General features: G+C 43.9%; 1 protein-coding gene across 1 annotated transcript; it reads right to left on the bottom strand.

The window, feature by feature from the left end:
* Nucleotides 1-4,381: 4,381 nt before the first annotated feature.
* Nucleotides 4,382-44,152, bottom strand: LOC309450957 (urea transporter 2-like; the record flags this gene model as incomplete). Its single annotated transcript, XM_082074211.1, has 16 exons — nucleotides 4,382-4,558; nucleotides 5,240-5,289; nucleotides 6,246-6,380; nucleotides 6,994-7,141; nucleotides 9,008-9,200; nucleotides 10,309-10,437; nucleotides 11,464-11,653; nucleotides 12,366-12,518; nucleotides 32,523-32,727; nucleotides 34,069-34,118; nucleotides 35,581-35,715; nucleotides 37,341-37,488; nucleotides 38,337-38,529; nucleotides 41,190-41,318; nucleotides 41,796-41,985; nucleotides 43,987-44,152. 16 exons carry the CDS (start codon nucleotides 44,150-44,152, stop codon nucleotides 4,382-4,384), a joined length of 2,391 nt encoding a protein of 796 aa, XP_081930337.1.
* Nucleotides 44,153-60,948: the final 16,796 nt, after the last annotated feature.

The raw sequence follows: 60,948 nt of genomic DNA, 5'->3' as shown, positions 1-60,948 counted from the left end.
ACAGGGGATCCTGGTGGACAAATTTAACAAGGGCAAGTGTAGAGTCCTGCACCTGGGCAGGAACAACCCCAGGTTCCAGTATAGGTTGGGAGATTACATATTAGAGAGCAGTGTAGGGGAAAGGGACCTGGGGGTCCTGGTGGACAACAGGATGACCATGAGCCAGCACTGTGCCCTTGTGGCCAGGAAGGCCAATGGCATCCTGGGGTGTATTAGAAGGGGGGTGGTTAGTAGATCGAGAGAGGTTCTCCTTCCCCTCTACTCCGCCCTGGTGAGACCACATCTGGAATATTGTGTCCAGTTCTGGGCCCCTCAGTTCCAGAAGGACAGGGAACTGCTGGAGAGGGTCCAGCGTAGGGCAACCAAGATGATTAAGGGAGTGGAGCACCTCCCTTATGAAGAAAGGCTGAGGGAGCTGGGTCTCTTTAGTTTGGAGAAGAGGAGACTAAGGGGGGACCTTATTAATGTTTATAAATATATAAAGGGTGAGTGCCATGGGGATGGAGCCAGGCTCTTCTCGGTGGCAAACAATGATAGGACAAGGGGTAATGGGATCAAGCTGGAACACAAGAGGTTCCACTCAAATTTGAGAAGAAACTTCTTCTCAGTAAGGGTGACAGAGCACTGGAACAGGCTCCCCAGGGAAGTGGTGGAGTCTCCTTCTCTGGAGACATTCAAAACCCGCCTGGACATGTTCCTGTGCGACCTCACCTAGGTGTTCCTGCTCCAGCAGGGGGATTGGACTAGATGATCTTTTGAGGTCCCTTCCAATCCCAAACATACTGTGATACTGTGACCATGAGCCAGCACTGGCCCCTTGTGGCCAGGAAGGCCAATGGTACCTGGGGTGGGTTAGAAGGGGGTGGTCAGTAGGTCGGAGAGGTTCTCCTGCCCCTCTACTCTGCCCTGGTGAGACCACACCTGGAATATTGTGTCCAGTTGGGGCCCCTCAGTTCCAGAAGGACAGGGAACTGCTGGAGAGAGTCCAGCGCAGGGCAACAAAGATGCTGAAGGGAGTGGAGCATCTCCCGTGTGAGGAAAGGCTGAGGGAGCTGGGGCTCTGGAGCTGGAGAAGAGGACACTGAGGGGTGACCTCATTCATGTTTACAGATATATAAAGGGTGAGTGCCATGAGGATGGGAGCCAGGCTCTTCTTGGTGACAATCAATGATAGGACAAGGGGCAATGGGTACAAACTGGAACACAAAAGGTTCCACTTAAATGTGAGAAGAAACTTCTTCCTGGTGAGGGTGGCAGAGCCTGGCCCAGGCTGCCCAGGGAGGTTGTGGAGTCTCCTTCTCTGCAGACATTCCAACCCGCCTGGACACCTTCCTGTGTAACCTCATCTGGGTGTTCCTGCTCCGTGGGGGGATTGCACTGGATGAGCTTTCCAGGTCCCTTCCAACCCCTGACATTCTGTGATTCTGTGATTCTGTGATTCTGTGTGTGGCTGCAGCCAGGGCTACTGAGCAGCTGAACCACAGGAGAACTGGGAGGCAGGAGACACACCAGTGTCCAGTGGTGGAAACCAGGGCAGTTGCTTGACATGGAACTGGGACTCTTGGTGAGAATTAAGTGCATCATGGAACAATTTTATTTGGAAGATGCCTTTAAGATCATAGAGCCCAACTGTTAACCTAACACTGCCAAGTCCACCTCCAAACCATGTCCTTAAGAACCACAGAAGCAATGAGAGTAGCTTAGGAATTGGTAGTGAGGCAGTTCATTTGAGTTAGACTTTTAGATAAAATCTAATTCCAAACAGATGGTTTCATTTTTTTTTTTTTTTTTTTAAATATTAAATGCAGTGACACCTCTTTTGCTGTATTATGCTGGAACTAGGAGGGAAGTAGTCCAGGAAAGTGCCCCAAAACTCCTGCCCACCATAAATGTTTCTTATGAGTCGTGCATCACCTGTGTGTCAGAAACAAGAATGCAAAGAATACTTGAAAAAAAAATGTGGCTTAAACAGCATTTATTTGATATTAAGAAAAAAAGAAAAAGAACAGTTTCAATAATAAGATAAATTAGTTCTGTTAGCAAAGACTGTGTTATGAATAATAATGGGAAAAGCACGATATGCATGTTCTGACTGATACACATGTCAATTTACAAAATAACTGTTATTTTGCATGGGGTGATGGAAAGAATGAATTCTCTGGGTAGCATAAAATGAAGAATTTATTCAGAATGATGTGCAAAATCTTTATAATGGCTGAGACATGTCCTTCATCTTTTGTTGTTTTTCTGTGCTGTGCATATTCTTTCTTTACGGTGCTTCCCAAATGTCGCTGTTGCTCAGCAACTGCAAGCTGAAACAGCACCAGTCAGAGGAAACCTGCTGATTTGCACTGCTCATAAAGTGTCTGCTCTTATCCGAGTGCAGATTTTGACATAAAGATTGAAAGCTAGCCTTTGTAGGTTCGACTCTCTGGGGCACTCGTGGTGCTGGGTGGGGAGATGTCAGTTCAAACACCATCCTTTCCGTCACAGTTTGACAAGTGGAGAGGTGCATCCTCTGGACAGAATATGATCCTGTCTAACCTCAGTCTGTGGGTCCTGCCAACATCTCCCCTAGGAACAAGACCTCATCTGGTCTCAAGGAGGTTTCCAGCCCCAACTGTAGTTCTGCACAAGACTCTGTCTTCAGCTGATCATGCCTCCTGTACAGAAGCTAAAATTTCCTAAACATCCCCCATACACTATTTGCATAATTGTCTTTTCCAGTGTCTTCTAGACCACTTATTTAAGAGGTATCCTGTGTTTGGAAGAGCTTAGTGGTGATAACATCTGAAAACTTTCACCAAACTCAAAGAAGTATGAATATTTGTTTTAAAAAATATCCCCACACAATATTATGTAGGTATTTACCAAGTAAAACACAGCAAATGGCACATTTTTTACAAGTTATATCTGGAGTGTCAGTCATACAGAAATACTGTCAAACACCTGAAAATCTAATGCTTCAGCAGAAAATACTGCCAGCAGTTAATCCCAAATATTTTTCACTCCTATCTTTTTGATGTTCATAAAAAGACATTTTTTTTCCTCCACAATCTCAAAAATCAGCAGTATCACTACTCACAGGCCACTTTCTATTTCCTCTGCCAGAAGAGGAACAGGTTTTGATCTACTTTCCCAGGAGCAACAACCTGATCTAATTGAAGATGCTTATGGCAGGGGCAATGGACAAGATGACCTTTAAAGGTCTCTTCCAATCCAAACCATTCTATGATTCTATGACATTACTGCATGTAGGCTAGTGCCAACTGGAGGACCTGACCATACAGAGTATTTGTGGTGAAGATGTCAGTTGCAACATGAGATGAAGTATCTCAGTGAGCCACCATGGGGTGGAAAGAGATGGCATAGAAGTGACTTGGTAACAGATGGGGACGGCACCATTTTTCTGCTTGATATCTGTGGGCCAAGGGGGGTGGTGTATGTCAAGAAGATCAACTCAAACTTGTTCTACTTGTGTACAGACTGAACAGAGACGTTTTATTGTATAGAAAAATGGACAACTGTGACTTTGTTACTGTTTTCTCCTCGGCTAGCCTCAAGATTCACATAAAATCATGTAACTTCTTACATTTTCTTTTTGCTGAAAAAGATTATTTTCACTGGCAATTGCCTTCTTGGCCTTGAGCCTACAGATATTTCTCTGCAGCTGGGTAGGCCTGAAATTTTTTTCGTGAAATAATATCAGAGCCTGATGCAAATCGAAACATCAAAAAACTAGGGCTTATAGACACCTGCTTCCTTCCATTATTGTGATTTTTATACAAGTCTTGCACGTGTTAGCAATGTTGCCTGCAATTTATCTGTGCCCATCTTGCGTGTGATGATTGCTAACAGAAATCTCTCTCCACTGGGCCTGAGAGATTCTTCAGGCAGAATTCTTCAACCACTTATTTTCTACTTAGCAAAGGGTACTCTTTATCTCACTTCTCTGTTACTATGAAGCTCTCTAAGACACATCCTATTGCTTTCATAAGCTGGTTTTAGCTGTTAATTAGAAGTCCCATCAGATGGTGAGAGATGCTCTGCTCTTTATTGCTTTATGTCCGATTGCTGTGACTTGGATTTCACAAATTTCACAGATTTTTTTTCCTTTTTTTTTTCAATTTCTAAGTTGTTTCCCCACTGCTTAAAATTCAAGTGTCTTTTCAGGCATATATGGGAAAGGTCCTTCCAGCACAGCACAGTCCTATCTAATCAGGACAGGACAAACAAATGTAATGAAAAAAGTCTTTCCACTCAGAAGGTGGCAATGTTTTTAGTCTTTTGATTTTGTAGCAGAGAAAGAATGGATTTTTTTGGGGGGAAACACCTTGTATTCATGCCTTAAAATCTTCAAAGTATCTCTCATGTTTGGTCTTTATACTTCATAACAAGACTTCCGATGTTTCTTCATCTTCAGATAATAAGCTCGGTTGGCTTCTGGATAGGTGACTTTGGAGAGCGGTAGCTTGTAGATGGCAGAGTTATTCGTGGTTATTAACAGAAAGGTCAGCGCAGACAAGCAAAAAGACCATGTTCCTGATGGCACCCCAAACTGCAAGTGAAAACATAAACCACTTATTTAATATGTATCTTTCTTTCATTCATTTGACCCTTTAACCCTTAAACAAAACTTAGAGCCAGGCGACTTGGCATGAGCTTTGTCAAGGAAGTCTTGACTACATTTTGCATGGAGTCTCTCTTTGGGGAGGCAGTATTTATGTGATCTTGACATTGTGCATTAACCTGCAACATCTACCCTCTGTGGTGAGAAGGCTGCCTGCTCTTTGTGCATCTGCAGTAGTCTTGGATGGAGATGAGACAGGAGTGGATGCCAAAAACATTTGGTTTTATCCTAGGCTGCTGTACTGACTGTCTTTTGGCACTTGGGGAAAGCAGCTAAAGCAAATTTGAGGTTTCTTTACACACGTGGAGGGCCCTTAAATCAATTGCTTCTAGCACTAAGTATAGAGATATAATTATCTCAGACGTGATGAGGGCTGAACCATGGAAATTGAGGCAAGCTCTGAGCGTGAAAAGTGGTTATGACCGAAAGTGGCCTGTTTCAGTGAGAACCACACCAAACTCCTGGGCAGATAGTGTCCTCTCTCCTGGATCAGCTCTGCCTTTGGCCGAATTGTTCTCCGAGTCTTGCTGTGTTGCCTGACAAGCCAGGAAAACACAGGGTGTGCAAATCTGCTGCTGGAAACAAGATCTCAGCTGATAAGGTACTTACCACGGACAACACGTTGCTCACTGTTGCTCCCAGGTAGGCACTGAAGAGCGCTGTGAAAAGAAAGGTAGTTGCTGCTGAGTTCAGTTGCTCGTGGGGGAGAACAGCAAGGATAAACATCTCACACTGCCTTGGGTATCTCAGCCAATGTTTATGACCACACCTGGACAGCCCCTCTGAAAGCTTTTTCCTTTGCACTGTGTCCCCTCCAACCTGGAACTCATGGAAAGGTCAAAACAAAAAAGAACTGGAGTTATGAAAAATGTGACTATGGAAAGGGGTTTTGAAAAATGGACTGATGTGGAAAGTATGTAGCATGATGGATGGGGTTAAAGAGGAAAATAACCCTTCCACCCCCATCTTTCATGCCTCTAAGGCTAGAAGGTGGGTCAATGAGATACAAAGTTAAATCTTTTTTATATGAGCACTGAATGAGCAATAGTTTCATTCCCAGCTCACAGTGATATTGAAATTTCGTATGGAATTGCCTTATAAATAATTCTTCAATCATTTTGTGTTGCCTAGCTCCTGTCTTTTGTTTCCATTTGAACAAACTGGAGAAACTCTATGGTCTAACTGCAGGTATGGACTGATCTGGACCTCCAGTTTTCTCAAAGTTTAGATACGTGCTTCTCCAAAAAAAGGCATTTGAGATTCTATCTATGACTGGAAAAAAGCAACACAATGCATCTAGCAACACTGAACGAACACAATTAATGACTCAAAATTAAGTATCTAATTTCAAAGACCTCAGTCAATCAGCACCCACTGATCACACCTTTTGTTTTGAAAGCAGCCTTGGCTGAAAACAAAAGCACTGCTTTTATTTTGTCAGGGTACATTAGAGCGATGGCTCCAACATTCAGCTCCATCATTCTTCAATCTCACTTAAGTCCATCTGTTCTGTCTAGAGGTGGCCGTCTGGATTCAGCCCACCCGCAGTACAGACACGTCTTGTCTCACTTCAGAAGGAAACATGGCAGTAGTGAAAAACCCGTAGGGTACATACCACAGGCAATTGCCAGCAAATGTGTCTGCCAGGTGAACGCGTAGAACATGCCTCCAATCGCCACACATGAGAGGGAACTGTTGTAGCCCCACAACCCAGAGTAGATTTTGCTGAAAGGTGTTGCTAAGCTCAGAGCTGCAAAATAAATCAAAGATTTGTCATTCCTTGGCCAAAGGGATCAGAGGATCTAGAAATGGCATGAATTCAAACTTCTTAGGGCTCCAGCCTGCATATGTACGCTGACTTCCTATCTGTAGTTGTGTTGCTAAGGTTTAAGACTAAAGGCACTTTAATCTAATGCAGTCATGGCAGAATTTCCCTGGTGCTGCTGAGCTGAATTTGTCCATATTATTTCAGCAGAAGATATATAAGTGAAAGAGCATACATGTGAGCTCTAAATGCATCCCTGAGGCCTGCGCATTCAGACTGATGGCTGCGGTTTTTATTAAGCTGCTCCTAAAACCATCAGAAGGTATTCAGAAATGAAGTATTTCATGATAAAAATTCATTTCAGCCAAAAATAGTCTTATTTCTTCTGAAGATTTCCACCATCATAAAATGAGGTAGAGAATAGGGAAGTCAATCAAAAGAATTCTTAAAACAGAAGTATATACATCATTTTTTTTGTTTTCAAGCAGTCATTCTCCAATGGGAGAAACATTTGTGACTGTAAATGTTCCACTCATTGTGGTTCCTCTTTTATTCTCCTTGCTTTTATATAGATATGTGACAAAAGTCAAATCCATACCTGCCAGCATCCCCACTGCTGATCCAATTGCCGCATGCAGACAAATGAGCGGAGAAGAGATGAATAAAGCAATTAGGAAGATTCCCCCAGTCCAAGGGTTATCACAGCCATAAACCTGACCCACCCCAACTGGAATGGATTGTAGGAGCTGCAGAAATTTAAAAGAAAAAAAAAAAACAAAAAAAATAAAAGTAATTTTGTTATCAGCTCTGTAATTTCTTTTTTTTTTTTTTAAAGGAAACTTTTTTTTTTCTTCTTAACCAGGTTCATGTTTGGCATTTGTTGTATGCAGTCTCTCTTTCTAGACTGTAACTGGAAAGTTTGAACACATCAGGACATTTCCACAGGGTTTTCCCTTTGATGAAAATGAGTCCTGCCTAGTTCCCTAGCCATGAGCTCCTCTGCCAGATTTTTGCTCTAATATCAAAGGTAAATGTCTTTTGTGAAAGGACTTGGAAAGGACTTTGCTAATCATCTTTACACGTGCTGCTGGTTTGGCCATTTTTGCATTCTGTTATGATACATGACTGTGAATCTAGGGAATGGAAGTAGATGATGCCTTTGAGAAGGTATTCGGCTCTGAGTGGGCCAATATGAGGATGATGTGGCCAATAATATAATATAATAGAATTACAAGACTTACTCAGGTAAGTCTGTATCTCTGATGTGTTTGTACACTTAAAACTCCCTTGGGATTCACCAAGAATATCAATGAGATATCAATGAGATGGTTGGTGGAACAGAGCCCAAAGTGGTTACAGCTTAGAGATGGTTTTAGGACACTGTTGTGGTTTAACACAGGCAGCAAAACACCACGCACAGCCGTCTGCTCATTCCACCCCCCTCTACTGGGACGGAGGAGAGCATCAGAAAAAAAAGGTAAAACTTATGGATTAAGAAGAAGAGAGTTTAATAGAACAGAAAGGGAAAGAATAATAACAATAATAACAATAGTAAAAAATGAGTGATGCACAATGCAATTGCTCACCACCCAGTGACTGATGTTCAACCTGTCCCTGAGCAGCAGTTCCACCAGCCGGCTTCCCCCGGTATATGCACAGACCATGACATTATATGATATGGAATATCCCTTTGACCAGTTTGCGTCAGCTGTCCTGGCTATGCCCCCTCCCAGCTTTTTGTACTCCTGGTACAATGTGAGAAGCTGAGAAGTCCTTGACTAAGCAACAACTAAAACATCAGTGTATTATCAACATTATTCTCATTTTAAATCCAAAACGCAGCACTATACCAGGTACTAGGAAGAAAATTAACTCTTTCCCACATGAAACCAGGACAGACACTTTTTGTCAAAATGTTGTGCTCCTCCACATAGAACAGTCCATTTATGGTCCTCATAAAATTATGCACCATGGTAATCATTATTTTAGAAATGTCACTTGTGTGGATTGCCACTCAGTGTCAATTAACTTCCTTAATCACTCCCTGGGAACCCCTCAAAACAGTCCACTGAGCCTTAGGGGAAAGCTATTACTCTAGTATCTATGTTGTTTACCACACTATGCAGGAGAATAACTTTCTTTTTTGAAACGTGCCCCTTGGATATTAACTAAAAATATGTGAATATGTGCCTGCAACCAAGTTTGTAACCATTCTTCCATAGTAATACCTGCTTGCTCCTTTCTAATCAGAAGGATGCAATTTTATAAGCACAGCACACTCTACATGGAAAATGAAAATTAACCTGTGAGTTAACTGGTAGTCTCAGCATAGCCTCACCTATGGGGCGCTGATCAGTACTTGTATGGTAATGGGTATTTAGATTCTAAAGGCTCTTCGGGGATTATAATTTAGATCCAACTGTAAATGGAACATACCAGATACCAAAAAGATTCTTATTTTCAAGCTATCAAAAATGTCAATTTCTAGAGTAAACCTCTACATTTTGGATAATGGGTATCTTATAAATGGAATTTTGTATTGCCAGGCCATAATGCAGAAACATAAAGGAAGAAAATATGATTCTGTAGTGGTTTTACTTGTAAAATCCTACCATTGGCATTTCAGCATCTGTCCAGGTGATGTTTGGTGTTGCTGTTGCAGGCTGGATGATGGTTGTAGGGAAGAAGAGGTTATGGGGTCCTGATGCAGCCAGGTAGAGGGTCAAGGCCAAGTTGAAAGGCAAAGTGAAAACAGGTAGATCCCACTTACAGAAGACTGAGCCTAAAGCGCTGGTGAAAACAGGGCTGCAAGAAGAACAAAATTGTGTCAGTAAGAGCTTGTCAGCTAGGAAAACAAACCAAACCAAACCAAACCAAAACACCAACCCCAGGATGATGATGATGATGATGATGATTTTATTTTTTTTTAAGCTGTTTAATTTCCTCAGTCTTTCTGATAAAATCAGAGATATGCTAGGGTCATTTGGTAACACTTGGTAAATTTCCTACCTTTCCCTGGGCAGTTAGCAATGTATAGGTTCCTGTCACATGCAATATATGGGGTGAGTTTGATGGCTGTGAATGAGCAAAGATCCCTGACTTGTGTGGAGGATCCAGTGATTTAACAGAGTTTTTCCCACAGATCAGTCTCAGTGTTTCATCTTTTTTTTTAACAGTTGAAGTGGACTGAATTTAGGACACCCGTGCCAGGTCTGCATGAACTGTGAAGGTGGCTCTGTCTCCTTTTTCAAGCTTATGGATCAGAAGTAAAGGCTGACATCAAAGCTGTGCTTATTAAAGTGAGTGTAACACTACATGAACTTCAGGCAGACGGATGATATGCGTGGTTTAGCAACCTCCAACTAGACATTTGGGGGCAGAAGACCAGCTTTCAAAATTTTTGCTGTCCAAGTACCTTGCAGGTTATGGTGTCATAAATATGAATAAAATATATTAGTTTGTTTTCATTAGCCATCATGTCTTGAGACCACTGATCAGCTTCTATGCCTGAAGAGGTAAATTTTCATGACATTTTTATGTGGTGGCTTAAATAGATTAAATGCTTGTGGTTGATGGTGGCAGGGAATAGTTAAAATAATGTTCCGCTTGAGAGAAAGATGCGTTGACGTATTGCAGCAATATGGCTAATACTGAGGGCACTGAATTAGATCCGATCAGCTATTGATTTTTCTTTTGCCCATTTGGTTTATTTGTGATTATGTGGGTATTTTATTTGTTTCATGATTATGCTTGAGTTTAAAAGTGCAAATAATGACACAGATGTAGGAGCACATATGTACCAGTTGTATTTCTTTTTCATTGTAGTCTGTATGGTGCATAAAAATACAAAAACTCAGTCTCAGTGTGGGGACAGTGGGGCTGGAATAAGAAGCAGAGGAGCCATCCGACTTACCACGTCATGGACACCAGTGCTACTGGCAGGAGAAGCCACCAATGGTAGTCTCCCTTAGCAGAGAAGACGGCCATAAGCAATCCCACCAAGACGCCATTATAACCATACAGACCTGCTGCAATGGCTGATCTGTGTGAGAGAAACAACCGTAGAATCAGAGAATCATTGAATACCAGGCTGGATGGGAGTGCAAAGATCATCTGGTCCAAACTTTCTTGGCAAAAACTCGGTCTAGACAAGATGGCCCAGCACGGTATGCAGCTCATTCTTAAAAGTGACCATTGTTAGGTGATCCATGACTTCCCTGGGTAGATTATTCCAATGGCTTATCTCATGGTGAAAAATTTCCCTCTTGTGTCCAATCGGAATCTTCCCAGGAGTAAATTGTACCCATGGCCTTTTCCATGTCACTCCTTGTAAAAAGGGAGTCTTCACCCTCCTTGTAGCCACCCTTTAAGTAGTGGACCATGGTGATGACAACCATTGACAACGGGTAATGGGTTCAAACTGGAACACAAGATGTTCCACTTAAATTTGATAAGAAACTTCTTCCCAGTGAGGGTGGCAGAGCCTGGCCCAGGCTGCCCAGGGGCTTGTGGAGTCTCCTTCTCTGCAGACATTCCAACCCGCCTGGACACCTTCCTGTGCAACGTCATCTGGGTGTTCCTGCTCCATGGGGGGATTGCACTGGATGAGCTTTCCAGGTCCCTTCCAACCCCTGAAATTCTGTGATTCTGTGATGAGACCTGCCCTGAGCCTTCTTTTCTCAAGGCTGAACAAGCCTAGTTCTCTCAGGCTTTCCTCATATGGTGGTTGCCCTGTCCTTTCTTGAAATCTTCTCCCTTGCAGGTTCTTTGCTCAAATCACCCCCTCCCCATGCAGCCATGACTCTGTGATGATGACCTGCCAAGACTTTGGCACCGACCTTCGGTTTCCCAAGTCCTATGTCCTCTCAGCCCCAGCTGTCCCTTCCACAGTTATGTTTAGTGTCCCTTTGCATCAGACGCAGCTGGTGGGAAGATCTGTCTGGTCCTGCCAGACCAGATACATAGCCAGTGAAGGTTAAATGCATGTTTTTCACCTGTGTTGCTTCTTTAACACATAAGTCAGCATTGAGCTATAGTCTGGATTTGAAGGGGAAAAGGATGAACTCACCTGTCCTGACCCAGAATAAGTGCTGTTAATGTTGAGACAACTGTTCCTAAGCAACCTGTGAGCGTCCACCACGAGTTCTGCACCAGGAAGCCAGCAACCATGATAAGCCCACTGAGGGGATTGTTGACAAACATCACCTGGGATATCCCACGCAGCACCCAGTCAATGAACTGGATCACGAGAGGTTTATCTGGAAGAGATAAAATTAAATAACTATTAAAAAAATATATGCAGATGATACTGGTTTGGGATGTTTGTTTTCAAACTCAGAAAGAGTTTTGGCAGTGGGACTTGGCAACATGACCGAAGCGATGAATCAACAAGACTGTAAAACCTGACTGGGATTTAATATGGTCTATAGTGAAGTCTCACAGCTGGAAAGCTGAGATGAACAGTGTGTTTGCCAGAGTCCCCTGTTATAAAGTACCTTGGCCTGGTTTCATACGAACAGGCTAATTTATGATGTCTGTGCCTCAGATGGCAAATTGTGTGTGTATCCCGTTACTGATTTATTACAGGGACCAAACACACCTACCTATGAGTAATTTAACTTCACAATGGTAGTGGGCTTGACAGAAACTGTTCTGCTGATAGGACAGGGAGCATTATGAAGAATGGCAGAGCACAAAATAACCATCCTGGGCTATGTTCTGTGGGACTAAATTCGCTTTGTACATGGCATGTTGGGAGGTAAATGCCATCTCAGTCATCCTCAAGATTTAAGCAGTATGTGGATCTCTGCACAAAGCTGTTTTTTTCCCCTCCAAAATGGAAATAAATCATGGCAGGGAGAATTTCTGTACTATTCCAACTTGAATCACGTTACCAAGAAGTTAGTTATTACTCCTTTGATGTAATTTTTCTTTGGAATCCCCTTATTAGTCACGATGAAGTAGATTTACCTTTTAGCCAGGCTCCAAATTCCTTCATGTCTCCAGTGACGTACCCAGCAACTCTGCAAACTCTCTTCCCAGCTTTGCTTAGTGGATTCTGCTTTATTGGATTTCTTTCCCCCTTGGTTTCTATCTTGACATCAACACTGTTTTCCATGGTCCCTTTGGTAAAATTCAAGGGAAAAAAAAACCCCACAGTTCATTTCAATGCCTCTTACTGATCCGTGTTTATTTGCTCTACCACATACTGTTGCTCACTGTGTGTTATTTTGGAGCCAGAAAGAGGAAAATGCTTACTCTGAACACCTGATTCTCATATTTCCGTGAGCACATTTTCTCTTCTTGTGCTCTTGGGACCCAGTGCTGTCCTTCCAGACTTTCATACAATCATAGATGTGAACACCGAAAAGAACCGATGAGGCTCGTGTCATAGCGGTATTTCACCTTTTTTCGACATCCTGCTTAGTGATACCATGTTTTCTAGAAATCAAGCAGCTCTTGATGCAAAGGGGGACATTAGGTGACATTAGGAGACACTGGCTTCACAGAAGTTAAAGCTTAACTCCATATTCAACTTGGAAGAAGCTGAATGCGGAAGCTGGTAGAAGTTGAACCAGAATCCAGAAAGATGATTCAATAACTAAATTTTTCCTGCTGCTGACCCTTTATTTCCTGTTTGATTTAATCCACCAGCCATCAATAATAGGCACCTAAAGTTAGATTTATAGGTCTCTGTACTGTCACTTGTTGGGATCAGTTCAACCTTTCTCATGAGCACGGGCTTAGTTTGAGGGTTGTTCATGGTGCCTTATTCCATTACTCACTTGAATACATACACTATTTTTTTCTTTATTGTACTTTCAGCTGTCCCACCTTCAGAAGTACCCAGCACTGATTTGAGAGATTAAAGTTCAAATTCAGATGATTGCTTTCCCTGTGCCTTAGTCATGTTGCCTTCTTCTCTCAGTAGGGTGTTAGGTGGTCTGCACTTGTCTTTGCTCTCTAGCATAAGACAAGATAGGTGACCACCTTTTGGGACCTGTTGTATGAAACCCTCAGGGACTAATGAGAAGACTCAAATTTAGCAGGCAGTATATCAAGACGTATAATATAGGGTAGCATTATAGGCCAAACAGAAATGTTTAGGCCTAAATTAAGGTGTTTGGAGCATCCATGCAGGACTGACAGAGATGAGTTCCATACAGTAGGCATGCCAGGAGCTGCTGGAACACCGTTTAGCACCTCACATAGCTCTAGACAGCTTCACTCAGGCACATGGATCAGAGACCTACATCTAACTGCAAACACTGGATTTTAAAAATGATGTCTTATATGGAATTCATTTTTTGTTTAAGGGCCAATTCTTAGTATTAAGTCAGCAAATTAAAAAACAGTCAAACATTTCTCTGGAGTGTACTCAGTTTCCTGAAGAGCAGAACTAATTCCTGGTAATTGTCAGGACAAAGAAAATGCAAGGTACATTGTTGAATGAATACAGACCCAAAGCTGCTTCGGATCTCGCTGGTCAGTAACAGCTTGTGCAAGAAGTGAAGTATTTAAGTCATGACTTAATAGTCTAAATAAGATGTTACAAGCAATAGTTTGAGTTAGCCCTTGACTCGCTTGCAACTTCAGCAAAAGCCTTCTTAGCATCTGGGGAAGAGAATTCATAGCTCAGAAATACATGTGCTGAGTACTTAAGCTGAAGCAGCCTCCCCCTGGGCATTACACTTACACATATGGTCAAGCAGCTCCGAGTCTGTGCAGAGAAATGGTTGGGTAATGTACATCCTGGCCAGTTTCTTACTGTATGTCATTGGAAGGCTGATGGTGTCATTTCAGGGAGTAGTAAATACTTGCAGAAATAACAAATAGGTATTTTCTGCCTTCTGGCATGGCCCAGTGAAGGCAAGGAGAGGTGTCATATGAAAGAGGTTGAAGGCAGGACCAGTAAGTAGAAGGATGTTGGATTTGACTTTGTGTGGAACAAAAAGGCAAGGAGCTTAACTAGAGGAGGAAGAAAAGAAAAGGATGAGACTGTTGCTAGGGATGGTGTCTCAGTGCTGGAAGGCTTTTTCTTGGCTCAGTTATAATTCATTACCTTGATTCATTAACCTTCGCTTTTCTCATATTTTATTCTGAAATAATAGAATAAGTGAATTGGCTGCACTTTCAGTTAAATCAAAATTTCCAGCCAAGATAAATGTTCTTCATTTGGTGAAAGTGCATTTACATTTTCAATTTAAAGAATCTTCCTCTTTGTGTGGATTAGGCTCTCTCTGTTGCTAATCCATAAAGTCAAGGGCTGTTGCATTTGCATTTGCAGAGTGATGTTGTGTGTCCCGTGCTAGCATGCCCAGCATGTTTCCATGCATGCTGAGTGAGGAGCTGTCGGCACCGCAGGAGTTTGCAGTGCGGGGTGTAATGTGCATGTGAAGAGGTGTTGGAGTCACTGTCTGTTCTCCTTACGCAGTGGAGGATAAAAGGGGTCAAGTTGCAGGCCCTAATTCATCAAAACCTGATTAATTTCTTTGCCACAGGAAGGCATTTAATCACAGACTTAAGGCAGTCCTGCACAGTGCAAGCCTGAGGCTGCAGAATTCCTCTGCTCTGGGTTTCTATGGGCAGAAATAAAGGCAGGTCAATGCACCTGGCACAGCAAAAACACGAGGTGACCAGGTGAGTCATTTCCACTGACTTGACTTGAACTTCACCCCAACAAACCCTGAGTCAAAGCTCTATGTACTTGTTCTTCCAGAGTATTCAAAATAGTAGATTTGGGGGTGTGATCATAGGTACCCTCTGGCCATCAGTGCTGGTCAAACTTACGTTCATTCTGTCCCTGTCTATCAATGATGTGTCTGTCTAGGGAAGGATAACATGAACTTTGGTTCCTCTTCTCTATAAGTTTGTATATACTAAAGGGGAGGAAATAATCACGAAACACGCTCATCACTTGCAGAGCATCCTGGTATCTAATAGGCAGGATAAGAGCACTCTTGGTTTCAGGTGGGGTCTTTGTGACCCTGTAAAGACCAAGATTCGGTCCCACTGACTTCACCATCACGCCAAATCACATCCCAGGTGCCGCGGGGAAGCTGCCTCCTGTATGTGTTGGTTTGGCCGTCACCACAGCTGTGAGGCTCACCCCACCTGTCAAGAAGGAGGACTTGCACTACTTCTACTTAGTTGTCCAAAGAAAGTACAAAGGAGTCACCAACATACTTAAAAATGGCATCAGCATAGAATATTTTGGGCAATTTTAATAATTTCTGATGTTATAAGTAGCAGTAGCTGCCATAGATGCTCTGATTAAGGATCTGCCAACACATCACCTTGTTTTAGGGAGCAGGCAATAGCAGCTATTTGAGAAAGGGCAGAAGAGAAATGGTGTCTCATTACACAGTAATGGAGATGCTCAGAGAGTTCTAAGACAGTGATGTCTGAATTTTAATTCAACCTGACGTGTGTGTGTGTTCTGATGTTGATTCCATGAAGGTCAGTTACATTAACATGTGGTTTCCAGTCAAGTTTTGTGTGGTTTTGTTTTATTTTTTGTTTTGTTTTGTTTTTTTGCTTGTTTGTTTTTGTTTTGTTTCCTAGTGTGTGGAGGAAGGAAATGGAAATATATTGTGAAAGGGCCATTCTGCTGGAAACTGCTGTTTGGCTTCTGCAGGGGACAGGTGGGTTTTTTTATTTCTTATTTCTCTCAGTCTGGAAAAATGTTTTTTGATCTCCTATTCTTAACTAAGGCCTGTATAAGCCCTGCTCTTGGATGCAGAGGTTGAAGTGCACTGCCTGGTCTCACGTGTGCTCTGGAGAGGTGCTCCAGACACACATTTGGTAGCAAATGCAATGTGGGGTCCTGATGCTGGTGTGTAAGAGCAGCAACAGCACCAAGGCAGAGCAAGTCTAGATGTGATTTTCATCTCTTGTGGGCTGTGCTCTGCTTGTGCTCCGACTTGTGCTCTGCTGTGCATTCAGAGGAACTGTTTGAAACTATTTTCCCATAGTGTACCATGGAAAGTGAGAGCTAGATTTGGGGCACTGGTGGTTTTTCCCAGTGATTCCAGATGTTTGTTGCTCATTCTTGCCTAGATATCTCCATGCTGCTGTATAATGTCTCACTGCCACCCTCATTAGGGGCTGCTCATGTAAGTGAGAGGGAAAGTTTTGCAGCTAAAAGTATCTAAATACTTTTTGTATCAGCTATGAAATGGAACCCTTGAGAATAGAAAACAAATCCAAACCAAACTAACAGATGTTTCTCTTGCATGAAAATCAAATCATCACAGGGTCCAGAAGCTAATCTATTTTTTTTTTAATTATCTTTTCAGAGTTAATAAATGTCTCATAACAAATCACCGATGTTACGCAATTTCTTGTCTCCTCAAATCAATTTCTCTTCCACTTGTATACACTTTCTGCACGTCACACCGTACCTACGGCATCCCAGCAGTGACTCGTTATAGCTGCAGCGAAGCAGACTCCTTGCTGCTGCTGCACACCTGCAACATCTGGCCTGCAAACACTTTGTTGTTCGCATGCTGAAAATGAGACAAACCCTGTCACACATGCATTGTGTGTTATACCTGTTAAGAGTGGTGCTGTGTTGCAGCTGGGAGAGAAGCAGAGTCTTTTATTTGGCTAATTTTTTAATACTACCAGGCAGTGGTTATTTCCAGGCTGGTGCCTGTGTTGCTAGGCATTGGGCTTTTACCTCTGAAAATGCAGCAAAGTTACCTAACACTTTCTTTTCTTCCTGGAATTTTCCTTTCTCCCTGATGAAATTCAAGTTGCTCTGTAAATCTGGAAGATTTAAATTACCATACGGTATTTGTTTGTCCAAGGAGCTGCTACCACACAATGACAGTCATTGTACCTTGCATTCTCCGAATTGTTGTTGTGAAGTGTGCGGGCAGCCAGCTCTGTGTGCAGCATGTTTTTAGAGGAATTCCTGCATCCAAGTACAATAGTAGGAAAGGGCCAGATTCTCAGCAACTCTGATTCCAGCACAGCCTGTGTAATGCCACCAGTTTAGTAAAGCTGGAGAAGTATAGTGTTGTGTTATGTATAGGAACACACGTGTACACAAGCACACTTCCCAAAACAACGAGATTATAATGCACTTGACCCTCACTGAAGAAAATAGCCCAGGTTTTCCCATAGAAGATATATTTCCAAAGCATTAGTTCAAAGGAAAGCTTATCCCTCAGATTCAAATATTCATTAAGCTCATTCGCAATTCAATTTTCAGAGATCTGTCTCTCAGGGTCAGAGAAATCCAGAGATGCTATCACATTAACTATATATTACTACTGTCTCGGCATTTTTCATTTTGCAGAATGGAAAGGCAGTAAAAAGGACATGATAAAGAGTTTCAGCTTTTTTTTTTTTTTTCTTTTTATCGAAGGTTCAGCCAACTGGGCTAAGCAGTACTAGTAAATCCTCACCCTGCTAGAAAATCCTCAATAACTGAACTTCTTATGACATTCCCCAAGCCCTCGAGCCTTAGCTGCTCTCACTCAGGAGCACTGTTCAAATGCTGCTTCTTAGGTATTTTGGGGGACAAGAAAGCTCCAGGTAAGTCAGTAATTCAGCAAAAAGATGTATGTTTATTGCTGTGCATTAAAAGAAACAAACAGAGAGCTCTTACCTCTCCGAAGAGTTCAGGGGCAGATGTTGCTTTGCTGGCTGGGATGGAAAGAAAGCAGGGCTAAGAAAGTGGGAAAAAGAAAATGCCCCACCAGTTTATATAGGCTATCACGGCTCCTGGCCTGATATTACTAATTAGTTTGTTTCTCCTCCCACTTGGTGAGCTCCAAGCAAATGTTAAGAAGTTCCCTCTTGAATTCTCCACCTTTCCTCTTGCTCTGTCCTTGGTCTCTTGCCAAAAGCCTCTCCGAATGTCCTCTTCCCTGCTGCTTGTTTTATTTAACTCTGTCTTTTCTCCTCCTCCACCACTTAAAAGGACTCAAGGCTTCAAAGTAGACTCTTGGTACACCTGAGCTTGACCTCCTCAGCGTTATCCTCCTTATCCAAGGCAGCTCAGAAGCCTTCCCTCTCAGAACACTGACCCACCTGGGAATGTGCATCACAATGTGTCACATTCTGCAGACTGTTGAGTTTTCCCATTTCTGGGTATTTTTCAGAGGCACTATCTGCTAACACACCAAAGTGGAGGACCTGGTGGCCTTTTGTTGTTCAGTTTATTTCCATAATTCATTTGGGAAATTCAAGGGGTATTTTTTTTTCAACCTGGTGTCCCTGGCTCACTGGAGGAATCTGCAATATCAGAATTGTGGCATATTTGAGAGCTTTATAAGGCTGTGAAATTGCTGTGACAGGCAGAGAAGAGGCTGGAGAAAGAATTCTCAAGAGAGTGAATTATAGAAGAAAGGCCAGAGAAGAAGTCAGTGAACTTAAGAAACTTGTTAGGCTGATGTAAACCACAGTTTCATTCACTTTTGGACTCTTTTACAGTGATGGCTTACACAAGCAAACCTGCAACTTCACCCGAGTGCTGGAGCGAATGGTTTGCTGTTGAAACAGAACCCACCAAGCTTTATGACTTTGCTCCCTCCAGCCCTGTGGAAACAACCTGAGCATCTACAAGAGCTGGAGCAATGTAATTCTGTGTTCATTCCCAGGGTGTATGTCTGATGCTGTTTGGTGCTGGGCTGACAGAACTCATCTTTCCTTCTCTGGAAAGAAGGAAAGAGGAGTAAAGAATCATGAGATGAAATAGAATTGTAGAATCATTTTGATCAGAAGAGATCCTTAAGATCATTGAGTCCAACCATAAACTAAACCTAGCACTAACCCATAAACCTAAGGGCCTCATCCATGCATCTTTTAAACCCCTCCAGAAATGGCGACTCCACCATTGCCCTGGGCAGCCTGTTCCAGTGCTTCACAACCCTTTCCATGAAGAAACATTTCCTCATATCCAATCTGAACGTTCCCTGGTGCAACTTGAGGCCATTTCCTCTCATCCTAAATGATAAATGATAATAAATAAATACAGTAATAGTAAAAGAAAAATGATACAATGCAAGTATGTAACCACTAGAATGTGTGGACCCAACAGTGAATGTCAGAAGATGGACACCACAAGCACAGTGTGTTCAGTAAAGGTGCAGAGATAACAGGCGGGCACAGGAAAGGTTCTGGAAACAGGCCCTGGGAGACGGAACAGGAGCAGGACCCCCCCAGGGATGTTGACCATTGAGGAAAGAGAGCCACTCCCAGCAGCTTCCAACTTAAATATGGAATGTGATACTCATTGTATTGAACATTTCTGTTGGCCAACTTGTATCAGCTGTTCTGGATCTGCTCATCTCTGCATTATACACCTGCTTCCTTGCAAAACATGAGAAACTGAGGGACAACCTTGACTTCCCTACCAACAAGCATCAATATCAGTGAATTCTTGCATTCTTTCATACCAAGTCCCAAACACAGGAGAGTTACTAGAAGAAAACAAACACTCTGTCCCAGGGTGCTGTCTTGTTATTCTTGAACTATATTCAAAAACAAAGGGACCACGCTAACTAGCAGTAAGAAAATTAACTAACCTGTTGGAAAATTGCCTGGCTTCAGCCAAAACAGCACACTGCCCTTTGATGGAGATGTTTCTAACAGGAGATTGCATTTGTTTTTTTCTCTCCAAGAGTGGAATTTCTGATAACACTTGTCAACTTAGTATTGCTGCATGAACAAACCTTCATAAAAAACACACCAGTGTCATTGAAACCAGCACCTTTCCTGCTCTCTGTGAAAGGGATGCAGTGCATGGAGCAGGCAGGATTTGCTGTTGGGCTACCCTGTTCCCATCTCCGGAGTGATGTGTTGGCTCTGCAGGCTCAGCAGCTGCCTTCCCCTTCCAGAAAACCAGGTTCAGGTCTGTTCTGTCCGATTCTGGCACTGTAATGAGGTGGTTGACACTTTGGAGGAGATTAATAAAAAAGTCACTGGCTTGTAGGTCTTTGATGGATGTCTTGGAGAGATGCCTTGTTTAGATTATCAGAGAGGTGGTTAATAAGTAACAGGATCAGAGTCTGCTGGTGCCTACATGGGAATGAGGTCCCTGGCAGCAGCTTGCTCTGTCATCTAGAGGCAGAGGAGTGATGTTCTCCATTGCCATGTGACAGGCTCATTGGACCATAGGTACATCCAGCTATGGGGAAGGTTTAATTACTGTGGCGATTACCTTAGGAAATCCCTAGATTTCTAACAACTACTTTTTAAAAAGGACTGGGCCAGATCCTGGATTGGATGCTGGAATCAGCTCCAGGAGCACCTGTGTGCCTTAGCCAGCCAAAGCAGTGCTGAGGATGGAGATTCACTATAGGACTGGTGCAGAAGAGAGAGCATGGTAGAAAACCTCCCAGGTGTAATTCAGTCCATGTCAAGCCAGGTGCTCCCTGCTAAACTTCCAGTGCTGAGCATTCTAAGGTGTAGGTATCTACTCCTGTCTTTTGCCCTTTGGGATTCCAGGTGAGGAGACCACAGAAGCAGAGGCCATTCCTTGTCCAAAGGATCAAGATGTGCCATGTGTCTGTTATTTACTGAGTCCAGCTCTGGGGTCCTCTGCATAGGGTAGATATGGACCTGCTGGAGAGGGGCCAGAGGAGCCACAGAAATGATCTGAGGCTGGAACAGCTCTGCTGGGAGGACAGGCTGAGAGAGTTTGGGGTGTTCAGCTGGAGAAGAGAAGCTCCAGGGAGACTTTATTTTGACCTTTCCATACTTCAAAGGGGCCTGTGAGAAAGATGGGGACAGACTTTTGAGCAGGGCCTGTTGTGATAGGACAAGGGGTGATGGTTTTAAACTAAAGGAGGGAGATTCGGGCTGGACATGAGGAAGAAATTGTTGGCCTTGAGGGTGGTGAGAGCCTGGCCCAGGTTGGCCAGAGAGGTGGTGGATGAACTATCCCTGAAGACATCCCAGGCCAGGCTGGACAGGGTTCTGAGCAACCTGAGCTGGTGAAGATGTCCCTGCCCATGGCAGGGGTGGCACTGGGTGATCTTTGGAGGTCCCTTCCAACCCAAAATATTCTATGATTCCATAACTCTCTAATGTGCAAACTGATCATGCAGGTAACATAGGTGACTAGCAACTTGCCTCTTCATTTTAGACACATGTGAAGACCACTTGGTGCTGAGCGCAAGGCAACTGGGGTTGGTGTCTAGCACATAAGTCCCACATCATGAAAGAGAACCAAATCCATGGCTTAACTCTCTGCTGATGGAGCTGGTTGATGTGTTTCTTTTGCCTACTGTGCTCTGTAGGAAGGTGGCTCTTTGATCTAGGCCAGTGGTTGACATGAACAGAATAGGCATTTGTAGCTGGTGGTTAGTACCTGAGCTGTCCCGGAGAAATGCCTGAGTGATCCATGACTATGTTAGCTTGCCAAGCAGGAGCCATCTAGTTGTGTTAACTGGGTATAGTGCTTGAACTCGTCAGATCTGCCAGAAAAGACTCTTAGGGCCCTAATTCAGCTTCATACACTGTATCTCCATGCCCCTCTCATGACTCAGAAAACCAGTTGGTAGCAGATTACCATTATGCTGCTGGTATTGCCTGTTCTCCTCGGCTCAGGTTGCACTGCAAGAATTAGGTCTGCACAAGGAGCGGCATCAGTGCTTGGACTCCAACAGGAGCTTTAAAGTTAAGTAAATCCACGTATGGACCTCTGCGGATCGCTTAAACTCAAGTTCTGGTCTACAGGTTGTGGATGTGTGAAACACAGCCAATGTTTGTAGGCTCCTTGTCATGCCTCATTAGCAGGGAAATCACTCCCTGGAGCTGAGCTCCTGTCGCTGGGTGCTGCTGAGAACAATCTGGCTTTACCTTCTTACTCTCCCCATCAGATGTTTGTACAAATGGAGAAGATCCCCCTCAGCCTTCACTTCTCCAGGCTGAACAGTCCCATCTCTCTTGGCCTCTGCTTTCACAACAGGTGCTGCAACTCCTTAACCATCTTAGTGGAGCTTTTCTGGACTTGCTCATTATGTCCCCAGCCTCCTGTTCCAGGGAGCTCCAAACTGGTCACTGTACCCCAGGTACGTCTCACCAGTGCTGAGTAAAGGGGAAGAATCATCTCTCTCGATGTGATGACAAAGCTCCTCTTAATGCAGTCCAGGAGGCTATTTGACATCTCTGCTGTAAAGACACGTTGCTGCGTCATGGTCCACCTGGTGTCCACCAGAACCCCCATGGCCTTTTTTATTAATACTAAGTTGTCTTCCAGTTTGGTGGCTCCCAGGATTTGCTGGTGCATGGATTTTTTCCTCCCCAAATGTAGAACTTTGCACCCCTCCTTGTTCAACTTCATGAAGTTCGTGTCAGCCCATTTTTCCAGTCAATTGAGGACCTTCTGGATGGCAGCACATACCCTCTGGTGTACCAGAAACTACTCCTGGTTTTGTATCTTCCACAAATTTGCTGAGGGTGTACTCTACCCCATCACCTCAGTCATTAATTAAGATGTTAGACAGTTTTGGCCTCAGTATAACCCCTGGGCTATACCACTAATGACTGGTCTCTAATTGGAATTCAGGCCACTGACTACAACCCTGTAAGCCCAACCATTCAGTCAGTTCTCAGTCCACTTCACTGTTCACTCACCTAGCCCATACTTCATTAGCTTGTCTATGAGGAAGTTACGGCAGAGAGTGTCAAAACCAAATGATGCTTCAAAACTGCACTAATTACTTAGGACCATAGGATAAGACATGCTGGACGGGACCTTTGCATTTCATCTGGTCTAGACTGATGGTCTGTAAGGCTGACTTTGACAAAAAAAATTATAAAATAATTAACTTGCAGAATTTTTTGCAATCTGTGGTTTGTCTGGAGTGGTAGCAATGGAAATGAAGGAATGGCTGGCGGGGGAGACAACCACGTGCTGTGTTGAGGGACCATGATGTTCAGCCCCAAGCCAGCTGAGGAGGCAGCTCCTTTGGGCAGGTATTGGCTGAGCCATACTGGAGGCAGGAACATCTTCAAAACTGTGTCTGTAGGCATCTGTGGCCACGTTTCTTTTCATCATCTTGTTTTTCTGAGCAAAAGCTGAACGGAAAAATCTGTTTAAGCACGTAGCACCAAGGGGTCTCTCACAATCTTGCCCTTGTTTGCTGAGGGAAGCAGTTTTGTGTTCATACAGGGTGGACCAAAAGCCAGGCTGGTGTGAGCAACTTCTACTCCTTCATTTTGGCCTGTAAAAATTCTCTAGAGAAATCTGAGATTTGACATTCCTCTGTGTGACAACTGGATGGTGTTTGGCAAGTGGCTGTGGGGATGGCTGGAGAGGAGAGCCGTCTGTCTCCAGTGTCCAGCTCCCTCTCGTGGTGTGTCTCCAGCACAGTCACATGCACAGTTATGGAAATCGGAGCAAATATTCAGATGTCCAATTTTTAGAAGCCTTATAAACACCAGTTCCCTGGTCCTTGCACAATCAAAACTCAACATGTTCTGGGCTCATGCGAGGATACTGCTGCTGCTGTACGCTCCCAAGATACACAGTTCTCCTAATGCGCAGACATCACTTTCATCAACATGATCTAGTTGAAGATGTCCTTGCTCATGGCAGGGGGGTTGAACTAGATGACCTTTGAGGGTCCCTTTCAACTCAAACTATTCTATGATTATATGATCCCTTGCCTTCTGCTCTGGAGCCCCACTGTCCTTCCTGTCCAGCCTGACCTCCTCTCAGGACTCACCTTATCAGTCCATGAGAGTGCTTAACTAGTATCTGGAAACTCACTGATGAAGAGCCACAGTCTCTCTCCCCTGAGATAGGAGTGGGGCAGGAATTTGTGAAGAGTGGGTTGTAGGTGTTTTATGGTGAGAGTAACAAGTAAAAAGCTCTACGCTGTCATGGAAATTAGGTGCCAACTTTAGGCAGAGGTTCAGGCTCTCTTCCTGTAGGCTGATGCTCTGAATACTGGAGAGCTGGATTAGTGAACAACCCATCTGTTTTAGTTGTAGAGTTTTCAAGATATTTTTTTAAAATATTACTGCCAGTGGGAGTGAAAAATTGCTTGGAAGTGAGTTGTTAATAGTTGGCCAAAGCCAACATGTGCCAAGGACCAGGCTGGTGGTTCAGCACCTGGGTAATGATGAACTGCCACCTGGCATCATTCTATTCACTAGTGTAGAGGTGGCCGTGGTGTCCACCACAAGAAATGTCTCTGACACCCCCAAGAAGGACCAGATAGTTGTATATCTCGTGAAACTCAATGAAATACAGGTTAAAGAATAGCCAAGCACATTCATCTGGCTGGGTGTCCTTGTTTAGATTTGTGTTCCCTGCCCTTTTTCCAAGCTGCACTGACACTTTTATAAGTCATGGGAATTTCTCCAGGCTCGCCTGGATGCCTGCATAAAAGAGCACACATAGGACCTCCACTGAAAATTATTCTCTTGACCATCCTGATCTTATATTCAATTACTTACCAGGACCAACTGGCTCCCAAGAGAAGGTGGACTTTGGCTGGAAGGCACCGGCCTCTGGTATGGTTGTCTTCAGCTTTGGAGACCTTCATATCCTGTCCTCTCTCCCTGCTGTGTGTGTCTGTTCTAGAAGCAGGAGCATCCGTTCTGCCCAGCACCTGGCTTGATCCTGTTCTTTTCTTTGCAAAACTCTCCAGTTCACACCATGAGTCTGACCCCTGAGGCTGCTTGTTTTTCTGGTTGCCTGTAGCACTGTAGACTGCAACAGCCGTATTGAAACATCACAAAATGCTAGAGGGTTTCAGAATCCCATACTTGACCGTATCACTGTATTTTGGAACTGGAGAGGAAATTGCAACTCAAACAATTCTGAAATCCAGCACCAAACTCCTGTTCTTCTGACTTCAGGGAAAAGCCCAAACCCAAAGAGGTTCGCATTCCAGACCTACCTCAAGACAGCAGGAGCCCTACAAGAATGACAAAATTGGCCAGATTCACCTCATTTTTGTGGCACAAAACCATGGTCTTCTCACACTGCTTCATCCACTTTTGCAATTTCAGACTCAGTTCACTTTTAACATCCCAGCATCTCAGGTTTGTAGAGTTTCATGTCCTTTATCTTTCCTATGCACTGATGGTGGGAATGTAAGTTTCTACCAAGGCATACCTGCTTTCAAGGAAATAATCCATTATACATTGTAGGAGATGCATGTGTTGAGCCTTAACAAAGAGCAGGATACTATAATATTTCCAAAAAGAAACTTTTTCAGCATCTAAATACCAGTGTTTACTATATTTTCTTGTGAAGTAGTTCTTAACAGAAGTGGAAGGTGGTGTACTAAGCGTGGGTTTGCAGCTCTGATCAATGAGAGAAAGAGGACTGGCAGCATCCAGAATGAATCATCAGCAGTAGGATCAGACAGCAATCAGTGCAATGGACAGATGCAGAGTTGCACTGGCTGTGGAAGGTCATAGAATTTTGTAAGCAAAACTATACAGCAGCATTTTTATGCACACACACCAGCAGACATAAATCCATTTACAGTAAAGATGCACATTTTGTAGCAGACAAAAAAACCCACAGTTATATCTGTTGGATAACTCAGTTTCTTGGAACGGAAAATGGCCTAAACAGGATTCAATCAACAAAAGTGAAATAAACTCACTCAGCTGCAGTAAAAAACTTTGCTGGCTGATGGTTTGTCATCATCTTTGCCTCTCTGCTTTTCTCTGCAACCAGGAAGTCACTGCTTGGTTTCTGGCTGAGTGGTTTTGCAGAGCAGAGATCTGCGGATGACAGAGCAACAGGGCTGTCAGCACTTGGATGAAGTGAGGGGAGTGTGGAGAAGCGGGGTCAGGTACAGGATGGGGTGCCCTGGAGTGAGGGGATGAAAAGCACCACATCATCCCAAGTTGCACAGGTCAAGGATGTCTCTGTCTCAGTCTTTGCCTTTTGCAGTTCAGTGCATAGCACAATGTGATGTGCAGCTGCAGAGCTGTGCAAAGCAACCTGCACCCCCCTGTTTTTTGGGTGGGTTAAGTAGCTGGATGCTTTTGGAATGGCTCCCACATGTAGTCAGCACTGGTGAGACCGCACCTTGAATCCTGGGGTCAGTTTTGGGCGCCTCATGCTGAGAAAACTCTTGAGGCTGGAGTGAGTTGGGAGAAGGGAACGGAGCTGGGGAAGGGGCTGGAGCACAAGTGTGTTGGGAGCAGCTGAGGGACCTGGGGGGGTTCATCTGGAGAACAGGAGCTGAGTGGAGACCTTCTGATCTCTGAACTGCCTGAAAGGAGGTTGGAGCCAGGGAGGTCAGGCTCTGCTCCCCAGGAACAAGCACCAGGATGAGAGGAAATGGCCTCAAGTTGGATCTGGGGGACAATTTCTTCCCCAAAGCACTGTTGGGCATTGGAACAGGCTGCCCAGGGCAGTGCTGGAGTCAGGGTTCTCAGGGACATAGGGTAGTGCCAGGGGTGGGTTAATGATTGGGCTCACTGATTGTAAAGGTCTTTTCCAACAAAAATGATTCTATGATTCTATGTATTTGGTATGTATTTGGTGCTTCAATACTGCTGTGCTGAGTGAAGCTGCACATTTTGGGAGCATGGATTTGGATGTGTCTCAGTTATCTGTGCAAAGGGCTGTCCCTGGAGAAGAATGTGAGGATGCATCTTCATGACAGCTTATGGTGCTAAATGCACTGAGGTAACTGAAAGTGCTCAGGAGGTGCTGAGCAGTAGCTGGAGGTCCCCAAACTCTCTGCTTATTCCCAGGGAAAGTGTGGTGGAAGAAACCTTGGCTTCCCACAGAGCTATCCCTCGTCTTCTCATCCCATCACTTGGATGTGTGAATTCCAGCTGTGGTAACAGCTGCAGGAGTTTCTAAAAGACCCCCTGAGAACTGTAAAATCAACTGCGACTAAGGGTTTGTTTCCTGTTTGAACTCCTTCCATCTCCCAAGTCAAAACACGCCCTTCTGTTGAAGGGGGAGCGAGGGGACAGTGTTTGTCAAACAGATCTCACTCTCAGAGTGGTGATATTTCTGTAACCCTGGCAAATATGATCTACATAAAAAAATGAGTCAGCCTGCAGTGCTGGGGAATATGTCTGTCATTGCAGACTGGAGATATCTGGCACGGACAAAGCACAGAGCAACTTCCCAGCAGCTGGAAATTTTAGAGGCTTATTTTATTTGGACGTGTTGTAAAGCTCTGAGTTTTTCAGCTTGTGGTGAGGCCCTCTGTTGCTGGAGTACCCTTTTGGAGCATAAAGCCCCTCCTGATGTTTTCTCGTGGCTGCCAGGGTGTTGGCTGGCTCCACACACAGGCTGCCTAGGAGCTGAGAGGGGGACGTTTGTCCTCCCTGTCCAACAATTTCACCCTCCTATTTGCATCGATCTGTAGTTGCAGGTATGGGAAGAAGGGGTGTTGACATTGCTGGGGGGCTGAAAACATGGCAATACTGTATTGAACGGAGCTGGGAAGGAATGACTGCGGCTCTTGCTCCCCATAGAACGCTGCAGCTGCTTCACCTTGTCACTGTTTGAAAGCATAGCATCAGGTTTTCCACCCCTTCGGCCTTGAGTATCCTTCCTGGGCTAAGAGGTATCGTCTCCTATGGTAGTCTCCCTCTGCTTCTGTCTGCTCTGGACCCCAGAGGGGGCTGTTGGCTATCAAAAAAGGTCACTAGATGAAGGAATCAGTGGTCAGGAGACTCCGGTGTGGGTTGCAGCATGACTCTGACCTCTACTACAAATAATGTCCACTGAGAAGACAAATCTCTTCCACACTCCCTCAGTGCAGCTTGGCTAATTGTTCATGAAGAGTAATTAACAGGTAAGTCATTCTGGAGTCATCAATACCTAAGCCAGGACATGTAAAGCACTTGCCTCAGCTTTTTCTGCAAGTGCTATTCACTTGTGTCTATGTGAGAAGAGCTGGGAATGTCCTCTCTGAGTCTTTTTTTAAAATTTATTTTTATTGTTTTAAAGGGGTAAGGAGCAAATAGAAGAGTAAGAAAAACAAGATTTGGAGCAATAAAGTAAATACCTTTCTTAGAGCCACATGGTATATATAGTATTTTCACACCGGACTCCACCTATGGTAGACCAGACAATCTTCTCTGTTGGCCGAGGAGGCCTCTTGCAATTCCTTTGTGTTGCTTTACCTAATCCCATTTATTGCCACTATTCAAACTTCTGAAGGCAAATTTTCAGGAGGTTGTTTCTATATATGCAACTGCAAGACCAGGCATCAATTTATATAAGAATATTTATTTCACCTTCTTTGGAGGTGAGGTGGGTGGAGTGACTGCTCTAGCTATAGAAAAGCATTAGTTTTAAAGTTTTTCTTTTTTTTGTTTTGGTTTGTTTGTTTTTTTTCTTTGTTTAATGGTCACTTTTGTTTTATATGAAATCTCTGGGAACTGGCTAAGATTATTAATCCCACTGAAAGCTGTACATTTTCTTTTCTTGATGAATATTTTCTATAAAGCATGATAGACAGCAGGCTGCTGGGGCTACCACTGGTAACTTCAGTTAGTGCCTTTATTGCCTACTGCTCCCTTCCAGGAGACAATTGATTTGTTTTGGCTGTTTTCAAGAATTATTAGCGCTGGCTATAGCTACTCAAGTCTTTTGATTAGCTAGAGACTTAATAAAGATGTTTATACCCTATTTTTATGGAAGACTTCAACTCTAGAAATTACTTTACTAATTGATTTCAGAATGGATATACTTGTGGCTGAGGAATGAATGTCTGCAATAGCTCTTGCAGGACAAATTCTTTCCCATAGCCATATTGTGCTTGGACTTCACTCTTAATTTTAAGAAAACAAATAAAGTGCTTGACATAACTAATCGCAGTTGAGGTTTTTCTTCAAAAATATCGCTCTAGCATTATTACATAGTATTTCTGTAACTTTGTGTTGCCGTTATTCAGATCTTTAATGCTGGATTATATGTGAGCTAAATTAAACTGTGCAGAGCAGATGATTGGATATGAGGAAGAAATGTTTGACACTGAGGGTGGTGAGAGCCCGTCCCAGGTTGGCCAGAGAGGTGGTGGATGAACCATCCCTGGAGACATCCCAGGCCAGGCTGGACGGGGCTCTGAGCAACCTGAGCTGGTGAAGATGTCCCTGCTCGTGGCAGGGGTGGCACTGGGGGAGCTTTGAGGATCCCTTCCAACCCAAATCATTCTGTGATTCTGCGTACGATTCCTGCTAGTTTCACGTCCTTTCTTTTTCTCTGGCTGCTACAGAAAGAAGATGTTCAGACTGCTGTGTGTCACCTCGTGTTATTTTGTCTTTCTTTGTTTCTCTACAGCAGCAGTAACATTGGGATGTCCCTGATCATGCAGTCTACAGCGACCATACACGACCTCTTTTTCAGTAGCACTGGTTTGCTGCCATAATGGTGCCAAAGGCAGCTTGGCAGCAAGTTCTCCTGCAGCTCTCTGCTTTCTTCCCTGCCTGCTGACACCTTGTCTGGTGGAATCTTTGCTTTTTTTCTGGGCTCGCCATGCAGGAACAAGCAGTTGCACATGCAGCCTACAAATGCCCTTTAAGACCGGCTGAGATAATTTGCAGCAGTCCTCTGTGGCAGCTTAAGGGCTTAACTGCCTGTGTCCAGCACCTCGGTCATGGGCTGGTTTTTTTTGCAAACAACCTGTTCCTCCTAGATTAGCAGTTTCTATCCCTTGCTCTTGTGTTACAGAAACACACTTGGTGTCGCTGAACCCCTTCTGCTGTCCAGACCCCATTTCTCCATGAGTCTGCTGGGATTTGCATGGGAGATTTTGATCACTATAGTGTGTTTGCTTTTCTGCTTGCTGCCATAGTAAATCTCTCAGGTCTTCCTCCCTCTAACAGACACAGGTCGGGTGTTGAGTTGTGGTCAGTCCCATCCCTCTTATTTTTCCCTGGGCCAACAGAAATCTCACAGCTATCATATCAGGAACACTGCTGGGATTCTTGGTCTTCTGTTAATCTCCAAGAAGACCTGTGGCATGTGGGAATGTCAGCTCGCTCCCTTGGTGCCTTTCTGGATGCCACGTGTAAGCTCAGGTTCAGAGGTTAACCTGAGGTCTAAAATGTGACAGAGGTGTAACACAGGTGCTCAGGTCTGAGGGTGAAACAGGTTATAATGGCTGCAAAGCTCCTCTATCCCTAAACAATCAATGACAGGGTTACCTTGGCTACTGAAATTTGGACTTCATGTTGGAGTCTGTTCTCTCAGGTGGAGTCTCAATCTGTCATCAACCAGATAGGGGAGGAAGTAGGACCTAAATTTTACTAAAGTCCCCAGAATGGCCTAACCTGATTAAAAAAACATCTCAACATACTTGTATAACACTGTATTCTTGTCTCCCAGGCTGACTTTCATCGTGGATGGTCCTTCCAGGAGACATTCAGAGAAGCTGACAGGTGCTGGTGCTGCTGGTCTTTTGCTTGTAAAGGCACAAATGGTCCCACAAGCAGCACCCGGGCTCACCTTTTTTAAAAAGGTTCATGTACTGGGTGAGAGGGGAGTTCCCTCTGCTCAAAGACCCTTAAATGAATTCACAAAACAGCCCTATGCCAAGAGGCAGAAAGGACAGTGCCTGACCTGAATGCTTGTGGTTGCACAGGCTCCTTGCATTTCAAATCTTCAAGGCCTTTGGGTCTGTGATTTTAAACTGAACACCTGAAATGACTTTGGAACAAGGAAGCCTTTCTGTCAAGCTTGTTTTGGGTAGGTTTTGGACAAGAAAAGTCCTCTTTGGGGAAATTGTCTCTTCCCTGTTGTAAGGAGGTGGAGAAGGCATAAAGTGGCAGTGTCCCACTCGCACTTATGCCTGTTAGAAACCAACTCCTGGGGAGAATATTGGCAGGACTGTCCTCAGCTTCCCCTGATTAACTCTGATCATGCCTTTTGAGGTTTCTCTGGGGTGAGTCAGACACTGGAACCCACGAGAAGATCACACAGAATCACAGAATCCCAGAATGTCAGGGGTTAGAAGGGACCTGGAAAGCTCATCCAGTGCAATCCCCCCATGGAGCAGGAACACCCAGGTGAGGTTACACAGGAAGGTGTCCAGGCGGGTTGGAATGTCTGCAGAGAAGGAGACTCCACAACCTCCCTGGGCAGCCTGGGCCAGGCTCTGCCACCCTCACCATGAAGAAGTTTCTTATCAAATTTAAGTGGAACCTCTTGTGTTCCAGTTTGAGCCCATTACCCCTTGTCCTATCATTGGTTGTCACCGAGAAGAGCCTCCTAGTCTGTTACCAAGCAAACAACAAGGCGAGCCTTTGACTTGTTCGTTACTTGTGGCTTAATGCAAGAGAACTGCTCCCCTAGGAAAAGGAGGGAAAGAACCACAGTACCTGACACTAGCAGTAAATGTTTATCTCATTCTTTACATTTTTTCCATTTCACACTGGGTGTGTGTAGGGATTCAGTGCCGCTATCCTGCATTCAGCAGGAGAGAGATCTTCAATATCTAAGACAGAAAATGACACAAAGAAAAGAAAAATGTTTGACCATTGTTAGCTAGTCACTTTTATAGTCTGATTAAAGCATATATATTCACAACTTCATTATCTTGGTGCTTAATGGGGACTCAGGAGATGGCACCAAATATTGCATGTACTCTGTAAGAATATTTATCTGTGTATGTTGTAGCTGTTGGGAATGATTAAGAGGGGTAGACATTGATGGGACACAAGAAAGGAAGAGATCACTCTGTTTATTCCACTTTCAAACATACATATTCATAATTTGAAGTGCAGCTCTTGATGTAGTTCTTACATTATTTATTATTATTAGACACCAAATCCTTATCATATTTATTTTGTTAAAATACATATCTGAAATTAAATACAGCCTCTTGTCAGCATTAATGTTCTTCTGCCTATTCTTATAATTATTATTGGTAAGAAGTGACTTTCAAGTGAACAGCACGTGTATTGATAAGGCAGCCATTATTATGTTACCTTGGTGCTACTTGGAAAGGTTTGCTCAAGGACAAATTGTATTTTTCCCAGAGCATGTGATACTGAATCCCCAGCCTACAGGCTGCTGATGAAGGTGATGTTTATGGTTGTAGTGTCCTTGGTTAGAATGTGAAAAACTTCCCCAAAATCATACAGTCATGGACATTTGAAATCAGTGAGCGTGGCGGTTTTTCGGGGTGCACAGCGGGGTGCCTCCTGTGCTTATTTTTGAGTCACTGGAGGGTTTCTGCTCCTTTTGTTTCTGCTCTTCTCTCCTGCTCTCTGATGCTCTTCTCTTCATTCTCAGGTAGTATATCCGGTTGGCTTCTGGGTAGGTGACTTTGCAGAGCGGGATTTTGTAGATGGCTGGGTTGTCTGAATTTATCAGCAAAAAGAGGAGCGTGGAGAAGCAGAAGGGCCAGGTGCACAGCGGCAGCCCAACCTGGGAAGAGAAAGGCCAGACAGGCAGGTATATTTTGATACCTCTTTGAGCATGTTCCCTTTGCTAACTTCTGCCTGTGGCTAAATTCATGCATTTGAGAGCCTAGGAGAGCCCTGTGCTTTCCCTGGGGATAACCCGACATACAGGATTGCCCATTCAGATCCACGGGAGGATGCCCAGATGTAGGAGCTGGTTGCGAAGGATCTACATCTAAGCTGGATTCCTGCTGGTCACTGGAGGACTGGGAAGCTCCTCCGATACCAAATGTCGATTCTGCTGCTCACACAGAGGTATCTGGTTTATCAGAAATGTGTGGGGATACATAAGGTGTTTCACATTGGAGACCTCAGTCCTTTTGGACATGTAGCTGCTGGCCAGAATGGCACTTGGCACCAATTTTTAATCGGGGTCCAGAGCTCTGCTGACTGTAGTGAAGGTGAAGACATCCAGCTCACATGTAGCTGTTTAAATTCTGTAATGAATGAGCTGAATCCTACCCTCACTGTCCTGTAAAATGTTGTGTATCCACACATATTCACCATCCTCAACACCCACGTGTTGCTGGCATTGCATCCAACCCTCAGTCCTGCTCTGTGACACCCACTCTTGACCTGACTTGAGGTCTGCCAGAAAACAAGATCACAAGGAGAAGAAGTTAATGTTCTTTTTTTCTGATGTGCCCCAAAACCAGGTGTGCTTAACAAAGCAACCCATCTGCAGGAACCTGCACGGTATGGGGTGGATGCCAGATGAATATATTCAATGCAGAAAGCTGCTAGTTATAAGTATTTTTTATTTTAAGTTACTAAATCAATTTTATTAAAATATGGTTTTGCTTTAATCTCTCAGATCTTAAAGAAGAAAAAAAGATTGGCATTCCTGGCTTCACCTGATTCTTGATCTGTCCAAATACGTCGATTTTGTATTTAAGAGAACAGCCTCACCCTTATTTTAGCTCTTATATCCACATCAAATAATGTCTGTAGGCAGGGTGGGAGGAAGATCTCAGAAACAGCAAATATTCAAAATATTAAAAAATATTGCCTGCAAATGAGTGGTTCATCTCAAACCACTTGCTGTTGCTGGAATTCACATATATGTGCACAATCCTACTGTGGATGACGTGCTCCAAAGCCTTCGAAATCGCATTATCAGCTACAGAGTCTGCAAGTTAATGGTTCAAATGGTGGAGGATCTGTACAAGACCTGCCATTGGCTGTAACATTCTCATTTCATTGCTGTCAAATCTGACACAGAAAATTTTGGGGCACTTCCTCAGCATTATATCATAACAAATCTAACTACAGCTAAAACAAACAAAACAAACCCCCTTAAACTTACCACAGAGAGAGTATTAGCAAGAGCTGCTCCGGAATAGGCACAAAATAATGCTAAGAAAAGAAGATCAAAGACAGATCAAGATGAGGAAAATCTTGCTTATCTCTCCAAAGAAATGATTAGAAATAGAAATATTGTTCAAATGCACAGTAAAGTATCCTGCCAGCTACCTGATGAGAGGATTGATATTATAATTCAACAATTAATTAATATTTCCCAATGATGCATCTGGCCATTTGGATGACATTTGGTCCTATATGCTCTGTAGAGATGGTGAATGAGGAATGTGTTTTTTTTATCAACAGCAAGTGATGGTGGTATCTCTTTTTTCTTTAATTTCTTTTTAGTTGGCACAACCTAAGCTGTGTACAGTGGGGGATTACACGGTTAACCTTGTCCTGGGAACTGGGGCGGCCAAACCTCAATTCTTGGGGTCAGTTTTGGGCCCCTCATGCCAAGAAAGGCCTTGAGGTGCTGGAGTGAGTTGAGAGAAGGGAACGGAGCTGGGGAAGGGGCTGGAGCACAAGTGTGATGGGAGCGGCTGAGGGACCTGGGGGGTTCAGCTGGAGAACAGGAGCTGAGGGGACCCAGGGACACAAAGAAACGGCCTCAAGTTGCACCAGGGAAGGCTGAGGTTGGATCTTGGAACAATTTCTTCCTGGAAAGGGTTGTCAGGCCTTGGAACAGGCTGCCCAGGGCAGTGGTGGAGTCACCACCCCGGAGGGGTTGAACAGACACGGAGATGAGTTTCTGAGGGCCACAGTTTAGTGGTGGACTTGGCCATGTTAGGTTAATGGTTGGACTTGATGATCATAAGGGTCTTTTCCAACCTAAATTATTGTATGATTCTACCTTTCTGTGAAATTCTCCACCAGTATTTGCCCAGTAGCTTCAAACCACAAGCAGTTAGCAGTGGGCCTCCTTCCCTCCGAGGTGGCAAAGAAAAGGAGCCCAAGGACGAAGTAAAGAAGGGAAAGCTATGGAGCACTCTAGAAACTGTGATCAGGACAGAAAACCACTGAAATACAAATGGTTGAAGGATGGGTGAATCTTCATGGGAATTTCAAATACATTACACTGTTCTTAAACTCCTCCCATAGGGTCAGTTTTTGGCTGCTTTTGGAGACAAGGTCTTTGGGTAGATGGATTTTAAACTGACCTTGTGCAACAGCTCTCTTCTTATGACACACTTCCTCTAATGATACATATTGTTATGAAAAGGCTGCTTCTATGTATCTGTTGATTTGCTAATTTGTTTAAGTTCTGCTCAATGCAAAGCTTATGCTCCTTTCACAAACAGTACTGACACCCTTCCTAGATGTTTGTAGGCTATCAGGGCCTAAAGGCCCTTCTCTCTGTGCTTGCGTCTTGCACATCCAAGCCAGCACAGAAATAGCTCTTGAATATTACCTAGTGTTGCAGCTGTCATAGCCCTATGTTGACTCTAAAACTGTTCTACTGACAGATTGCCTGGCTGCGTACATTTTTTCTCCCCTTTATGTAAAAGATACGTACCACAGGCAAGTGCCAGCAAATGAGTCTGCCAGGTCAAGGCATAGAACATGCCCCCAATCGCAATGCACGCGAGTGCACAGTTGTAATTGTGTAAGCCAAGGTAGACGCTATTGAATGGTGATGCGATGCTCAGGGCTGCAAGACAAAAGGCAGGGCTGTGTGGTCAGGTATGAAAGGTAACTACAGGAGGAGTAATCATTTTCTGGGAATGCATCATCTCTTCTTTGTGACATCTAGACAAATTCAACCATGCTCACACATGTGTAACACACACATGAAGACAAGGGGTGAAATCAAATGAAGCTCCTAGTTTTGGAGCTCTAATGATGTCCGTAAGGTTGGTATTTGACCCAGTTTCAAAGGTTTATTTCAGGCAAAACTTTCTGCACATGCGCTCAGTGTGTTGTAGTTAGTCCTCCAGATGGAAAATCCAGCCAAAGTTCTTACCTGGGTGTCCTTCTTTCAGAAAACCATGCTCACACGTACTATTTAAACCTCATACGCACCCTGATCTTGAAAATCAGAGGCACAGCTGAGTGTCTTTTGTGAGCATAAGCACGGTTTTCCATCTCTTTCTAGTGGCCTTTGCTAGATGTGGTCTAGATAACTAGATGTGGTCTAGATATTTAGATGTGGTCTAGATAACTAGATGTGGTCTAGATAACTAGATGTGGTCTAGATACTAAGTGTCGTCACTGCTGTGGAAATTCTCCACTGGGTTGGGAGCTGAAGGTCTGCTCCAAACCACACAGGTACTTCTGCAGGATTTCTCAGAGGCTTCAGAAGTAACAGTAAAAAGAAGAGCACAATATGTAGTGCACAGGCCACCTTCGTGCTGCTCTTAAGATTAATGCATTTCCTGCTATAATGTCCTCATTTGTCTTCCATTTCATGGCTATGCTTATCCCCAGATACTTTCCTCTGACATTTCTTTTCTAGATTAAATGTCAGACTTGTAGAAGACTTGCCAAATGCTCTTAACTGTACAAATAATGGATAATTTTTTTAAACCAAACCAAGAGCAACAACAAAACAACAAACCAAACCCCACAAATGTAAGGAGGCACCTCACATCTTCTACAAGTGCTTGAGAGCACAGAGAACTTAATGTTGGGTGACTGTGTCTTTTCCAAAGTTGTTGTCTCAGACCTCACTTATTCCATCATATTTTTAAATTACAATTGGTCACATAAGTGGCATTAATCCTTTCTAAATACAAGGGTCAGATACATCTCTCTTAGCTTAAGATTGTTTCTCTGGTTAGTGGAGAGAGACCATTCTGAGTGGCATTCATACAAATCTGCAGCAGGACAGAATGAGCTGCATCCTAGAAAAGCATTTCTTTCCATTGACTGATCAGCTCCTGAGGTACACATCTGCATGTAGTGATGATTAATAATAAAACACTTGTAGTGGCAAGAGGTCAGTTCTGACACTATTTTGCTAGGTTTCCTTATCATCTCTGTGGGATTTGTCACATCCAATGGCAGGAGGGTCAAGCGAGGTGTAACCAACAACCTGCCTTACAAGACTTACAAATCTAATAACAAATTCAAAGCTCAAAGAAAATCTTCTTCTGTTCTTGCCTTCACCATGTTGTATGACCTTCAGTAAGACCTTCCAAATCTACAGACAGTTTCAAAAATTGAGTGTTGTCCCAGGTATGTCCAAGCCCATGCAACTCTAAAGTCCGTACAGTCATATAATGGCCAGCATAAGGATACCCTACTCAAAAAATGACTTTGGTAAATATTTCTTACCTGCAAACATTCCCACTGCTGATCCAATTGCAGCATGTAAACAAATAAGTGGGGATGAGACAAGTAAAGCAACAAGGAAGATACCTCCAGTCCAGGGGTTTTCACAGCCATATACTTGACCAACACCAACTGGGATGGATTGCAAGAGCTGCAGCAACCAGTAGAAAAGGTCTTGTTATTGTATCTCTTTACTCAGAAGGACACAGCACTTATTTTGTCCAAGCTATTGGTTAGAAAGGAAGGAAGCAACCCTGGGACTGATGGGTATATGATGGCTCTCATGCCCTTCAAACCAGAGTTAGTTCACTGTTTGGTTTGAACTTCATCAGTCAAGATGGACTTTCATATCTTTTGGGATGGTAGTATGGTGGATAGGGGAATAGGGTGTTTTTATTTTTTTATGTGACTTTAGTGAGGGATAAAAATTGTAACCTTCCTAGGCAATAACAGTCTGGTAGGACTGTTTGATTTGAGTTTATGATATATTTTATGAAGCACATCAGTTATCCTTATGCTACTTTGGGAAGGTGATCATCCAGATCTAGAGTTTGACCTGAGGGGACTGGGTAGAAATGAGTTTCTGTCCCTTCAGAATCCTGATGTTCTGTATTTTCATATTGTCACTGACTGTCTTTCTGATGTTCTTTAACCACATCTGGACAGTGCGGGTGTATATCCAAATGAGCTTCTGCACTGAGAGCACTCAATACTTGTTTTGGTGCAGCCCAATTTTAGGTGAAGTGAAAGGTTTAGCAGCTCTTTTCCCTCTGGCTCATTAAGCCTTTCTGCTGGATCAGCCAGCACTTTTCTAGGGCAAAAGCCTAAAAATGGCACTGTCCTCTGTGGGCTGAACTGAGCCATGTATTTCTGTGAAGTGCTGCTGGCTGTATGTATCGTATAGCCATTCTGACCCATGTAAAATTGTTACCCCAAGCTGAATGCCTTCATGCTTACCTTTTTAATGGAATAGCATTGATTTGTTGGAGTGAAGCTTACCAGTGGCACATTGATTGTAGACCAGGTGATGTTGGGCACTGATGCTACTGGCTTGATGAGCGTTGTAGGGAAGAAGAGGTTGTAGTGTCCTGTGGCTGCCAAGTACAAAGTCACCGCAATGTTGAAGGGCAGAGTGAACACAGGAAGGTCCCATTTACTGAAGATGGATCCCAAAGCGCTGGACAAGATTGGACTGAGAGAGAAGGAGAGAAGAAATGAGCATAACTTGTTCATGACATTGGCAGTTGTGAAACATTCAACCACTTTGGTCATAAGCTCTAGTAAATTATCTATTATTTCTATATATCTATATAGTGTGTATATATCTGTATCTATATGTATATGTATCTATATACATATATATACTTTTAATAGTCTGAAGGATGTCAGAAGATGGTCCTGGAATAGAAATAAAGCAGAAGAGGTGATCAAAGAAGGTGGAAAATCTTCTGTTAAGAAAAATGGAAAATGTTTACTATTTTAACCACTATTTGGAGGGAATGGGTGGTCCTTAGGACATATGGAGCCTAATAGAGCTATGAAAGGTGTGCCACGCATGACTCTTGATGCTCCTGATCCTGTCAATGGGACTAATGATACTGTGTGCTGCCCAGGTACCACCCAAAATTATATGGCATTTTCTGAAAACTGAGATTCCTTCTTACGTTACATAATTGAGTATATTTAACACGTAAAGTATTTGGGGTCACCCTCAGAATATTTACAGAACGAACAGTTAAAAGCATGCAAATCTCGAGACACCGTGACTGTTCCCAAAGTTCCTGGCTGTAGAATCCAGGATGTAAACTTCACCAGATCTGTTTTCCTCAGGAGATTTCCGGACTGTAAAGTGGGTGTCCTGCATTAATGGCTTTGTGGCAGCATATTGGCAAGATGATTTTTTTTTATGAGGTCCAGAGAGGATGTGGAAGAAAAAGGACAGGTCCCATCCTTTATGGCAATAGACTATGTTTTGCTTCTTCCAGCCAAGCAGCCAAGCTTTCCTGAGTGAGCTGAGCAGCTCTTACGGTCAACGTTCAAGAAACAGTGGACATTGCACAGTTTACAAAAATTCACTTTAAAGACTTGAATTTCAAAAGAAGCAGCCTTTCAGTCCTAGAAAGTCATTAAGCTGTTTCTAATAAAAAAACCCACCCAAATTATTTGGCATTTCAAAAGCAACATCTTGTGTCCTGTTGTGTAGATACTATCAGTGGAAAAAAATGCTTTGTTCTCCCTGTATAATCTCAAATGAAGCCTATTCTTTTATGAAATATTTGGTTCCCAGAGTAGTTTACAGATTTCCTTGCTTGTAGCTGTAGGAGAAAAATCAGCACTTCAGTGAAAATAGTGTTCTGATTTCTGTGCTGAAATACAAAGCTTCTGTCAGTTATATATCTTGTCAGGAAAAGAGGAAACAATTAAAGAAATGCTGACTTCTAAGGCTGAAATTCAAAGTAACAGTTGAAAAAATCACCGAAATGTCTAATTTCAAAACGTTTCAGCTCTACTCTCGAGTCTTGTGAACTGAAAGAATGAAGAGAAGTTTGAATAAAAACCCTCAAGGAATTCTGGCAGACAAGTCAAACTGAACATTCCTGCAACATGTCCTGGGTTTTGTGAGGTTGTTACAAAATGACCTTTGCTGAGAGTGACTAAAGAAATAAAATACATTAAAAAAATCTGATTTTAAAACCAGTGAAATGCAATAATGGCCTGTATCTTATCTCTAACAGTGATTAAAGTGTGACTCTTGAATTAATTTCAGTTAAGGCTGTTAAACAGATTCTGCAGTGCTGTTAGAGTCCACATTTAGGAATGGTAAATTTAATCCTGACAGGACACTGTCTGGCATTCAGGGTTACTTGAGGGAATTAATTTTACTCATGTCTGGTTGCGTGTCTGAGAGAGAAAAGATTTAATTCAGCCCAAGGCAGAGTGTAACGTTGGTTCAGCGCCTGGGTGAGGAAGAACCACTGTGGTGCTGGGCATCATGACGTCCACCCTGAATGTCTCCCGCTGATGAGGGACATTTGCAGAGCACTGAAGTGGGTTGCTTTGCCCATGTACTATAATCAGCATTTTCTGTGCACTTCTCCTCCCACCAATGTGCCTTACAAGCCCTGTGCATCAGTGAATACCACTTTCCAATGTCACCATGGCTGGAGGTGCTGGTGTAGGGGTCTGCAGCGTGGGCAGCAGGCTGAGGGAGGTGACTCTGTCCTTCTGCTCTGGTGAGACCCCTCTGTAGTGCTGGTCAAGCTCTGGGTGCTCAGCACAGGACACACATGGACCTGCTGGAGAGGGGCCAGAGGAGCCACAGGAATGATCCGAGGCTGGAACAGCTCTGCTGGGAGGACAGGCTGAGAGAGTTGGGGTGCTCAGCTGCAGAAGAGAAGCTTGGGGAGACCTTATTGTGACCTTCCCATACTTCAAAGGGGCCTGTGAGAAAGATGGGGACAGACTTTTGAGCAGGGCCTGTTGCAATAGGACAAGGGGTGATGGTTTTAAACTAAAGGAGGGAGATTCAGGCTGGACATGAGGAAGAAATTTTTGTCCCTGAGGGTGGTGAGAGCCTGTCCCAGGTTGGGCAGAGAGGTGGTGGATGAACCATCCCTGGAGACATCCCAGGCCAGGCTGGACGGGGCTCTGAGCAACCTGAGCTGGTGAAGATGTCCCTGCTTACAACAGGGGTGGCACTGGGGGAGCTTGGAAGGTCCCTTCCAACCCAAACCATTCCGTGATTCTATGATTCTACTCCTGGCACCATGGAACTTCCAATGTGTTTAAGTTGTATATAGCAAGACTCCTCGTTCTCTGAGAATAGTCCCTAGGAAGAGAAATGACACTTACCAGGACATGGATATAATTGCCACAGGAGGAAGAAGCCACCAGTAGTAATCCCCTTTGTCAGAGTAAACGGCCATGAGCAGTCCCACCAAGATCCCGTTATAGCCGTGCAGCCCAGCTGCAATGGCTGATCTGTGATGGAAAGGAAAGATTGCAAGGTAGCAAGATGTGCTGAAGTTGGCCTGTCAAAGGGACTCACCAAAATGCAATTTATAGGTGCTCTTGTGGTGAAGGGAGTGTAGAGGAGGGATAAAAAAGCAATTATGTTGCTTCCGTATTGCATTGCATTGCTTGTGTGGAGGGGAAGAGTTTGGAGGCTGTTGAGTGATGATAGTCCAGGGGGGTCCTTGTGACCCGAAGGACCTACATGGCTGTGACAATGGTTATAAGAGAGAGGCAACTGCTCTCACAAAGACAGCCAACCATGGGGACAAGCCAGTTCTTCCTGGACCACAGCTCTGTCCTCACCTTACTTCTTATAAACCATCCTTAAGGAAAACAGTCTGCTGTTTCTATCATACACAAATGTGGGACTGTCACCCATAAGCAGGTTCCTGATACCATAATGATCTGTTTCCATTAAGTTCCCAAACCCAAGGTACCACCTACCTGTCCTGACTGAGGGCCAATGCAGTTAACGTTGACACAGTTGTTCCAGTACAGCCCGTGAGCATCCACCAAGGGTTCTGGATGAAAAGCCCCACTAAAATGATCAGCCCACTGAGAGGGTTGTTGACAAACAGCACCTGAGAGGTCCCTCGCAAGATCCAGTCCACCAGCTGAAACATTAGGGGCTTATCTGTAGGACATGAAATAAAAATGCTGGTGATCAGGCATCATTTCAGCAGGATTCCCTCAAAGCACACTCCTCTCTACAGTTATTTTCAGGACATGGAATAGAAACTATGTGTCAATGGGACAGTAAAACCACTCTCTGATTTATTGCTGTCTGAGCATATTTTGCACCTGGCACTTGAAAATCTAATAGGGATGGATGGGACACTGCTATAAAGTTCGTGGAGGGATTAATAAAAAAAGTAGTTTATTTATGGTGGTCAAAGAGTAGTCTTCCTTGCATGGCAAGTTGCTTAATATTCCAGTATGAATTTAATGAGAAGGTAGTCCATTTTTGATGTACAATTCAGATGCACAGAGGGACTTATGCAGAAACTGAAACTAGTTTGTATGTGGATAGAGAGCTATGAAAAGGAAATCCTTTTGCCATTTTAGGGACCCAGAACATGAAGGTATACTGTGGATAGGAGATGAGGTCAGACTGTCACAGGTGTCTAAAAACGTACTTTAGGAACTGAATAACCTAAATTAAGAGAATGGTTATTACAGCTTGACTATAAGAGGTATTTCCAAAGGAGAAAGAGCCTTTGCTGTTTATAGAAGACTATTGAACCCAGATAGAGCAAAGGGGCACCAATCTTGGCTGAGTGCAGGGATGTGCATGGGGCTGAGGGCAGCCTGTCTAAGGGCATCCATGTAAAGTGCTCCTGATGGTCTCCATGGGCAGAGAATGGTCTTGTAGCACTGCAATAACACTTGCTGCTGACTCTTCTACTGCAAATTGAATTAAGGTTAAGTTTTGCTTTGTGATGAGAGTAGCTTAAATAAAGGATCTCTGAAGAGCCAGGTACCAATCTGCATCTCTTCAGCATCCCTGGGAGACCCCTCCCAAGAGGCTGGAGCACAAGCTGAGGGGTGGCTTCACAAGCATCCCTCAGGCTGTGCATTGTTGGGGAGCCAGGCAGTTACAACCAGGGAGGAGTGAACTTCTCAGAGGAAAACAGACTTTTCTGGAATAATCATTACTAATGTTTGGTGTTGAGCTATGAAACATATCAACAATACTCTTGGTTTTAGACACAAGTATTAACTGTAAGTATTCAAATATAACTGATGGGCAGTGGTCAGAGCTTTTCAGGACATTGAGTAAGAAGAGCTGTCTACAAAGCATGGACCAAAAAAGTAAAGAGAAAGCAGGAGGAGATGATCCCCTGTGTCTGGGACCACACTACCATCCTGCTGACCTCCTTGCCTGGAGGCATCTCAGCCCACGTCCTCCACCAACAATAGGCACTGCACAAACTGGCTGTACATGGCTGGCTCTTATTTCTCTCCTGTGCCTGGAGTTGTACTGCTAATGAATGTAGCCTTGACAGAGGACTCACAGTCTTACAGAGCCTCGCAAAGCCCCAAATCCCTAATAATTCTGAGTAACACGGACCATCTGCTCATGTATTGTTCCTGTCTGGACAGTAAAACTTTGAGATCAGTGCTTGCTTTGTATTTTATAGCAACATGACAGCCACAGTGCTTGTTGCTCCCCCAAGGCTGGTAATACAAGAGCCTTTGCCCACACAATCAGGAGTCAAGTCCCCTTCATCAGCCCACACACACAGACAAGGAGATGGTTGCTGATCCAAAGCACTTAAAAACAAGACTAAATCCCCAGCCCTTATGCATGATTCTGGGCACCGCTATAAGGAATGTGATGCTAATGTCACATAACTGATTAAGTGTAAAAGACATCTTCTGCCTGTGCTAAATTGTGCCTGCAGCTATGGTAATGGCAAGAGGATGCAGTGAGATCACCTTCCTGGAAATAAAATGATTTGGGTTAAAAGGCCAGAAGTTTGCAGTGAGCTTGGGCCCCACTGCCCCTGTTCTGCCTCCGGGGGTGAAATGGCCTCTCTACTCCTTCCCCAGCACTGGAAGTTCTGTTGACAAAATAGACATTCCCAGCTAGCTCTTCCTGGCCAGAGAGCCCCAAATATGTCCCTCTGCTTACTTTTCATCCACTCTCCATATTCTTTCATTTCTCCTGCGAGGTACCCGAAGACCCGGTGGATCTGATTTCCACTTCTCCCCAGCAGGTCCTGGGCTCTTGGCTGCTGCTCCGTGTACAACTCCCTCTCTCCGGGACGTTCAGCCACAATGACCTCTCCAAGATCCATCTCTTTTGGGTGGTGAAGAGGGGTAACTGTAAATCACAAAGCCCATGTGTTAGAAAATCTCTTGGGTCATGCCATGGCAACATTCTGCTGTACTTTGGAGACCCATGGTGATATTCTTTTTCAAATATGGGGTGTTTGATGGAGAAGGCACCTGCCTGAACCACTGCTGAGGGTGGTGTGTGCTGGTGGCTGAGGCAGTAGTGTCTCCTCTGGGGAATGAAGAGCAGATGACCCACTGCTGTCATGGAAGCTGTTGCATTGAGCTGCAGGGACAAAGAGGGACCTGATATAGGTGCCCTGCAACATGCCCCCCTTACTCTATCTCCTGATGTGACAAGCTGTTGGTTGGACAAGGGACATAACCTTTGCCAAGTAATGGAGTGGTAGCCACGTGTACTTGCAACTACCAAGGAAGAAACCTGCTGATGTTTGGCCAGCAGCAAACTGGAGTGAAGTAATTCAAATTGCAAGTACAGTAGCAAACAGCATGAGACAAGAAAATGCCAGAGCAGAGGCTGAAGGCTGTATCCTTTTTCATGTTTTGAGCTTGTGCATTCACATAACACAGCAAATCTATGGCCTTTCTATGCTTCTGATTCCACATCCACCTTTGATAGACCACCAAGAACAAACTGGGGTAGCATCAAAGTATTGCACACAAATCAGCATCCATGTGTGGCTTTAGAAAAAGATAAGCACCTTGGTTCAGGACTGTGTGCTCTTTAGTTAATAAATGAATATCGAGGGAGGATATGGACTTAATGAACTCCTTATTGCAGTTGTAGGACTCTGTTCATTAAAATGTCCATTAAGATGTAAACCCCAGTGAGTTACACTGCTGGTTACACCTGCAAAAGTTCCACTTTGCTTTTTTGGGGAGTTTGGTATCGGCTGGTCTGTGGTTTTGCTGTAATGATTTTGGAGAAGTGTGGCCGGGTTTCTAGGTGTTGCCCAAACGCAGACCTTGCTGTTGAGGGCTTGCCCCCTGTTTCGTGGAATATGGGCACCACCTTCTGGTAGGAGCCTGTTTTTTAGTAGCTCAAACAGTCTGGCTGTCAGTGTTAAAGCCTTCACCAGCAGGACAGGCGGTGAAGGGATGCCTGGCTGGAGTGAAGGCTGTTTTGCAGAGTGGAACACTGACAGGTGGGTCTGTAGCTCTGAATACCACAACAAGAGGGTCCTTGAGTGTTTAAGAATGTTTTCCACTCAGCCCTGGCAGCACAATGCTAAGTGCAGCCCTGCAATTGTGTTGTGCATTGCTCATCGTCCGGCGCTTTGGCTCTCTCTGCCGGCAGCTCATCCCTGCCGCAGCACCAGTTTGTGGTGACCTTCACCTGCCAGCGTCTGTCCGGGGATGGATGTATGGGCAAGTGATGCCGTTAGGTGTCACACTAAAAACTGAAGCTAAACAACACCCATGAGCACTGAGGAGTGGCTGGGGGGCCTGTGGGGGTTCAGCCTGGAAAACAGGAGGCTGAAGGGAGATCTTCTCACTCTCTGAACTGCCTGAAAGGAGCTTGGAGCCAGGGGAGGTCGGGCTCTGCTCCCAAGGAATAAGTGACAGGACGAGAGGAGACAGCCTCAAGTTGCGCCAGGGGAGGTTGAGGTTGGATCTTGGGAACAATTTCTTCCCCAAAGTGCTGTTGGGCATTGGAACAGGCCGCCCAGGGCAGTGGTGGAGTCACCATCCCTGGAGGGGTTGAACGGATGAGTTGACTTGGTGCTTAGAGACAGAGCTTAGTGGTGGGCTTGGCAGTGCGAGATGATTAATTTGATGACTATAAAGGTCTTTTCAAACCTAAATAATTCTATGATTCAGTTTGATTCTATTAAGGGGGAGAAGGGGTACAGAAGGTATTGAACAATCTGGAAGACTGGATGTGGTTGTGCAAGGAGTAGGTGCCCATAAAACATTACTCACAAGTGTCTTATGGGGTTGTATGCAAAGAGGTTTCAAGGTTGTGCCCAGCTGCACTTAGTGCAAGAACAAGCAAGGAGCAAAAGAAGAGAGCAGGCTTATTGTCCCTCTTTTTTTTTTTAAATCTATTTGTAATCTGATTCTGGGCAGAAGCTGGGTCCAGTCCCTGGTTTCAGCTAGAGACAGCCATGGTGACTGTCATTTTTGACTAGTTTCTTGTGGCTAGCCAGTGGGACATTGGTGTAGAGAACAGTGGGCAGGAGTCTCCTTTCTCCTCCTATGTGTGCTCTAAGCTGATGGAATTTGAAACTGTCATATATTGTGAATTTTTACTGTGAGTGTGGAAAAGGCCAAGTCCTACTGGAAAAAACAGGTATTTGTGCCTGAATTAATCCCATAGACCCAGGCTGTGTAAGATGCATCATTGCCCTGGGCTTCCTGGTAGTCAGTGTAGCTTTGAGCATCTTCAAACAGAAATCAACCCATCTCAGCTCAGAACTGCTTTCTGAAAGTTCCTGTTCTTCCCATTAACAGCTCAGCCTGGGTGTTCCAGTCAAACACCTGATGTTTTTTGGGGAAGGACACAGGGTCTGCAGTCAACAGCACGAGCAGAGAAGAGACTCCAGAGCAAAGCCAGGCTAGCACTTGGCTGTCATAGAGGATGCTTTCCCTCCAGGGCTTAACATTCACGTTTAGGAAGTGCGGCTGGTATCAGAGAATGAAATTCAGTGTTTCCTATTTTTTTTGTTCGGTCATGGTCTTTCTAGAAGAAGTCTCCAGAGAGTTTCGTGAGTTGAGTTGGCTTCAGGCAACTGTAGTGGATCCACATAAAGGAGACTGGAGCATCTCTTAGGATCATGAAGTCTTGGGGAAGCATCAGTAAAGAAAGGTTACTGGCCCCTTTGCTGTAAGCAATTTTCTCCACCAGCAACAGAGTGCAGTTGTTGCCAGGAGGGAGAATAAATACCGAGTGGTTGTGTCTATGTCTTCATAGCACCTGAAAATCTCATGCTCATTTTAAACCTCACCAGGAAAAATTACTTTTGGGGTTTACAAAGCAGAAACATCATTGCAGAGCTTCTAAAGCCTGTATTTACAAGACTGCACTGCTCATTTCCCTCTGAAATTCAGATGTGGGAGCTGTATATTTTTAAAATTCTTGTCCTTGCTCACATCATTTAACTGTTAGGGGTTAAGTGCAAAGAAGTAATGTGAGAGCCCTTTGCAGTCAATACAGAGAGAGGCTTGTGTCTCCAGAGGGTGATTCATGTCCCTTTTTTTACATACCTGGCTAAGATGTGAAAAAAAGGGTGTCTCTCTTTCTCTTTTCACCAGCTGCAGAGGGAGCCTGGTTGCTGAGCTTCTAAAGGGCTATTTTCAGGCAAGAGAAATTCCAGCCTAAGAGGGTTTTGCCAAGGTCAACCTTGAAGTTTATGGAAGTGGAATCTGGGGTCCCAGGCTAGTGATTTAAATCCCTGAGCCATCTGTAACAGGCCTGTAATCTGCATCAAGAAGGGCATCAAAGCTCTGGGGCTAAGAGAAAAAGAAATTACAGTCTCTTCCTAGGATTCCTGTTTGCTGCCTCAGAAGCAAACTAAATCTCTGCTTGGAATGGAGCACACTCACTGACTTCAGATGGGAAGGCAACCTGGGACATGACTAGAGGAGATGACTGAAGAATTACCGATATTTTGGGGGAAAGAGTAGTGCAAAAAAGAGATATGGGGATGCTGAAATTATCTATACTGTCACAGTGATTAATTATGCGGGTTTACAGCAGAGAAGCTCAAGGCGCTACAACAGCTAGAGGAGGGGTCTGTGATGGGTACAGTGATCCCTGCAGGAACGTCAGCCTGGAAAAACACTATTTCTTTGCAGTGAGCACCTGCCAGTCAATAAGCTTTCGGTGAGTGGTACAGGCTCTGTGAATAACATAGAAATCATTTGAACAGTTAGCTAATTAGGGCTAATGAATGCCTGAATCACTTATGGCACAACTAGGGCTGATGGGGAATTCCTCGAGAAAAGGGCCTTTTTGTCAGTAAACACTGCTTCATCTGTGGTGATGAGCTGTCCTGCTTCTTATGAAAATTTTTCAGACTGCAGTCTGTTGGTTAGGGCTCATCTCTGGACCTACATGTGTTTGCTCATAGAATCATAGAATGTCCTGAGTTGGAAGGGACCCACGAGGATCATTAAGTCCAGCTCCTGTCCCTGCACAGGGCACCCCACAGTTCACACCATGTGTCTGAGGACGTTGCCCAGTCTCTTCTTGAACACTGTTGGTCTTGGGGCTGTGACACCTCCCTGGGGAGCCTGTTCAGTGTCCAGCACCTCTGGGTGAAGAACCTTTTCCTAATGTCCAACCTAACCCTGCCCTGGCACATTTTCCTGCCATTCCCTCGTGTTCTGTCATTGGTCACTAAAGAGAAGAGTTCAATTCCTGCCCCTCCTCCTCCCCTTCTGATGAAGCTATAACCGTGATGAGGTCTCCTCTCAGTCTCCTCTTCTCCAGGCTGAACAAAACAAGTGACTTTAGCTGCTCCTCATACAGCTTCCCTCCAAACCCTTTACCAACTTCGAGGCCTCCTCTGGACACTCTCCAGTAACTTAATATATTCTCCTTTGTACTGTGGTGCCCAAATAATAAAAAAGAACAGAGTCTTGTATTTTTAAGCCTCACAGAGTAAGCACTAAGATTTTCTTTGGTGTGTGTTGCTGGAAAAGATGTTCCCAGTGTAGCACCTTCACACAGCCTGCAGTGCTCTGGTGGCCTCATGAAGAAAAAGACAAAACAAAAACCACAAGGCAATACAGGTCCCCCCTTTCCTCCACTATCATTTCAGATGGAAGTCAACCTGTCTCAGCTCAGAAATGCCCTCTGCAATTTCCTGTTCTTCGGCATAGGAGTGATCGGAAAACAACTGACCTCAAGGGATGTGGTCTCACAAGGACCTTCAAAAGAAAAGCACGTTGGTCTCATAAGAAACCAAAAAGAAATAGACAAGAAATATAGTGAGCAGCTAGAGGGCAAAACTTCGGGATGGTGACAGAGTACTTGGCTGAGTTTGTAATGACTTTGCCAAGCAAAGCTCTACCAGGGATCAACCTGTGACACAAAAAAACAAATGAACAAAACAGGGCATTTCAGAATAGTCATTGAGGTTGTATGCAATCCAATTGTATGAAACACTTTACCACAGATCTTTAAACTAGAAAAAAAAAAAACCAACAACCAACAAAACAATCCACACAAAAGGGAAAAAGTGCTCAAGTAAACTTGTTTCCTATCACAGGCATCAAATGAAGCCATGTTCCAGAGCAGCTCTGTCATATCTGTACAAACACAACCACCATACAATAGTTAGTAATCAGGATAGTTTAACTTATGGGGCAAAATATGACTCTTACATGCTTATTTAGATACTTGTATTTTATGGTGTGATCTTGGATTCTTTCTGTGTCTTCCTTTCCCAGTCTGTATGTAATGCAATAGCTTGCTTTTCTCCAAAGTGACACTTTAATGCTTCGCAGTATCTCCCAGTCTGCCAAATGGAGGCACATAGTTTATTTAATGGATTCTCCCAGTGTTTTGCATAGAAGCTGTGCTGATACCATTTGTATGTGCAATGTATGCCTATGCGTATATGACCACGAAGGAGGGTTTGCCTTGGATCTCCTCAATGATGTTTGTGGAGAAGGGTTCCTTTCGACTCCCTTTAGCCACTGAAAAACTTACAGTTTTGGCAGTATCTATGGTCAACATAGACTCATCATTATCATCTATTCGCAATTCACCCAGTTGGTCACACATCATTCTTGGGATGATTTTCCTTCCTGAGGGGTCTGTCTCATCCCGTTAGTGGTACAGAGAGGTTTAAATGGGGCTTAGGTAGCTAACTGTGGGTTTCTCCAGTTTAAATGCCTATATCTGAGCAGTTTGCCTTGACTTCCACTGAAGAGCTGGTCAATATATGGATCCAAAGTATGATTCATCCCCTCCCATCCTACACAGATGAATCATGTCCTAAACTCTGTTGCATTTTCTGTCTATAATGGGAAATACAGACAGCTCAGATGCACACAGCTGCACCGCATATACGTAGGGAAAAGGGTGATGAATCTCAAAGAGGTGACCCTAGCAAGGTCATTTGGGAAATCTGTAGCTGACTGCAGTATCAAACAAAGACATGCTAATGTTCGAACCAAATGCCTAATAGATGAAGAATTTTCAAATGCTAACCATTTTATTGTTTTTTAAATAATAAAAGTTGTCCGACCAGGTAGGTATTTTAAGACACAAAAGTCCTGTTTTTCTGCATATGGTTTCAGTTATAAAACCAGAGAGGAAAACAAATAGAGAAAATATGAAATATAAAAACTGTCGCTTCTAAACAGAATGTTTTTCAAAGGTTTCCATGAGGTGTTGGCTGCTCAGCAAAGCAGACTGTAAAACAACTTTACAAGCCACATTTATTCTAAGAGTCCCACTTATTGAAGTACAATTCAAACTCTTGTTCTGCCGGCCAAGTTCCATAAATTAAACACTTGTTCAATAACACATACCTCTCCACTTGGATTCTCTGTTTCTTTTTGGCTTTGTGTGTCTGTGTCTCTCTCTCTCAGTATTTTTTTTTAACCTTTTGCAAATGGAAACAAAAAAGAGGTTTACTTGTTTTAGGAATAGATTTTAGAAATAGTTTAGTAGAATAAGAATAAGGAGAGGAAAAATAAAACAGGTCAACTTTTTGATCCAGCTAACTAAAATGAAACTTTCATTCCATTATTTTACATCTTGGTGATGCAGATTTAAAAAGCTAGAAGTCTTATTGCCATCTTCCTGACTTTCACTTTGACATCACCTTCTGTCTTTCTCCTTCATGTTGACCATGAGCTACATGTCTTCAATCTTAGAACAGGTCATTACTCTGTCTCATCAAGAAGGAAAATTTAATTTCTACATTCAGCTGACCTACAACACTGCCTCCATATGCCAGAAATATATCCAAAGATCCCGTCCTGTGGCACAAATCTAAGATGTCCTAACATGAGCTCCAATGAAATTAATGCCTTCCTTAATAGAGAGTAGCAAGGTGGGAATAATACAGAAAGAAATGAGAGAAAATCTCTGCTTTCTTGTTAATTCACAGTGGAAACTTGGAGAAGTCAGGTACTGAATGTCTCTCATCAATTCAGAGGTGACCTCCTAAATGAAGAAAATCCTTTTTACCCACCATGGTTATTCAAGGACTTACTCTATAAGGTTTGAGTGTGACGGACATGGGCAGTCAAACATGAATCAGGTTGGAGCAACCAGAGAAATTATTGTTCTTTGTTGGAAGTTACCTTCTGCCTGGCTGACATACTGTAAGTGATGGGTGTGAAACAGATGACAGGGAAGGAAATATGCTTTTAGGACATTTTAGTGTGGAAAAAAACAGATTTAATTTAGCTTCTGCTGAAGGTACTTTAGGCCATGTATTCCAGTATAAGTTGGGGAATGACCTATTAGAGAGCAGTGTAGGGGAAAGGGACCTGGGGGTCCTGGGGACAGCAGGGTGACCATGAGCCAGCACTGGGCCCTTGTGGCCAGGAAGGCCAATGGGACCTGGGGTGGGTTAGAAGGGGGTGGTCAGTAGGTCAGAGAGGTTCTCCTGCCCCTCTGCTCTGCCCTGGGGAGACCACACCTGGAATCTTGTGTCCAGTTGTGGCCCCTCAGTTCCAGCAGGACAGGGAACTGCTGGAGAGAGTCCAGCGCAGCCATCAAGATGCTGCAGGGAGTGGAGCATCTCCCGTGTGAGGAAAGGCTGAGGGACCTGGGGCTCTTGAGCTGGACAAGAGGAGACTGAGGGGTGACTCATTAATGTTTACAGATATATAAAGGATGAGTGTCAGGAGGATGGAGCCAGGCTCTTCTCGGTGACAACCAATGGTAGGACAAGGGGCAATGGGTACAAACTGGAACACAAAAGGTTCCACTTAAATGTGAGAAGAAACTTCTTCCTGGTGAGGGTGGCAGAGCCTGGCCCAGGCTGCCCAGGGAGGTTGTGGAGTCTCCTTCTCTGCAGACATTCCAACCCGCCTGGACACCTTCCTGTGTAACCTCATCTGGGTGTTCCTGCTCCATGGGGGGATTGCACTGGATGAGCTTTTAAAGTCCCTTCCAGTCCCTGACATTCTGGGATTCTGTGCTTCACATTGCAGTAAGGTTGGAGCAGTTCTTGTTTTCAGTCCCAAAGGCTGGAAACTGACCAAGAGACAGTGAGGACAACAACTCCTCCTGAGAGGTGGTGGCCGAGCGTGATGATTACTTCTTAAACTGCCCACCTGATCTGCAACAGTTTGAAGAGCGTTTTGGACAAGGAAGTTTTCTAGTTTCTCCATGTGGCTGTCTAGGTGATGCCATGTCCAAAAAAATAATGTAGACATACACCCAGAAATCTGGTCTGTACCAAATATTTTTGTTTCCTCAGCCTGTATACTCTTCCTCTGGGGTTGGATGCCTTGTACTATCCATGTGGGGTTGGCAAAAAAGCTACATTTTGGTGTGAAACACACCACCAGTTTTGGTAGCTTAGTATGAAAGAATCAAACCCCTCTCAAACAAAGCTTTGCCAGTAAATGTTATAACTGCAGTAACAATCACATGGTGTCTGCTATTCCTAGGCTGATCTATCAGAATACTGGACTGTCTTTAACAATGTACGGTAAAACACAGACTATAAAGGGCTAGGTGCTGTTCACAATGAATAAAAATGTCAGAGCTTGGCTAATATTTGGTTAAATCTTGAAACAAAACATACAGCATTTTTATAGGGTAACTGTAAAGGCATTTCTCCATATAGTTCACATCGCTTGCTCTTTAAGAGAAAGTTAATGGGGATTTTCTTTTTTAGATAGCAACAATTTATCGTGTGTTTCCCTGGTAACTACAACACCGTGAACCTTCCTTGAAAACTCTGTTGGGATTCCTGTAATGTTAGTTAGCATAATGAATGCTAAATGTAAAGCAAACCCATTGAATCACTTTACTTTAAATTCTGGCAGACATATAATTTCCCACAGTTCATAAACATTTACAAAAAAGGAGTTTACATGTAGAAAAACAGTTGTTTTTATCACTCAGATCAAAGAACACGTTTATCTGGATGTACAGATGCATTTTCAGCCAGCTTTTGAGAAGCTCAGGTGACAATCTTTAAGAAGCTTCACAGACTAATACCGAACCTTTGAAGTCTGTGGCTTTGCTCACCTGAAAATACAGACATCACTTCTCCTCTCTGTTCTGCATGAGCCTGAAGTTTGAACTTCAAAGATTATAGACGACAGGCCCAATTTCCCTAGTTGCTAACAGCACTGGGACTTGCTGAGTAGAATAAAGTGAAAAAATAGGGCACGTTGCAGGATTTGAGGGTTTTGTATCCGTACCCATGTAGCAATCTCATTGCTCATGTGCCAAATAGATGCCATTTGTGCACCGGAGAAATGCAGCGGAGGGATTCACCTGATGTTAATGACCTTTTCATCCTACCTAAAGACAGAAGAAACAGAGAAGAGGCAGAGCTGCAGGTAACAACTTTGCAGCTGCTGAGACTCCTGGCAGCCCCTGGCTCTGCTCCACAACCCAGACTTGACTTCTCTTGCAGCAGAGATTACTTGATGGAGTCTGGTTTTCATCCCAGGTTTTATTTCTCTGTAGTTAATAGAATAACACTAATATAAGTGAGAGAAGGGTCACGTCCACCAGCCTCAGCGGAGCTGCTCTGGATTTGTGCTGTCGTACATAAAAGCGGTTTCTGGTGCTGTTTGCAAGTGGGGGCTTGTTTGCTAGAGGAACGAGCGCGGTTTCTGCGTGCTACTGCATCGGGGTGCAGGTCTGCACCCCCTTCCACTGTGACTGCAGCTATATGCTGCATCTGCATTGCAAAGCGTGTCTATTTATAGCCTGAGAGCTTAATGAGAGGCTGGAACACTATTTTGTTGGAGACTTAGGAATTTTGAGAGGGTGCACAGAAGGCCCTTTCTTCTTTACAAAAATCTCTAGCAAGAAAAATTGAAAACAGCTATTATTTTTTAAGTGTACATCTTCAAAAATATTTGTTTTTGCTTTAATCTTTAAAAATAGCAGTGAAGTGTATCTGCAATGTAAGTTACAGATGAAACAAAGTGTCATTTCAAAATGGAAAACTGGGACACTTGATGTCAAGCAGCAGAAGAGATCTTCAGGAGAAATTCTGAGATTTCTGTGAAGTTCTTTGTTTTGTGTTCACATTTTTTTTCCCCTGGTGCTTTGTTACTGTGCTGTGAGAACTATAATATCATGTAACTGAAACATTAAATACCTCCTACCATCAGAAGACATCTTTGGCATATGTCGGTGGCCAACATGTTTGTGTTCAAGTGAGATGCTCAAAGCATACACAAGGTTTCAAAAGAATCTAATAAGGTTGAAAGAACATGAAACTTGATTACATAATGTTTATAATTAGAAGAGGGTGTTATTTATCAGAAAATCAAAAAGTTTTTAAATTAAATTTGAGGACTAAATGGTCAGATTACATGCACAAATTAGTGAAATCCTGCTTCTAATATGAATGGGGCACGTGGTCCAAGGACTCTGCTGTGGCAACGCTATTAAATGTGGAATATGCAGAGAGGGCAAAGGGAATTTTCAGTCTCCCAGCAGAAATGCCAGAAAAATTGTTCCTGGGACAGGTCAGAAGATATTTTACTACACTTGATCTTTGCCAAAAGGCCGAGAAGTGAGTGGTTGGAGAGCCACTCTCCAGAGTGGCTGGAGAGCAGTCAGGCAGAAAGGGACCTGGGGTACTAACGGACAGGAAGCTCAACATGAGCCAACGGTGTGCTCAGGTGGCCAAGAAGGCCAATGGTATCCTGTCCTGTATCCAAACCAGCGTGGTCAGCAAGACAAGGGCAGTGATCCTTCCCCTGTGCTCTGCCTTGGTGAGGCCACACCTGGAGTATTGTGTTCAGGTCTGGGCCCCTCAGCTCAGGAAAGAGATTGAAGTGCTGGAGCGGGTCCAGAGAAGAGCAACAAGACTGGGGAAGGGACTTGAGCACAAGACCTATGGGGAGAGGCTGAGGGAGCTGGGCTTGTTTAGTCTGGAGAAAAGGAGGCTTAGAGGTGAGCTCCTCACTCTCTAGGACTACCTGAAGGGCAGTTCTAGCCAGGTGGGGATTGGTCTCTTCTCCCAGGCAGTCAGCAATAGGACAAGGGGTCATGGGCTTCAACTCTGCCAGGGGAAATTTAGGCTGGAGATTAGAAAGCAATTCTTCACAGAGAGAGTGGTCAGGCATTGGAATGGCTGCCCAGGGAGGTGCTGGACTCACCGGCCCTGGGGGTTTTTAAACTGAGATTGGACAGGGCACTTAGTGCCATGATCTAGTAAATGGACTAGAGTTGGACCAAGGGTTGGACTTGATGATCTCTGAGGTCTTTTCCAACCCAGTCAATTCTGTGATTCTGTGATTTTTTGAGGGCCTTCTCCGAAAGGCCCTGTGAGGTACTCAGACAACCTCCTACCCCTAATACTGAGAGGTGAAATCACAAGAGTGCAACTGCACCTTTTCCTGACATTCTTATAGGCTGGGTCAGGATTCTTTCTGTCCATAGGACACTTGCGCATTGGAGACTGTGTTGCATAGCTCAGCAGAGCTCCTGTGTGTTCAGGAAGGGCCCAACACTGAGCTTGCCCTAACACAAGATGGAGATGTGGTAGACCTGTCCACACTGGGACTTGTTTCCTTTCCTATAACCTTCATCTCCATTTCTCTGACAGCTTCATCCTGTTTCTTGGCTCTTGTGCCTTCTCACGCTGCCCAGACTTGGATAAACATTACTAAGTGTCTGTCATATCTACATATCTACAGTCTTAGGTATTAATGATGAACTTTCCCAGGTGACCTACTCTGTGCACCTTGATGTACATGTACCCTGTGTGCTGGGTGGAAAATGGGGACACTGCTGGCTCACGCTGAGGTCCCTGCAGGTTTTGACAAGCATTGTCTGAGGTTCAGCCACCACCGTGGGTGCAGGTGATGTTATCTTTGGATGCCAAACAGGCTTTGCCAAACAGGCTTTTGGTAGAGGACTTTAACCAACACCAGAGTCTGTCTTTTGTTTTCCACAGACTGCGTTGTGGACTTAAAAATAGGCCCAGGGTAAAGATTTGTGAAATTCAACATGGCACGTCCCAGTTTATTGATCTATTTTCTTCAAGCAAACAGCATTTTTTACCAGTTTGTCTTGACCATGGTGGGAGCTGAGGCCACTGGATGCCTAGTCCATAGTAATATAGGGAGTGAGCCTAGTGACTATGGTACAGGGCACAAATGAGACTAAGGTTTGTGCAGGGGTATATTTTAGCTCAAACATTTTAGCTTGTGAGGAAAGGGAAGGGAGAGAAAGAAGTAAGAACATTTTGCCAGACCTCCTTCTGTGTTTCATTTGCAAGTGAGAGTCTTGTAAATGGCCCAGCCAAGGGTTAGAGATGTGTTCTTGTTGGGTTTCCAGAAAAGAAAGGTCAGAGAGCCAGGATTAGGTCAATGTTTGACTAATCCAGAGGAAAGAGAAGCAGGGAGAGGGGAGTTTGGGACCAGATCAGAGTTAGGGTCTGTGAAACAGGAAAGCGGAGCTGAAGTCATAGCCAGTTTCTGCAATTCACACTTTGTTATTCAAGTGGAAAGAGGTGGAAATATGTTATTGATGTCTCTGTGTGATCTATCCCCAACTTCACCCCCTGTTTATGGATGATACCAGGTTCGCTCTCCCAGTTGGGTGGGTTTGGGTCTCAAATTTAGGCTGGGCAGTGTGCATTGCAGGAGGTTTTTAGTTGCAGGTGCAGAAGTGACTTCGAAGAACACAAAGGCAAGTCTTGGGAATTTAAAATTATTATTATTTTTTTTAAGATTTATTTTTAATTTAAATAATATTGGAATTTTAGAATTTGTTCAGGCCAGATATGTTCATGACTGGTAGACTTTTTAAAACAAAGTCATATCCATAATTTTTGGTTATCAGTATGGGCATGCAAGAAGCTAACGTTCAGGTGGGGTTAGGATCGCAAAAAGTGTTGCTGCAGAATGAAAGTTAGGATTGGATTTTGTTGACATTGTGGAAGAAAGCTGTGTGCTCCTCTCTGTTGATCTGGTTGCATGCTTTTGCATTTTTGTTCGATACATGTTCCTGGCAGAGACTGGGTTTGGACTAGGGATAGCCTCTACGAAACTGGTGACTGCAGAGCTACCGTTATTTTCAAATTTGCAGTTTCTGTGGTGGAGAATATTGGCGTCATTTCACTTGAATAACTTAAGCTCAAGTTTCTTGTGGTGCTTTGTGCCTTTCTCGTTCCCTATATTATTGGTAAGGTTACTTTTACAGGATTTGAAAGATGCACTGCAGACCCAAGCTTATAGCTGAACTTTGGCACGGTGATGAAGGAATACATAGAGTTTGCATCAGCTTGTTTTACTCACAGTGAATTTTCACACAGAAGCACATGCCTTACCTATAGCCAAGGTTAGATTTAGCCCTAGGTTCTATCGTAATGCTGAAAATGCAACATTTTGTTTCAATGAAGGCTTCCACTTATGTGGAGGAAGCATCTAACTAGTGTCAGCTTATTTAAACACCATATTCTTAGGCTTACGGGGCCTTGAGTGCTGTCTGCATGGCCAGCACTCAGGTAATAGAGGGTTTATGAGACTAAAGGGTGCATAAAGAGGGTTATAATATAAATTTGCCAGTTGTACTGAAGCCAGTGAGAAGGTTGGGATTAGTTTAGAGGGTCAAAAGGAGTCAAACTGGAAAGCCAGGTATTTGGCTGATGTTTGCTAGGTGCAAAGAGAAGAGGGTTGTTTTGAATCCCTATTCTGAAAGCCTCATCTGGAGCCAAAATCAAAGTTAGATTTGGAGTCAAGATGCATCCAGGGGTCCTTGTTATGGAGCAAAAAAATCTCCATGAGGCTGCTCCCATGAGGGATTTCCTGTGTTTCTAGGAAGAGACGAAATGCCATGGTGACACAGTCAGTGAAAGAAACACACTATAAATAATGTTGCGCTTGACATCAGACATGTAATCTCTGGACCATAGTTTATGTTTTCCATTCCTACAGTATATGCAAAGTCAAGTGGCTGATCCCCATGCCCCATCATGAGTAAACACAGCTTTCTAGGCATGACACTGTGAGCTCCTCTCTCCACTTCTTCGTCATTTGACGTTCAGGATGATAAACCATAAGCTACCTCAGAAGCTACCAGAGAGATTTTAGTCAATATTTCAGAGCATCTTGCCCCCCGTCAAATAATGAAAGAGTAGCGTATTACTTAGTTTTGTGGTATAAGAGAGAAAAATGTTAGATATCTCTCTCTGGATATAGAAGAATAATTTTTGAGCGAAATATACATTTTATTGCTAAAAAAGCAGTTTCAGGTCACTCTGTGTCTAGTAATAACAGTGGTATTTAGCGGAGTACTTTGTCAGAAGAAAATAAAAAAGATCAAATGCAGGGAGGGAAAATCAAAGAGTTGCGTTCTGATGCTTTAAAGCCTAGTTTAGCTAAATTCAGTGATAATTTTTCAAAGGAGAAAAATACTGCAATAAAACAGATGTGTTTTTGTGCTTGCTTTCATTCCTTTGAGAAAAATGAAACAGTTTAAGACTCTTCCAATAATGATTTTTTCCTTAGCTTTTCAGTGCAAGCATTAAAACAAAAAAAATCAGTTATTTACACAGTTTTCATTATAGATTATACTAGAGGAAAAGGTAAGGTAGCTTTCTGGATGCCTGAGCCAGTACCCTTCAAGAAGACATAATTCAATTTACATTGGCAGGGTCCTTATTAAACATATGAATGATTAAAGAAAACCAGGTATTTTGAAATTAAAAGGAGAAAAACATTAAATTTGAGTGTGAAAAGCCCTAAAAGATGTTTGGGAACAAATGCATCTGTATGTCTTGTTCTCTGACCCATTTGGTGGACAATTATTGAGACCTGAGGCACAAAGAAAGATGTTTGGGCAGCAGAAGCCAACTTGGAGGCTGTGAAGTGATGTGTTTCTATTTCCTTGTATCAATTCAAACAGTCGGATCAGCTTTACAACCCTGAAATAAACATGGTCGGGAGTTTATGTGAGTTCAGGGTGTTGTAATCTGTATGTTTTGGACATGGGAGGGGAAGGAGAAGACACATTTGCAGCCAGTTTGCCAACATGTTCCTCATTTGACATATCAACAAGTCGGTTGATGTAATTGGGAGAGATAAGTATTTTAAGTTGTAAATGCTTAAGAAGCTGACAATCTAGAAAAGGGAAATAGTTTTGAAGTTCACTAGTCATTTATAGCCAGATACATGGGATAACATGAGGGAACCTTGGGCATTGCAGTTCCTGCCTTGCAAGTACCTTGGCTCATGCTGGACCTTGATGTCCTGAGACGTGCACCCAGGTCATGACATGGGGCAAGGGACCTTTGACTTGTTGGAGATGGACATGCATGAGCAGAAGGCAAGCAAAGGTCTGTCTTGGCCAGAGATGTTAGTTCTGCGGGTTGTGTTCAGCCTGCCAAAATGTTAATCCAGTCTGGCAGCTGCGTCTCCCCAACTCCCATCCTGAGGAGCAGACAACGAGCTGCAGCTGGATGAGCTGCTCCAGCTCTACTGGCAGCTGTTGCCCTGGGATGAGACCTGCTTAGAAAATAATTCTTCGATGTGGCTTTCCAGCCAAAGACAGAAGAATGCCTTGTTTGTTAACTGAGCTGAAAACGAGGGAGATGGAGGGAAGAATGATGTTATCACATCTACATTAAGTCGATGCTTTCCTGAAGAAATATGGTTGCTTGGGGACTCTGGCACTCACAAGGTTGGTCAAAGCTCAGGATCTGTCCAAAGCTGCAGGGTTTGCTTACAATTTGAAGGTGTTCAGTGCCTTTTCAAAGCCTGGTGAAGCCAAAGAACACATGGATTGCTCTGTGGTCCTCTGTGGCCCTGCCACTGGAATAAGCCACCTACTGAGCTGAAGATTTTGACTTTTCGTCAGTTTTAAAAACTAATTGATATGAATCATGATAATGATTGGTTTGTAGGTCTTGCCTTTGGCAATCAAGAAAGCTGCTTACAGAACTGCAATCTTTATATGACTATGGATATCTCAGCGGTGTCACTGAACTCAAAGGCAGCAAAACCTCCAGGGATTTATTAGTACAGAGCAACTTTCCCTGCTTCTGAAAGCCTCTTAATAATATTTCCTGCAGCATATACTTTTATCTCTGGACTTTCTGATCACGCTTCTTCCATTGCCTAAGGCCTCAGTCTATTCTAGAAATAGCCCTGTCCTGCCCTTGGAAAGGCACGTGAAGTTCCCTGTTTTCTATTTTATAGGTGGGGAGCCTGAGAGTAGGACCATTTTAAGGCTGTCATGTTTGCCTATGACTATGGAAATATCAGTAATCACACATCTTAACAGTCAGTGTGTCAGTGTGCACCTGTGTTTGTGCAGTTTGAGGTCTGTTGAAAGCAGCAGGAGGCAGGAAGGCTTTGCAACAGGGGAAAGCAAGACATACATCTCTGGGTGGACATAAGGACAAAACGCCTTGATCTCAACCTACCCACTCCAATATATCCATGATTCAGTGCTTCTCTCTGCAGTCAAGCAGCATTCCTGCTGCTGGGAGCTCAGGACAGGACCTCAGGGAGGAAGATGGGGGATTAAAGAGCTTTTCCTGGCAAATCCCTTGCCACCCCACAGGGGATGCCTTTTGCCTACCATCACGCAGATGACATGGGGCCTGTTGGGCATCCCAACAGCAGCCCAGCTCTGATGCATCATCACATCGAGCTGTCAGGTTGAGCCACCATGGCT

Source organism: Streptopelia decaocto (assembly GCF_964273445.1).
Source record: "Streptopelia decaocto genome assembly, chromosome: Z".
NCBI lineage: Eukaryota > Metazoa > Chordata > Aves > Columbiformes > Columbidae > Streptopelia > Streptopelia decaocto.
This window is presented reverse-complemented; position numbering and strand designations above follow the sequence as displayed.